Below are 72,089 nucleotides of genomic sequence, written 5' to 3' on the forward strand. Positions count from 1 at the left end.
GAAAGAGGAACCCTCCTACATTGTTGGTGGAAATGCAAACTGGTGCAGCCACTGTGGAAAACAGTATGGAGGCTCCTCAAAATTAAATATATAACTACCCTACGATCCAGCAATTGCAGTACTATTATCCAAAGAATACAAAAATACTAAATAAAAGGTTACGTGTATACTGATATTTATAGCAACGTTACCAACAGTAGCCAATTATGGAAAGAGCCCAAATGTCCACTGATTGATGAATGGATAAAGATGTGGTGTGTGTGTATGTGTGTATATATACATATATAGGTATATATATACATATATATATATATATATATATACATACATATATATATATATATATATATATTTTGTTGTTGTTGTTATTGAGGGTTTTTATCATGAATGGATATTGTATTTCATCAAATCCTTTTTCTGCAGCAATTGAAAGGATCATATTGTTCTTATACTTTCTTTTATTAATGATATATCCTACATATATCATATATATAATATATGTTATTATCATATATAATAGATATATCATATATATAGTTAATAGATTATTAGTCAGCCACAAAACAGAATGAAATTTTGCGTTTGCAATGATGTGGATGGAGCTAGAGTATTATGTGAAGTGAAATGAGTCAGTCAGAGAAAGACAAATACCATATGATCTCACCCATGTGGAATTTAAGAAACAAAACAAATGAGCAAAGGGGAAAAACAAGGGAGAGAGAAAAGGGGGGGGACTACAAAACAGACTCTTAACTACAGAGAACAAACTGATGGTTCCCAGAAGGGAGGTGGGTGGGGGGATGGGTTACACAGGCAATGGGGATTAAAGAGGGCACTTGTTGTGATGAGTATGGAACTGTTGAATCACTACATTGTACACCTGAAATTCATATTACACTGTATGTTAACTAACTGAAATTTAAATAAAAACTTAAAAAATACCAGGTGTTTTATTTTTGTAAACCAGGTAATCCTGTTTTAGTTCCTCATTCTTTGAACTCCACTTATTTACTAAAGTATTTTTATAATCTCTTGCAAAAGAAAAAGAAAAGAACAGAAGCAGAATTAGTTTGCATCATATTGATGTATTAATTTCACACTTGACATGTGACAGTTTATTTGGTTTACTAATGGATACAAACAATAACATCAAAATGCAGAGTATAAAAATTATTGGCAATATTGGCCATTATTTATACTGAAAAGACGTGTTGTTTAGAAGTTTGGGGAAAAAATCAATATCGTCCTTGGAATTGAGTGGAATACATTAAATCTCTTTTTGTTTATTTGGCAGTAAAAGTAAATTGCAGAATAAAGGAGAAAACCCTGCAGTCAAACACTAATCCACTTGCTATCTAAGCTTATACATATGCATATACACAAGCACACAAATCAGCCACACATGTAAGATATCTAATGATTTTCTGTTGCGTAAAGCCTATACTCTTATTTAACTCATAGAACATTAGTACTGGGCAAACTAAACATTACATCATTGAAGCCTGTCTTTTTATTGCCAAGGTCATAGAGTGAAAATGCTTAAAGTAAGAGTCAATTCGTCTTCCAAGTTTCCTTTTTGTTTCCTTTTTGTTATAACACTTTGTCCTATCTATCTAGAAACCCTAGAAAAAATATAGTAAAAGCACATTTCTAAAATCCCAATATCATTTTAAGGGATAATTCCTTCTTCTACCTTCATGTTCCGGAAGCTTGTTATTCAATTTTTGATCCCCAACATATTAGAGGCTTTGCTAACGCCTCTTTCCGGTACTGAATCATCCAACACAAAAAAGTTTCTGTGTGTAGTGTATGAAAAAGTTAGAATGAGTTTGGAAACTTAAATGCACTTGATGAGAGTGGTAGTAATTTAATATTTTTATTATAGACAAATATATCTAAAAGATTTTTATTTCTTATCTCTATTCCTAGACTAGAAACTACCAGTACAAATTGCTGAATCATATAGTATAGTATAGGAAAGCCAATGATAAACAAGCTCAGGCTCTATCCTAGAGTATTATACTTTAAAAAGTCTGATATAACTCCATAAGACTTTTACATTTTTCCATGATATATTTTGAAGTTAAGAAACTTAACTTTGTTATATGAGCTCCATTTTCTTTTCTTATTTTTAAAGGTTTTTTATTTATTTAAATAATCTCTACACCCCATGTGGGACTTGAATCCATGACCCCAAGATCAAGAGTCTCATGTTTCTCTGAATTAGACAGCCAGGCACCCAGATGAGTTCTATTTTCAATCATTTCGTGATCCATTATTCATTCACTCATTAGTCTATTCAACACATATTTTTGAGTACCTGCAGTGTACTTGAACTTTGATGGGTTATTTTATGTATTGGATAAAACAGCTGAACTCTTGCCAACTGAGGATTCTGTTTCTAAGTCTTAGAGACTCAAACCTGCAGTTTTCATAACTGAACAAGACCTAAGTAAATCTTCAAATAAAATATCATTTTGGCTAATTTATTTAATTTTTTTCCAAAGGAGCATTCCATCTTGTGTAGACAGGTAGTTAAGTTAGTCTGATTTTCAAGTTATTGTACTACTTGAGGGGACACAGAGTGGAGAAATTAGAAATGAAGGCTCTGGGTCCAAATCTGCCTGCCTTCAAATTCCAGGTCTGCCATGCACTAGTTGTGTGACCTTGACCAAGTTACCTACTTCTTCATTCTTAGTTGCTAATATGAGGATTAACATCATCATATTGAGTTAACTGATATAAAGACAGAGAAGAACTTGGCACATGTTACAGGCTATTGCTAGCATAAAAGTTTTCCTTAAATAGAATTGTAATTACAGTTACAATTTAGGCAGGGCAGGAGATAATGCTGGGCATTAAGGTAGAAGCCAGATGACTTAGAATATAAAAATAAAGTTATTTGACTATCGGACATATAAGGCACTTTAATTTGTAGTATTTCATAGAACGGTTTGATCTAGTAAACTTATAGCTGTATGGGAACTTTTTTAGAGGGAAGCACATTATAGACAGAGTAACTAGTCAAAAGACTTTACAAATATAATCAAAGATAAAATTCATGAGTTTGAATAAAAATAACAAAATTATAGGGGCGCCTGGGTGGCTCAGTCGGTTGGGCGGCCGACTTCGGCTCAGGTCATGATCTCGCGGTCCGTGGGTTCGAGCCCCGCGTCGGGCTCTGTGCTGACAGCTCGGAGCCTGGAGCCTGTTTCAAATTCTGTGTCTCCCTCTCTCTGACCCTCCCCCGTTCATGCTCTGTCTCTCCCTGTCTCAAAAATAAATAAAACGTTAAAAAAAATTAAAAAAAAAAAACAAAATTATAATTGAAATACAGTGACAATCTTTCAGCCAGGCAGTTTTACTGACAACTTTATAGAGCCACTGAATCTATCCTATGTGGTATGGATTATTGTTATTTCCCATTATAAAAGAAGGATTGTATTTGTTAGGGTCCATCAGATAAAAAGAACCAATGGGAGATATCTATGTATGTATGTATTTGTCTATCATCATCTTGCTATTCTTTATCTGTCTTTTTATCTATCTGTATAGCTATCTAGCCACCAAGAGATTGTAAGAAATTAGATTTACATGATTATGGAGGCTGAGAAGTTCAAGATCTTCAGTTAAGAGACTAGAGACCCAGGAGAGCAGATGATATAGTTCCATGTGAAAGCCAGTAGGTTTGGACTCAGAAAGAGGCAATTTCAGTTCTAGTCTAATGGCAGGAAAAAAAAAGTCTCAAACTGAGACAGAGAAACGAATGTGATTCCATAGTATATATATAAAATATAAATATAAATACAAATAAAATATATATTTATTTATTATTTATTTATTTATATTATTAATAATATTTTATTAATATTATTTTATTATATATTTTTATTTTTATATTCTATTTTATATTATCTATTAATATATTATTAATTTATATATATATATATATATATATATATATATATATATATTCTTTCTTTGTTTCTTTTCCAGTTTCTATTCTTGCTAGGACTTGAACTTCCACCTTCCACATGCCTTAATGTATGTCATCCTTGTAAAGGTCAAGGAGTTAATTTATTTGGAGTCTTCCAGCACAATAGATAACATCTAAGGAGTAACCAGCATGGTCATTATAAATGTTCTCCAAGACCACTTACTCCAAAAACTTTGAAGCCAAGACCCCTGGCTCCAGAGCATAAGTGATTTATAGAGGACATCTGAACATTTGTCCTTGTTTGACTAGTTCCTGAATTCCTGAGTGGACATATACACCAGACTACCATCCTCAGTAAAAACTCCAGACCCTCACGTATAGAAGAGACATGCTCTCTTCCTTTCCATGTCTCCTGGGCTCTCCACCCATATCTCTTATATATATATATATATAAACTCTGCTTTCACCTGCTGCTGGCTCATATTTGATTTCCATCTTGCCTGAAGCCAGGGACTCTCTGGGTTGGTCCTGCCGGAACACCCCCGCCATCAGACTGGCCTGCCTACATCAAAGTTAGAGCCAGTCATGCAGTCAAGAAGAATACATTCTCTGTCACTCACTGTATTTGTTCTGTTCAGCCCTTCAGCTCTTTAGATAAAGCCCACCCAATTTAGGAAGGGCAATGTGTTTTACCCAGTCTGCCAATTCACTTGTTGTTCCCATCCAGAAGCACCCTCACAGATACACAGAATAATGTTTGACTAAATATCTGGACACCCCATGGCCCAGTCAATTTGGCCCATAAAATTAACTATTACAGGGATGTTTAGGAGCTTGTGTAATATACTACAGTCTTTAAGTGGTAGAGCTCAATTTTATACTCAAGTCTTTTTAACTTGATAGCTAGCTTTCTCAGCCTTTATAATTATTAATTTATATAAAATAAGATAGTAAATATTTTTGGAGTGATTTATTTCATGTGCTAATAAAAATGAAGATATAGTCAAAGATGAATTATGGTTCCTCAGTCAATAATTGTAGGATTAGGTAGCAGAAACAGACTGAGTTAGCACAACACTGAAAGAGATGATTCATTCACCCTGGCATATAGTAATTCTTAGCTAACTGTTGTATGCCCAGAAAAGGATGTCAAGCATACAGTCAAATATTCATCTGTAAAGCAGTCAGAGCGGTGAGAGCAAAAAACCAGAGATTATAAATTTAAGATGCAAAAATAAAAATGAAACGAAATTGTCAAAGAAGCACCAGGATAATGAGAGCAAACAAGGAGGGTACAAGCAAGGGGCTGGAGTTCTGCCGCATTGATGAAACTGTAGAGTGATACAGTCATATAAGGATGGGAATGCTTTTCATTAAATTTAATACCTAGGAGGCTTTTAATTTCTTTACAGGGAATATTTTGAATTCAGGCTTGGAGAAAGAAATTAAATTGTTGGATTTTAAAATGCCAGTAGTGAATGAGACCCAAGAAACTGGACTCAAAATATAGAATACATGTTCTGTAATTTGAATAAATGAAGGGAAAATAAAGTCTGAGAGTCAGTAGCATAAATAGAGACATTTGTTTTATATTGTTGTCTTTGTTGTTATTGAGATTGATACATACACAACAAATTGATAGAAGATGAGTATCTAATGGAGATAGGAATCTTTTCCTGGAGCAGTGTCCATGAGGAGATGGGTAATAAAATTATGGAAAGCACATGCATCTGAAATAAGCTTGTAGACAAAGGGGATGACATCCCAAAGCAGGTAAATTTCCATCTCTGGGTTCTATTCTCTTTCATGCTTCACATAATTATTGCTTCATAGATAAAATTTAATTCCCAAGAGGCTGTAAATCCTTCAGCTTCTCATTCTTCTTCTTGCAGTGACATTGAATGTCTTGCCCAGAGCTTTGCTTGTGCTTTTGAGTTTCATTCAACTTTTGAGAAAATAGTGTCCCAACTTTCTAGGTAATTTTTTTGAAAATTGCATCTATACACCCATATGTTCCCCATCTTAATATCATGCATTATCTGATTTTTTCTTGCTTTGTCTCTCAATGACAAAGAAAAAAAATAATTGAATATTACTCAATGCTGTAAATAAAAATGTGACAGTGACCTTAGGCAGTCTAAAGATGATAAAGATAGACATTGAATGCATTCTCACTGAAAATATATTTTTAAATTTTTTTAACGTTTATTTATTATTGAGAGAGACACACAGAGCATGAGCAGAGTAGGGGTAGAGAGAGGAGGAGACATAGAATCTGAGGTAGGCTCCAGGCTCTGAGCTATCAGCCCAGAGCCCAAAGCGGGGCTAGAACTCACAAACTGTGAGATCATGACCTGAGCCGAAGTCGGTCGCTTAACCAACTGAGCCACCCAGGTGCCCCACTGGAAATATTTTTGAAATCGTTTCCAGTAAACAGAATGGCTAAGTATTCTTTCTCTTTTTCTTAACAAACAATTCCAGAAGACAAACCATATAACAAGCCTGGAATGTCTCACAGATCAGTCCTAGAACTTCTTGCTCTGTCAACATTCAATTTAGTTAAGGTACTGAAACTTGTCTTAACAGATAAATCTTGATTTCTCAGAGATTTCACAAAAGATATCTTTTTGGAGACTGGAAGGTAAAAAGCAAAGCAGAAACTGTTTTGTAGCCCACATATATGTTGCTCACCTTCTGGATTAATTCAATGACATGAGGTAGTCACAACACTGGAGTGCCTTCACTTTCCTATGGATTCTCTCTTTGCTTCTCACACTTCTGGGTCCAGTGAGTGTGTTTATCAGCATGACAAAGAACTCAATTTCTATAGATTCCTCCCCAACAAGATCAGAGGCAACAAGCACTAATACAGATTTCAGAGTCCATTTTCATGGGAGTCCAGCTCATGCTAATGGGCTCCAGCTTGATCTTGCATGATCTCCCCAGTTTTCTTTCTTGACTTGCCTGTCCTGTCTGTGTTTATTTCTAGCGTCAGATTTACTTAGAAAAGCTTTAGGGGCTAACTTAATTAGCACCCAAAATTGCTTAAAGTTCAAATTCCTATAACCAAAAATGAATGAATGAATGAATGAATGAATTAAGTATGTATGTGAATATATATATACAATAAAATATATATCATGCTAATAGCTTTGCTTCTTTAACAAAACCTTGATTTATATATCCAGTTTTTATCTCTAGCATAAATTCTCCACTGTAATCTACAGTGGTATGCAAACTGCCTGCTCCAATAAACACTTTAAATTTATCATACTTAAAATCTACCAAACTCAAAGCAAAACTTCTAAATTTCTCTCTAAAACTATTTCACATACATGCCCATGTCAATAAACAGATATTACAACCTCTTCAGTTGCTCAGGTTTGAGAACATCTTGGATATTGCTCTTTTTCTTACACTCATTCATGACCTCTCTAAGAAAATTTGAAGCTCATCCACTATTTATTTCACTTATATACTAAATAAACAACAGACTAATTAACATAATCTATGATTTTTGACTACAGAAGGATCTTGCAAGTTCACTGTTACATTTTTAAAACTATAAGACATAATTGTTCTCTTCAGCAGCTTAAAATCATATTGTGGAATAAAAGATCCAAATAACCACAGCAACAACTATAGATCTTTGGAAGGCTGATGATGAGCAAGTTTAATGAAAAATGAAGGAAAAGAGGAAAGAAGAGAAGGCAGAGGCAAAAGAAAAACAAAAAGGAGAAGAATCACATTTGGGCACATTGATATAGAGCTGAATGAAAATGGGCTAGAGGTTTAGAGGAGCATATTGTGGATTTTGAGCTAAATCTTGAAGAACAAATATAGCTTCGATAAAAAGAAAGACAGGGGAAAGGCATACCATTCTAAAGTGCTCAGAAAAAAAGTACAAGAATTGCAAGGACTGCCAAATGTTTTGGACAGTATGCAAGGTTAAATAATTAAGTTAACATAACTGTAAAATAAAGGTGCTAATAATAAACAGTTCAGGATGACCTCTACCTACCACCCCACTTATTATTAAATTGATATTATTTTTATTTTATTTATTTGTATGATTATTTTTCTTATCTTTTTTCTTTTTCTTTCTTTTGTTTCTGTTTCTGTTTTTGTTTTGAGAGAGGACACAAGTAGGGGAGAAGGGCAAAGGAGAAAGAGAGAATCTTAAGCAGGCTCAACACTCAGCATGGAGCCCAATGTGAAGCTCATTCCCATGACCCTGGGATCATGACCTGAGCCAAAATCAAAAGTCAGGCACTCAAATGACTGAGCCACCGAGGCCCCCCAAGTTGATGTTATTTTAGAAGCAATTATATATTAAAGGTCATTACATTCTTCATTTATCTTAAATGAACTTCTATTGATCAACGTATATATTTTTATTTTTAGTAGCACTGCTTTTCAGTATATAATGGGATATATTCATACTCTTAAGATAATGCTTACATTGGTCATTTCAGATAGAGTCAATGTGATTTTTTGGTTGCTTTGATATATTTTATATGTTGGGGAAATGAATATTTAAACAAAATAGGAAAGATTTTGAAGTTTACAAATGAATGTACTAGGCCTTTGTAATCATATAAAGGATCAGCTAAACTGATAAATTGGCTGATAAAAATGTATTTATATGTAAAGTTGCTGATTTTTCAGAATATTCACAGAATTATTTTTAAAAATCTTAATACAAATTCAGAAACGCATACCTCTATAGATTAGAAAGCTGAATACAAATAGCAAGGTATTCAAACAAACTTCTTTCACACATATAGTTTCACTAATGCAAAGTTCACCTCACGAGTTTATAAAAAGATGCCTCGAGATTTCCTAAATCTTCTTTTGAAAAAAAATGAAAGCAAAGATTTGGGATGGTTGCATTGGAGGAAAAGGATCTTAGGTAGAAGACTTCTGGGACATAACCTGTGTTTCCTATGGACAAATGAGGAATTTGTATTTTTATATTGACTTTATGATTCTAGATTTAATTAAATGCTTAGTTTTCAATACAGGGCCAGCAAGGATTTTGATTTCTGTGTAAGGTTTGGAATCTGGTTTAGTACACCTTCCACAAGTGCTGACTGAGTTGAGCTAGCAAAACTTTATATGTTATGACTGAATGGACAGAGCCTCCCTGGCCTTGAGAAAGCTGGGCTTTCATAAAATATATGTTGTTAAAAATCCCTCAGAAATTATCTATTTTTGTATATATTTGTGAGAAATAATTACCGATTCAAAATTTGATTTGTGAACTTCTGCTTGACTAAAGTGATCAGTAATTATTATTTTTTTACTTAAAAAAAAAGTTTGCTCTTTTCAGTAAATCTATCTTTATAACAGGGATGGGGATGAGACAAGAAAGATGTGCAATTTAACAATGATGTGTATTCAAATGAACTACAATTAATAAAAGAATTAGAAAAAGTTTTAATAATCCAAATAAAATGTCAGGCTATAGCTCTTCTTGTTAGTAATGGGGGATGGTGAGAAGTAAGAAAAAAACTGACTAGTGAAAAATAATGATAGAAGACCTATACTCTTGAGTTCTTATTATGTGCCAAACATTATGCATCATTTCTTATCATTTATTACATTCATCTTCAAATGCATATATAGATTGGGACATCTAAGTCACTATGACAAGAATCTAGGTAACAGTAGAGCTTAAATCTAAACCTCAATTTGTTTGGTGAAACCATAATATTCTGAAGGATACTCAATGAAGACATTAGAGGATGCTTAAGAGAAAATGGAAACAAAATATATTCTCAAAAAATTGGGCAATCAGAATCAAAACCATTAAAGAAAAACAAAAGAGCATCTCCCTTTATTCTGTCCCATGCAATATACTCACAACACGTGTACTGGACTAAAGACCATTAAAATACTAAATTTATATTTTTGTATACAAAAATATTACACATATATAAAATGTATGAATGTGTGTGTGTGTATGAGGGAGAGAATTATGCCGATGGTCGGTATTATCAGTGTTCCAACATTTTTTAATCATTTAGAGTGAATTTAATAATATGATATTTGCAAAGTATCAACTGAAATCTTTAGTTTGTTTAGCATGTTTTCTGTTTCACTAGGCGGCTTTCTCTAAATGAGCAATTAATATGCTGTTTGCATATAGCTAAATGCATTCTTGTAAATCATCTCAACTAGGTACTTCATGCACAATGATGAAGCTTATAAGTGCAACTCAGACACTTCAAACAAAATACTTTGTTCCTTCTTATATTTATCATGTACTATGGGTTTCTTTTTTTTCCCTGCTATATCCCCAGTGATTTGACTGACATTTCAGACTTGCACAATTTAAAATTGCACTTTGGCAACAATGTAAAATTTGGGGAAATTAGGAGTTGAGTAATAGTCAGTTGAAGTAGTATTTTCCCCAATAAAAAATACTTACGAAATTTTTACTAGTGTTACTTAAATTCCTTAAATATATGTTTCTGAATTTTTACACAACTTTTAAAAGGGGAAAACATAAAATTGAACCTTGATACCTTTAGCTACAGTCAGATTTGTGACATGATATCACTATAGAGTTACATTAAGAAATCTGACAAAATAAATGGGGCGCCTGAGTGGCTCAGTTGGTTAAGCGTCTGACTTCGGCTCAGGTCATGAACTTGTGGTTCATGGGTTCAAGCCCCACATCAGGTTCTGTGCTGACAGCTCAGAGCCTGGAGCCTGCTTTGGATTCTGTGTTTTCCTCTCTCTCTGCCCCTCCCCCATTCGTGCTCTCTCTCTCTCTCTCTCTCTCTCTCTCTCTCTCTCATAAATAAAGTAAACATTTAAAAAAATTAAAAAAAAAAAAAAGAGAAATCTGACCAAAAAAATTGGCTTACACCTGAAGGTATCTGTGAAGGTCAATGTATCTGAGAGAAGCTAGGCTGTGACAATATCAGCAAATTTATTGAATATTTACAATGTTCTAGCTAGCTACCCACACACACTCTACATATTTAACTCATTTTACCTTTATTTTGGAAATACAGAAATGTAAGCAAAGATGAGTTTATAAATTCTTCAAACCAGTCACAAATTTACTAATTGTTCAGGACTGGATTAACATCTGACCTCTAATGGATGTATATGTATGTATATATGCTGCAGTAGTTGTCTTTCAATGGGAATACGGTGACGTTTTAAAAACACTATTATCCAGGTAGAAGATGGTACTACTTTCCTATTTCTTCACACTCCCCTACCATCACTCTTCTCAGTCCCTTCTTTCCTGATTTTATTTTGTCTTTTCAGTTCATTCTAGGTAAAGTAGCAATTAAAAATGTAGCACAGGGATATAATCTTCCAATTTCTGTTTTTAGAGTAACTGAAACTGTGAAAGTTTTCACTTTAATGAATACTTTAGTGGAAGTCATAATGGAAAGAAATAAAAACAAAAGTTCTATAAAGACACTGATTTCTACCAATAAAGAAAAATGTGGCAGGAAATAACAGGACATTCCCATTCTCTATATTGTCGATATCTAAATAGGGAGCAGTGTTTAAGTAAAAACAAGGCCAGTCTTTGTCATGTGTTCAATATGTCAAACTGCCATTACCTTTAGGATTTTGAAGTTCAGACTGGTAACAACCTACTCTCTATTTAGGTAATTTAGTCCTTGTGAAAGGAAGATTGGCAGAAAGGGAAGAAAGTGAAGTGCTCTGTTTATCCAAAGAAAAATAGATCCTGGGCACTAAGTGCACAATCTTCTATCATGTCATCCTGACAAGACACTTTTCTTTATACATAGAAAGAATCATTACCAGGACAAAGGGTAATTGAGATATTGACCTTAACCACTCCTTGATCTTAGAAACCTGTCCATTTGGTATACAATGCCAGGGAAGCCTCTGCTACTTTACTGTCCTTAAAAACAAAACAAAAACAAAACAAAACAAAACAAAACAAAAAACAACTAAGTTCCCTCTAAATTGTCAAAGATTGAATGTCTACACAATATAAAATAGATACTTAAAATAAATTCTGAACTAGTGATGATTGGCTTTTAAAACATTTATCAGGTGTTAGGAATAAAGTAAAAGCAACACAGACTTGCTACTTGTGAAGAAATTGCTTAAATCGTTATCAAGTGATCCCTAACCAATTCTTTCACTCTTGTTTTTTGATAAAGTAACCAAGAAAGTACAATTCTAGTGTCATGTGGAAGCCCCCAAGCACAATTTAAAGATGGTAGGCTACTCTAATGCCATATACAATTTCATTTTCAACCCTGACTCGAAGGAACACCACTCTACAGTATTTGTTTATTTGTTTGTTTGTTTGTTTGTTTATTTATATTAGTCATAGAACCTTTATTTTAGAATGCCTACAGGACTGAGTTTCATAGCTATACGACTAATTTATAGCTCTAAATCACAATAACACTGAATCTAAAATACTTTATCCTGCACAAAAACGTGGCCTGAGAAATGTTCCTTTGAATTTAATTTACTTATGTTTCACTTTATGCAGCTGTACACATAAAAACATTAACACAATTGAGGGATACAATGGCTTTTAGATCAAAAGAATTTTTGTAATAACATCTCACCTTGAGGTGAAAGATTTGACAACTGTAGTTGAAAATCAGCAAGTTACAGGAAAATAACATCACCAAGTCAATACAGCAACATTCATCCATTTTACTGCTCTCAGAAAAGCCTATCAAAGCTTCATTGAAATCCTGTTTATTGTTACTGGACATACAGTATGCAATGACATGATTTCCCAACCCCATTAAGAATGAGAGGAAAGTTCCTAGAGGCAAGAGAGAGTAATGGCAGAGAGAAAGGACAACAGGTAACAGTGAGTGGAAAGAAAAACTACAAAAACCACTGTAGATCTCAAAGAGCAGAGCTATTCAGCGTAGGGGCTTTAACAAACCCAAATAGGGCCTGGAAGAGTGAAAAACATAAATGATGAACTTAACTTTTTTTCATTATTTTTAGTAAAGTGTTTGCAAAAGCAGGGACATACATACTTAATTAAGATTTAGAATGTAAATGGTTAAAATAAAGCAAAAAAAAAAAAAGGTGTTCAACTTAAAAGAACAACTTTGACTTGTCAACACCATGCACCCTATAATGTCTGACAAATGGAATATTACTACATATATACTGCTTATAAAATACACAAAGCAATTTATATAAAAACAATACAGCACCTTTTTAAACCACATATGATTGAAAGCATAAAAGCCCCTTCATGGTAAAAGCACCTTAATCACATAGGGATAGCTAAAGTCAGCTGATCTCTGCATAAGAACTTTATATTGTGTCTTGAGTGGTCAATTGTATTGATCAGTGGGCAGAACTGCCTGCAAAAGCTTTTTACGTGATAGGAGACACAGAGGGCAAAATGCTGCCCCCAAATCAGTGTTTCTCAAAATGTGGTCTGTGGAACAGAACAACTGAATCTCCTGGTGAAATTGCTTTAAAATGTAGATCCCCCAAGCCCCAATGAAGTTTCATGAATCAGAATCTAAGAGGGAGGGCCTGGGAACCTGCAGTTTAGCACACCTCCCACGAAGATTTCTGGTACTAGTAAAAGTCTGGGGATCACTGTACAAAATAATTGCTTCAAAGCATAGGCCCAGCCGCCCAGTCAAGAGGAGACTAGTCGCACCTGTGAATTAACCCCTTCCCACACTTGTTCCTAATATGCCCGGTAAGATGATACTCCTGATTTTGACATTTCTAAATGTTTTATCACAGAAAAAGGGTTATGACATACAATAAAAACAAACTCTAACAAGCTCTAATTCATTTTAAAAAGAGTATAAGGATTCTAAACCATATATATAACTCTTGAAGCAATGAATGCCTGCAGAGGGCTTAAAAAAATACAGAAGATAAGTGTCTAAAGCAAGTCCAGAGGATTTATTGGGCATGAGAGAAAGATACATCTCAAAGCAGTCTTGAAGAGGCAGAATGTAGCTTACATCCAGAATGGGGAAATGCAAATCTATTAAAAATTGACTGGGATGTTTAGGCTGACCTTAACACTCTTGAGGCAGAAGCTGAAAACTACCAGCAAACATGTTTTGTTTGGCCGGCACAATGTTTTAAACAACTCTGAATTATTGCCAACATGTAAAAATTGGGATAATTCTTTTCTTTAAAAAAATCTTTTCTTTCAAAACTGAAAACTGGAATAACTAGAAAAACCAGCCACATGGCAACAGTGGGAAGGATCCTGGCAGCAGCTGTCCACCTTTTTACACAGGTGTGCATTTCCAGGGCCTCCCCAGTGGCCACCAGCCTGCCTGACGCATCAGATCACCTGCCAGGTCCCCAAAGTCATTTGCATTGTCCACTCCAGCTTTAAGGAATTAAGGCAAAAAATCAGCCTCGTTGTGCTTCACTCTATTTCTAACAAAAATTCTTGTGACAAAGATCCTTTCCTACTTCAGACATGTTAAGAAAGAAATCAGATAATGTCTGCAAATCACCTAGAATTCACTCCAGTGTTCTCATTCCTAGCTACCCTCAGAACCACCTATGGAACTTTAAAAAATACGGATACCTGGGGGTGCCTAGGTGGTTCAGTCGGTTGGGTGTCCAACTTCTGCTAGGTCATGATCTCACAGTTCCTGGGTTTGAGCCCCACGTTGGACTTTGCACTGACAGCACAGAGCCTGCTTCGGATCCTCTGTCTTCCTCTCTCTTTGCCCCTCCCTTGCATATACTCACTCACTCTCTCTCTCAAAAATAAATGAACACTAGAAGAAGAAAAAGAAGGAGAAGGAGGAGATGGAGAAGAAGATGAAGAAAGAAGAAGAGGAAGAAGAAGAAGAAGAAGAAGAAGAAGAAGAAGAAGAAGAAGAAAAAGAAGAAAAAGAAGAAGAGGAGGAGGAAGAAGAAGAAAATACACATGTCTGGGGGCCACCCCCAGAGATTCTGATGTATGCTCTGGGATGTACCCTGGGCAGCAGCAGTGCATAAAGCTCCCTAAATGGTTCCAATGAACACCCAAGGCTGAGAACTCCTGGCTTCAGAGGATGCAGGTTGTTGAGTGGGAAACATTAAGTTTATTTCAATGTCAACCTCCAAATACGGATTTCTAATCTCTCACCTCTGTGATAATTTACATTGTCTCTTATTTTTTGAAATGGGCTATTACTCCAAAAGCCTACCAAATGCCATTTACAAACTGATAAAAGAAGTCAAAGTGTGTTTTGATTTCTACCATTCATTTCCCTCCAACACACCTGAGGAATGAAACACTAAGAAAATGAGAGGTTATCCTGAGACAAAACCCAAGCAGCACAAACAGCTCAAAAACAGTAAGAAGAGGTTCACAGTGGCAGGCTTGTATAGAAAAAAACAAAATTGATTTGAAATTTATCACTGCACGAAGTGGAAAATTTTTCAAATAAAAAAAAAGAACTATTTCTCCAAGACTTTCCAGTAATGTCCCAATTTTTATCTTAAGTATATGAATTCCAAATTATTGCCTCTCGTCAAGTTTTCTGTTAAGTAGTGTGCATTTGTATTTTGGCTTCCAAACATGCGAAGTGCAAACTACTGTCACCTAATTTGCAAACTATTACTACCTTACATTTGAAAAGCACATTTTCAAAATGGTTTTACATAATAATGGCTTCTATGTACTAGACTTCCATGCAACAAGGAAAGTAGTAGGTACTCTATATATACAATCTCAAATAAGTCTGACAACCCCACAAAGTTAATTTTGTAACCCCAAAAGGGTTTCTGTACAAAGGAGCTTCAGAAGGATTGAAAATTCCAGATTATGGATCACTGAGCTAGTGGGTGGCAACATTTGGTCTGTCAAACTCCCAAACCTATGCTTTTCACACTGAACTCCCTTTCCTTGTTTAATCATCATGACACAGAACACCTGTGCCCTGGAATCCCCATTTGCCAGTGAAACACAGAGAGGTTCATGGTGCGCTCCACATCACACAATGCCAAAGTCACACCCGCCTTCCCACACTCTATTCCATGTTAAGAAGATCAAATCATGTGGTTGACATGTCACATTATAAAAGCTATACTAGTGGCAGGTAAGTAGTACCTATGAGTAGACTTCTAATGCTCCCCATTTCTGAAACTCAAACATTACTCTAAATGTGACTTAGCTTCGGAGCGCCTGGGTGGCTTGGTCGGTTAAGCGTCGGACTTCGGCTCAGGTCATGATCTCACGGTCTGTATGTTTAAGCCCCGCATCGGGCTCTGTGCTGACAGCTCAGAGCCTGGAGCCTGTTTCAGATTCTGTGTCTCCCTCTCTCTCTGCCCCTCCCCTGTTCATGCTCTGTCTCTCTCTGTCTCAAAAATAAATAAACGTTAAAAAAATGTTACTTAGCTTCAACACAGGCCTGGTACATTCATTCTTTTCTGTTGTAGGTCACGTATGCATCAGGTATCCGGTTTAACTCCTTTATCCATCCTAGAATCTTCTCATGAATCCTATAAGCAATGATGCTGATGACATATGGGCACAAGCACCACTCGCCAGGCTTCCAGTCCTTGGCTTCCCTGACATCGTCACCAATCAATCAGCAGGACATCCTGAAGAAGGGCAGATGTCACCTTCTTCTTCCTTTTTTCCTTCATTTGTAATCATAAAAAGACTGTGCGATAAAAATCCAGTTAGAAGTCTCATGTCCATGAGTGCCCCTGTCTGCAGCATGCTCCCAGGGGAATATATCATTTGATGTCCATTTCATGTCCTCTTCTGTAAGCTGCTGGCACCATCCTTAAATTTGTATTTTGAAACCTGCATCAGTGATGGGTTGTGGCCAAGAAGTGATTCTGGAGCAAACGTAGCACAATATAGCTCCCTGATGATTGGTTCTTCAGGTAAGGGGGCACTACACTGTTCCTTTAGCAGCATCTCCATCATTCTAATTCCCTTCTGGGCTCCTTGTCTTAAGAATGAGCTGGCAAAAGTTTCCAAAATGCAGTAGAGAAAGCCAGCCCCTGTGATTGAAATCCTGCCTCTTTGAACTAACTCTGTTCAATCTGGATTTTCCATAATTTCCCAGAAAACAGTCTTCCTTCATAGATGCATATTGCGTCCACATAGGGCAGTGACTGCATGTAGCCATGCTTCTTTCCTGAGGATTGAGCTATGTTTCCTCTTGCAAATGGATACTAGGTACGTTTAAAATGCTCACTTTTCTTAAAATTTTTGGAACCACATTCTGACAGACTGCAATCTTCTTTCTATAGATGATTCCTTTTGACACATCTCTTTTTTCCTCCACAGTTATATGGAGTTAACTTTTTTCCCCATGGGGTTAGAATACTTTATTTATACTCTATCTTCTCTTTATTTTTTTAATTAAAAATTTTTAATGTTTATTGATTAGAGAGAAAGAGAGCAAGTACAGGAGGGGTAGAGAGAGACAAAGACACAGAATCCTAAGCAGGCTCCAGGCTCTGAACTGTCAGCACAGAGCCGGACGCAGGGCTGGAACCCATGAACCACGAGATCATGACCTGAGTAGAAGTGGGTCGCTTAACTTACTGAGCCACCCAGATGTCCCTCTTTCTTCTCTTTATTACTCCAAGGTGGTAAAGATTTCTGCAGACTACTTCTCTTGGACAACTAGAAGTTCTCTGTCCCCCTGTCTGATGTAAGAGCTCATGCTCTTCCCATTTGCACCATTCTGCTTCATGTTGTACCTAATCTTTTTTCAGAGGAAGGTGATGACCCCCACTCAAAATCTGGTGCATGCCCACCCTGACCCACATCCCCAGGTGCTGGACATCAGGCTCTGCCCCCCAGCCACAGAAGACCACACCCACCCTGCCAAAGGGGCCTGCCCCCCCCCCAACACTCTACAGTATTTAAATTAGATCTCTCTGGGCACCTGGTTGGCTCAGTCAGTTAAGAATCCAACTCTTGATTTCAGCTCAAGTCATGATCTCATGGTTGGTGGGGGTTGGGCCCTGGCTTAGGCTGTGTGTTGACACGTGGAGCCTGCTTGTTTTTTTGTCTCTCCCTCTCTCTCTGCCCCTCCTCCGCCTGCTCTCTTAGTCTCCCTCTCTCTCTCAAGTAAATAAACATTACAAAACTGGATTTCTCCATCATTAAATATCCATTATACTAGAAGGAATGAAAACATATGTATTTATTATTTAAATATTAGACACAATGTCCATTTCAAAAAGCATGGATTTAAGTTTGACTTAATAGCTTGAGAGCTTTCTTTAAAAAATCAGAAGAGAAAGCTATTTATAACAAAGATAGCATTCTGAGACCTTAATTATTTATGTAATATTTAAAAGAAGATCAAATAAACTGTGTGTGGGGGGGTGTAGGTGTGGGGAGGGCTGGGGAAAGTGATTAATATAAATGTAGTTGTGGCTAACATAAATAAAATGGCAATGGAAAACTAATGAGTGAACTTTTATACCATGTGCTAAGAACTTGAATGGAATTTTATATAGTTTTTCTTGTTTTTTTTTTTATTTTTATTTTAAATCTTCACAGAAGACCAATTGGAGACTGTGTATTATCTGACTTTTATTAATGAGAAAGCTGAGTCTGAAAGATTTATTTTCACACATTATAGATCACTGAAATTAAAAACAAGAGACTCTCACTTATAAGCCTGTATTCTTTCTATGGGTCATGTATTACTGTCTATTTCTTTCATACCACTACTTCAGTCATATCCCTACATCATTGTTTCATTGGTCCAAATCGTTGAAATAATATACTGTTAAGAAAATCCATGAAGTATTTCAATGTCACAATTTATCTCAATGTAAAATGGAAATAATTATCGAAAACCTGTCAATAGCATGTCTCTTCTACAATAACTGAGATAATAGCATGAGAAAGTGTAAGTATTTTACAAATTCTAAGATAGAAAGTGCACGATGTCACAGGTAAATTGTTTGTACTCATCTATTGTAATATTTGAAATTGTTTTTATTCTTTAACAGAATTATACAAATGAATGTTATCTGACTTATGTTCCTGATTCATATTCATTTAAATCTTCTTTGGATAAGACATTGCTCACAACATAATAATCATAAATATAAGGCATAAAAGAGAAAATGGTTATCTGGTATTATCAACACATACTAAACACTTTAAATCTATTGTTAGAATATATGTCTTTAACTTGCATGCCACCATGTCAAAATCAGAATAAAGGTGATGACTTTTTCTGCCTTTTCCCATTATAAAAATATGAATATTTTTAGGCATGATAATTCTCTTTATTGTTAGGCTTCTGTGCTATCGGATACCATGAAGAACATTTCTTTTTTCAATATATGAAATTTATTGTCAAATTGGTTTCCATACAACACCCAGTGCTCATCCCAAAAGGTGCCCTCCTCAATACCCATCATCCACCCTCCCTTCCTTCCCACCCCCCATCAACCCTTAGTTTGTTCTCAGTTTTTAAGAGTCTCTTATGCTTTGGCTCTCTCCCACTCTAACCTCTTTTTTTTTTCCTTCCCCTCCTCCATGGGTTTCTGTTAAGTTTCTCAGGATCCACATAAGAGTGAAACCATATGGTATCTGTCTTTCTCTGTATGGCTTATTTCACTTAGCATCACACTCTCCAGTTCCATCCACGTTGCTACAAAGGGCCATATTTCGTTCCATGAAGAACATTTTAAATCTTATTTTTGCAAAGCATAAAACTCAAACATGCTTTTGTTGATAATATTTCTTACTTTACAAGGAAAAGTAGCATATTTCAGGTAGAATTTTAATGTTTTTGGCTTCCCAGCTTCTCACACACACATTTTGACTTGTATTTCACTGGCCCAACAATTATTTTGAATATTTATGAATCCCATTTTCTTGCTTCCCAATTTTTGATTTACGTTCTGAATAGTTGTAGTAATCATATAATAATAATAAAGTATGGGGTTGTTTTGGGTTGCTTTATACCCATTATTTTTTGGGTGGGTAGAGGAGATGTGTGATATCAGACAATGAAGATTGTTTTATTATGACTGTATTCTTACATGCTTAAATTTAAAGTTTGTTCCTGTGTTTAGAGATATAAAACAAAAAACAAAACAAAACAAAACTTAATGGAAAGATGTTGATGAAAGCTGGTAACTTATGGAGCTAATATGGCAAGGGTATCTTGGTGTAAACTTTTATATGCAGGGCTACAATGATAACATTTTTCAGAGTATCAGAGATAAGGCCATTCTTCCTAACCTTCCATAGAAGTTATCAATGTTTTGATTCCAAGAATACATACAAATTTTTGTATCATCAGTAAAAGTAGACTGTACATGAATGCTATTATGTCAATAACAGTGGCACCATGAAGTCTTCCCAAATAAGTGACAGGGTTTGTTTTGTTTTTTGTTTTGTTTTGTTTTGTTTGTTTGTTTTTTGTTTTCTTTTGTGAGCATACATGAGACACTTCGTTGTGAACTCTCATAAGAATGGGAAGGACACATTAAGGAATGTCTAATTTCCAACAATAAATTTCCTGAGGCCACCATAATTTAGGCACAAAAAGGACAGGTAATATGGCTTTGCTTTGTGATCAAAAGCTTGGGGCATTCTAGTTAAAATGTTAATAGTAGTAATTACAACAATAATGAAAGAAATCATTGAGACAGTATTCTCAGGATTCAACATATAGTTTCTGTTTTCCAACTTGACATTAATCATATGATATATGTGATATGGCTATTACTATCACTGTTTTACAAATCAAGAATTTGAAATTCAAAGATGTTAAATAGCTTTTCCAAGGTCACATAACAACTAAATAGTAGTCAAGACTGAAATCAATTGCTCTTACTCTAACCGTGCTATCAATCAGCATTGCTGGGTTCATTTGGTGCATTTTAACACACGAGAAGTACTTGTTTTGTACATCAGTAAATACAGACTAAAACAACTGGCAAAACTGAAAAGATGGAGTCTGAAACTGGAATAAAGTAGAATATTACAAATAGAATACTTGTAAAGGTAAAAAATTAAGAAATTATTTTCACTTGAAGATCTAATCAGTTTATATCTTGTTATCCAGAACTCTATCATATGCCTACTTATATATGAAAAGAAGTTCAGAAATGCGCTTCATTCCATGTACCCAAACTGGCAGCTAGACTCTCCACTATGTATAGTACAACTGAAAAGTGGACAGGGGAGAGATAGATAGATAATAGATGATTGAGAGAGATACTGGTAAATTCAGGAGCTATTTAATATTAACACTCAATTAAAATATATATTTAAGATAAATCTCAAAGAAGTAAAGCAAAAAATTTCATATTATTTTTCTCATGTTAAATTGCACATTTTCTATTTTTGTTGTTGTTTGCTTCTTAAATTTCCACTTACTTGTTTAGATTATTCACAATTGGCTAAAGTTTAAGGACTAGTATTTCATAAATTGTTGGCAGAAGATGACCAGCTTTGTAAATAAGAGAATTTGACACTGTGTATCAAAAACATAAATTATTCTGCACAGAATACAACCTCCACAGGGACAGGAAACCTGGCAGTAAGTGCCAGTGTTCTGAGATGAATGCCAGGCCCCATACAGACATGCACCAAATATTGTTTGAATGAATGAGTTAAATACCTCTAATTCTAGTAATTCTGATACCAGAAAAGCATTTTAAGGAATAAAACAGCTTAGCATTAAACATATGTAAAAGAGTGCTAAATTTGACCTTCTTTCCAAAACTAAAAATGGAAACAATATACATATCCCAAAATATCAGACTGCTTGATTAAATTACATTGTGTTCATACCATAGTAGAGATTTATTTTAAAAAAGCAATAATTATGAATATAGTAAAACTTTGGTTGGGGAGAATAAATCGTTCTGGAAACGTGCTTGTAAGTCAAAGCACTTGTGTATCAAACTGAATTTCAAGAACCATTGGCTCAGTTGTGATCATGTGACATTTGGTGTCAGGTACTACTTATATTGCAAGACATCTCTCATTTATCGAGTTAAAATTTATTAGAAAGGTTTGCTGTTCTTGCGGAACACTTGCAGAACAAGTTACCCACAATTTTTACTGTACATGGAGAAATATTTACTGTATAGGGAGATGTTTATGCTAAATGAAACAGCAGTTGCTAAATATACATAATATGAGATAGAGTGGTAACAGCACACCATTTTACTGCTACTCTATAAAGCAAATGTATAATGGATGTTAAATAGTACTCTCAGGTTAATTTCATCTTTACAACAGATAAATTTAATCTTAGACATCTTCAGACTTATGAGGTCACTATTACTAATAAATTGTTAATTATTTTAAGTCTTACATCAGCCCTATGAGATCTGTACCATTTAATTCCCAAAGAAACTGAAACCCAGAAAGCTTATTGACCTTGTTCTAGAATACACATTAAAGACTAGCAAAGAGAGGGTTTGAAACCAGGGAATCAAGCTCCTGAGCTATTCATCTTAAACCTTCTATTCTATGCCTGAAGCCATATGCATTATAATTTATTTAGGTTTTACCTCGTGTGTTGGGTTATAGTAATATTTGTTTATTTTCTTATAGTGAATACACACTACTTTTATAACCAGAAAGCTTAAATAGGAAGTGAAAAAATTTTTAAAAAGGAATAAGGTAATATAAAGGCATTTGGAGTAGAAGACAAATAGTTTGCACAACAAATTACAAATGTCAAGGAATCAATACAGTTAGTAACATTATTAGAGTCTGAGGCTGACTGTGGTATAGTATTGGGGCATTATGTCAAAAAGCTGTGGAGAAACATGAGAGGGGACATTGCTACTTTTTTGAGCTCTAATTCTGTGGTTAATGTTTCAAGTTGTGATTTCCCTCTTATGTGTTTTCTCCTTTCCATGGTCTAATAAGTACCAACTGACAGGATCAGAACTTAATAGATTGTTTGATTTTAGTGTAATTTAAAAACTAAAATGCATTTTTTATTCATGGATAAAATATTAAAAATTCCCTGACTTTAAAAAAATAGAGAAAAAGTTGAGAAATATATTTATTATGTCCACTGAAATTTTATTTAAAAGCTATGTCACCAGAATGCAAAACCATTTGATTGAATGTCCCTAGCACTCTCTGAATTCAATAAAAAAAGTCATATCAAATTTTCTTTATATTTTATATTTCTCTGTTTGTCATTATATTATGCTGAATTTTATTTTATAAAGATGCTCCTTATATAAAAAATTAACAAATTTTCTATAAAAATATTGCATATCAAAGGTTAAAAATCTAAAGAACATTTATCAACGTTTCTGTTAAAAACAAATTCATTTTCAACAATAATATTTTTCTTTTTTTTTTTAATTTTTTTTCAACGTTTTTTATTTATTTTTGGGACAGAGAGAGACAGAGCACGAACGGGGGAGGGGCAGAGAGAGAGGGAGACACAGAATCGGAAACAGGCTCCAGGCTCTGAGCCATCAGCCCAGAGCCTGACGCGGGGCTCGAACTCACAGGCCGCGAGATCGTGACCTGGCTGAAGTCGGACGCTTAACCGACTGCGCCACCCAGGCGCCCCAACAACAATAATATTTTTCGATGAGTCATTCTGCAGCCCGACTCAGTGTCTTGTTAATATTACATTCTTATTTTGAAATCAAATCTGTATAAGACTATACTATATTTGGAATAAAATGCCTATGATTAAAAAAAGAATCAGTGGTTCTGAAATTAGAATACTATTTGTATTTTTTCAGTGGACACAGAATTACTTTATTTGAAGTTCTTTCTAAATGCAGTGTACAGAATTGTCTTTATATTTCAAAATAATTTAAATGACAGTAAAGCAAAATCCTTTTAATCTGTAACTTAAATAATGTCTAGAGTTCACAGTGGATATAACAGAAAGTCAAGATATGTTGACAATTGAAAAGGACATTTTCAGTTTTCAGTTAGTTATATACATGTCTATAACATATATATATATATATATGCATATGTTATAGACATATATATGTGTATATGTCATACACACATATACATATGTTTTCATATATTAATACACACATATATGAATGAAACCTGAAAATATACCTATATGTATTATATATATTTATCCAAAAGATCTTTAAAGTCCCTGTAAATGTTATAGTTATTGAAAAGTTGAAAAGTTATTGAAAAGTTGAAAAGAGCACCTTGTCCAAATCTCAGTGGGGGAGTGTGAAATTCTTTAATATCTAAAGTGTGCAATATCAGAGCAGCATCAGATCAGGACAAATCAGATCTTAGTAACTGAGAACATAGAAGGAGAGTGTCTTTACACTCTAAAATTTATCAACATGAACATCAGAAAGATTTAAAATTAAAGGAGGGATTCATATTCTGTTGTGGAGACAGAGAATAACCTAGAACCAACATAGTAGAGAGATAAATATGCCTTTCAAGAAAAAAAAAATCAGAGCTGTCCTATAGCTATGCAGGGCTAAAATTTCATATGAGCTCATGTTAGAGGATTTGCATTGTGATCACAGTTTATTAAATTTAAATTTTTCTGTAAATAGTCATATGATAAAATAAGTACCATAAATTAATACAACATAATTCTTTTGCCCATTTATTACTTAAAACGTATTTAATTGTTTATAATCTGTTACAATAGTAATTCCTTTTTTGAACATTCTTATATATTGATCTCTGTTAACAAGTTCAAGTACCAATCTTTTTGATCCTAGCCCATCTGTATAATTTTAAAAATGATTAAAAATCTCCTCAAATATTTTATATGGTCTATATTTGTCAATACTCTTAGAAATTAAAATTAAGATATTTCAAAATACTTGCTTATCAATTTACTTAATAATAATAACAATTATAATAAGATACTATTATATGTTAATGCATTTTATTGAAAATAATATTATCCTAAATAAGTAATTAGAAGAATACCATTGGTTTACACCTTAACAGAAAAGATCTGGACTATCATTTCTATTCTTGCATTCAATCTCTTGCAATAAGTTTTTCTGCTTGAAGAATATAAGGAAAAGTTGGCCTCACACAAAAATTATGTTGGAAAAAAATAGAAGTATTTTAGTAGTCTTTTTCAGATAATTGTAGCTATTTTTGATACTATATTCCATCTTGACCAGTGGTAGTTTCTTAAAAATTAATCATAATGTAGAATCTGAATCCATATCAATGAATCTTTTACACTTTTGTATTGTAATATTAGTTAGTTTACTTTTGAATGGGTATTTTACCCATATTTGATTTTGTATCATATTTGTTCAATGAATTCTACAGATCTTCCTAATATTGACACATTTTATTTTTCATATTAAAAAATTGGAATTAATAATATCTCCATCTTACTATCAGAGAAACTTGAAATGTTCGAAAGGTACTACAAGTTTCTGCAATTCTAATACTTGCTTGAAACTGACATTTTTTAAACTGTGTATAATGATGAAGAAAGATCACTATTGGTATAGTTTGGTGTGTATATCTTGATAAGAAACCAGAAGTGTTACTTACTATCTTTTCTGCATCAAAAGTGCAAACATCAATACAATTATTTCAAGATAAAAAAATGACCATTCAAAAGGGTTTTTCAACACTTTGCATATTTCAGTAATATTGGTATTTTTTTGCCAAGCATTTCCATAAATTATCTTTTATGATGGTTAGTTTGCACTTATTCTCAACTGATGTCGGCAAAAAGTTAAGTATAGTCACATCTGTATGTGCATTTGTAAGTCAAAAGTACAACCTGAAGACAAGATGCTAACTCAGTCTTCATGTTTTCAGCTAAAAACTTTGTTTCACTGAAGTTTTAAGATTTACTCTATCATTTAAAAGTATATTGGCAAGACTTTTTTTACTAGCTTTTCATCTGGCAGGCATTTACTAATGTCAACTACACAAGGCCTTTTCAATTTCCCAGCCATCATGTACCCTTATCCAACCAATGAAATACAAAGATTTACCCTGTGAGAGACTCCATGACTTTTTCAAATGACTTTCAGCTCTAGAAAAGATCATCATGTTTACCTTTAAAAGATTCAAGTATTTTTTTCCTTTAAACTCAGAGTGATTGGTTTCAAAATGATGCCATATTTTAAATGGCACATAATACTATTTAAAATGTCTGTGGTATAAGAAACAATGAGTCAAATGATTAACATAAAGCTGAGAGATAGATGGTCTTTGTCATATTTTCCTTTCTTAGTTACAGCTGACCCAGTTTATTTGGACTAGCTTCCTTGTTCATGAGTCAGAATACTCACTGAAATGTCAAACTCATCTTTTTCAGCAGCTATAATCATAGATGGTAAAGCTGTGGGTTGAGAAAACATGTTGACTGTCCCTTTTTAGGCCAACATTCCAGCATTAACCAAAGAAAAATATATTGTAAATACATTTCATTTTATTTTAAAGACAAAATATTTTTATTCTAAAATATCTGTTTCAAATGAAATTTAAGCATTTGGAAAGTTTTTTTAAATTTTTTTAACATTTATTTATTTTTGAGAGACAGAGATAGAGTGCAAGAGGGGGGGGGCAGAGAGAGAGGGAGACACAGAATCTGAAGAAAGCTCCAGGCTCTGAGCTGTCAGCACAGAACCCACGTGGGGCTCAAACCCACAAATAGTGAGATCATGACCTGAGCCAAAGTCAGACACTCAACTGACTGAGCCACCCAGGCACCCCTGGAAAGGTTTTTAAGCAACGTTTAAAACAAAAAGATAAGTAAACAACAAGAATCTGAAGTGTATTTAGCTGTGTTTCCACATATTTACATTTACAATGATTATTCTAATATCTGGAGCAGTATCTAGCATTTGCTATCTGCATTCTTTGTTTTGCCCTTTTTCTGATTTACAGTTTACTCTTTCTATATTGTCTTCTTTTTGAATTATTGAGATCTTCTGTTGTTACTTTGTCTTCCCTCTGATTCATTGGTTATTTGCTCTTATATGCTGCAAAGATTTCCTTAGATATTTGAAAAGATTCCCTGGACTTTCTAGCATATACTCACAAAAAGCTTTTATTTAAAAGCAAAGTGGCGGTTTTACAAGAGGAATAGAGTGCTGGTAAGCACTGAGGACTAAGACCAAGAATTGTAGAAGCTCTCAGGAAACTACAGTCCCTTGGTTACTTGATACAGCTAAGTTCATCAAAGCAGTTAGGCCTGCAGCAAACCATTAGTAATGAAACATATCACCAGGAGATATTTGAACCTTGAACACCAAAACAAAGATCCTGAGGCCCGTATCTTAGCAAATAGTTAAAAACTGGACCCCCAGACATCCTCAGGGATGAAGACAAAACTTTAGCAGTCCATTCTGTAAATCAACTCTATATTTGCATATGCCTTGTTCTAATTCTTTAATAGTTAATCTACTTTATCCTTCCTATCTAATTTAATAGCATGTAAACTTAATATTATTATTCTCCCCTTGAAAAAACATTTTCCTTTTTTATTATAGCCTTTTCCCCCATGGATTTGACACAATCATTGTTCTTTTATTTGGTCATAGTAATTACAATTTCATTTTAAGTCATATTAAGTCAAATATTTCTACAGTATATTTTCCACAGTACGTTATAGTTAGCAATTTTCAAAAAAATCATTCCTGTTGACTTTAATTATTCCTTTTTTAATAAATTTTTTTTCAGAAAATGCTGAAAATAAAACCTAAGTAAGATGAGTCCACACTACCAGTTTCACTCATTACTTTTGTTACAATAAAAATTTTAAAGTATTTCTAAAGATATATGGCTGGATAAGACCTCTTCTACTTTATTATAGGATATATTATATTTATTATCTTATTAAAGTGTGGATATAAAAAGCCATAGTGCCCTCTGATATTTCTTCTATAAGTGTGTGTTGTTAGGTTATGATTTGTAAAGAAAAACATTCATTTTATGCTTAATGTCAAGTATATTAAACTGGCATTCAAAGACTCAAATATTTCTATTTTCCTACTTGTGAGTTTACTTAGATATCTACATTCAGGCTTGAAGTTTTTGATATTCCAGTTAGTTACTATTCCCACCTTATTAACTTTCATTATGTTATTCCAGGTTAATGTATAGCAGTTTGATACAAAATACTTTGTTTCATTGGTTATCTGCAAATGGCATCAAAGTTGATTATATTTATTTACCTTAGTCAATTAGCTACTACTTATGTCTTCCTACTGGTCATTTATTTGTCAGTTATTTTATAACTAAAATCACTCAGAAATCCACATGTGAAATCTTCTTTATCATATAGATGGTAAATAATTCAAAATATCATGATTTTCCAAGACTTGCATTAGATTTAGCAAAACATCAAGTGGCCAAAACGTGTGTTATTTAAGAGGTGTCAAAGCATTATATTCATCTTATTTTTCTCTGCAGTATAGGTATATATCAATAAACTCTGAAGCATATTACCTGAAAATATTTCAGTTGATAGTTTTGACATGAGCAGTAGATACTTTGATGTGAAAACACTCTCCTGTTTCTTTCTCAGGAAATTTTTAAGAAATAAATTGTGAAACTATCAGGACATATTTTGGATGATTTGAATAGGCTGAACATGAGATACTTTGCTAAAATTTTGGTAAGTTAAATGTCAATCACTAATTTGAATAGAAAATTTAAATTTTAAAATCTATTTATGACTAAGATCATACAATGAGCAGAGGAACAAAGACACAAGTAAATTAGCTAAAAGGCTTAAGTGACTACAATTTGGAAACTGGAGAAGATCTCTTTTGAAATGTATGGATGATGGTAGGGTAATTTTTTCCCCTCAGTAAATTCAGCCTTAGTTCCTTTTAATTTTTTTTTTAATGTTTTATTTATTTTTGAGACAGAGAGAGACAGAGCATGAACGGGGGAGGGTCAGAGAGAGAGGGAGACACAGAATCCGAAGTAGGCTCCAGGCTCTGAGCTGTCAGCACAGAGCCCGACGCGGGGCTCGAACCCACGGACCGTGAGATCATGACCTGAGCCGAAGTCGGACGCTTAACCGACTGAGCCACCCAGGCGCACCCAGCCTTAGTTCCTTTTAAAAATAATTGGACTCTATAGGACCTTTGAGCTTCTCTGGCTATAGGAGTCCACTAAGTACAAGATATTAAACAAATAATCATTATTTAATGAGGAGCCAGATAAAATTTCATAATTAAAAATGAAGTGTGTAAAGTTACAATTTTTTTTTCTAGAAAACAAACAAAATATTATATCATGCCTTAATCTTCTGGTCCCAGTAGCATAACTTAATCATTTGAGATAATGTTAATGAAGTGAATAATTTTTCAATAATTTGAAACAATTTTTCAAAATTCAATAATTTTTCAGTTTTTCAATTTTCAATTGAATAATTTTTCAAAAATTTTTCAATTTTTCAATTAACCTAATAAATACAGGGCTCTGTCTTCTACATATTATTTCTCCTATGACTTCTAAAGTCCAGTTGACATAGTGCCTTATGTAGCATCCAGATTTTGGTGTGGAATAGGTAGTAGGAGCTAATTTGGTCTATTCATCTGCAAGCATTTTCAGAAACACACTTTATCTCATCTTGTTATTCATCATAAGCTTCTTTCTTTGTTCCATCTGATAAGAGTTTAGACCCATGAACATCCTAGCCACCTAGGAAATTTAGATTTTTTTCAAGTGCCAAGTGTTTTTCAGGTCTGCTTGCTCTTTGTCATATATAGTACTTTACAAATATTCAGATAAAAGTAAGAAATGATGCAAACTGAAATTCTTTCCAAAACTCTTTCTTGGGTTGGTCCCAAGATACTTAGTGGGAGAGGGTTTCTCAAGTCTTACACTTAAGCCTTATGCTGAGGTGCTTATTCTTACTACCATTTCTCCATTAAAGCTAGTTTACCGTTCTTATATAGTGGATTTCTTTATGGATTTGATTGAGCATATCCCCCATTAGAAAGGTACACATATGGGTAATCTTTAACAAGACTGTGGGAGAAAGGAAATGCAGTCCTTCTCTGTTCTCTGTTCTCTGTTCCTGTTTCTTTTAATGACAAACATATTAAGCTTGGTGTCCTTCAAAACTTTGTCTTTCGTTCTTTAAAATAGCAGAGTTTTGAAGATGAAGTCTTTCATTTTGAAGTTATTGTCCATGCCTTAAGTGTAAAAATCGAATTTGAAACACAAAGCTAATTATTCTGTTGTTCTAAATTCATTTTGATCCTCCCTTTACTGCATGTTTTTGAACTCAATGTTCTTGAACTAATTGCAGGAAGATAGAGGGGGAAATAGATGTTGGTTTATAGGTCCAAATTTCTTTTATTTATTTATTTATTTATTTATTTATTTATTTATTTAATACTTGAGGTATTTTAACTTTATGTACAATGATTTAGCATTAAGGTAGGTATCTTGGAATTCTACATTTGAAATAAGTATCTTGGATGACCCATTCAAGGAAGTTTTCCTAATTCAATTTAATGAAGTCTACATCCTTTGTGTACTGACAGAAGAACTGATGGCACATACTGTGGCACTTTTTTTCTGGATCAGACCATGCCGGTTTGAGCAGACAGTACAACCATGAGAACCCTGGCCAAATTTCCTTGGATGGCACCAGTAGAAGTCCTGGTGACCTATGTTTCATTCTCAGATGCAAAGAAGCTAAAGGTGGCCCAAATTGTATTATAGCATATTTCTATTTGCACAAATTTTCTTATTTTTTTCAACTTAGCAAAACATGTATGCAGAGAGGTTTGTATATTTAATTTTTTTTTAAATGTTTACTTATTTTTGACAGACAGAGAGAGAGACAGAGTATGAGCAGGGGAGGGGCAGAGAGAGAGAGAGAGTCACAGAATCCGAAGCAGGCTCCAGGCTCCGAGCTATCAGCACAGAGCCCAATGCAGAGCTCGAACTCACAGACCGCGAGATCATGACCTGAGCCGAAGTCGGATGTCCAACTCACTGAGCCACCCAGGAGCCCCGAGATTTGTATATTTTAAATAATCCAAGTGAGTAAGCGAACATAACCAGTATGTCAAAAGCTGCCTTCATACCCAAAGTTAAGCACTATTATTTCTAACAAATCAATCCAGAGTGGTTTTGCTTATGTGTTAAATTTATATAAGTTAATTGTATTATATGTAGTCTTTCAGGTTTTGCTTCTTTTGCTCAGCATTACTTTTATGAGATTTCTGAATGCCATTGACTGTAGCTTTAGCTATGCCATTTTAATTTCTGTGTGTTATTCATTTGGGTAAATATATCCCAATTAATTGCAACTTATGGTTTGATATTTCAATTTTCCAGCTTGGAACTTTCACAAATAATATTGCTACTGATATTGTTGTAGGTATCTTTTGGTACATAGGTGAATACAATTTGGTTTAGAAATTGTTTTCAGCATCACTAGATGCTTCCAAAAAAACTTTCCAAAGGGGGTATGCACATTGAAATGTGACCAGTACATCCTTGCCAATATTTGGTATTGTCAGATGTTTGGTTTGGTTTTATTTTGTTTTAAATCCATTCTTAGAAGGAAACTTCTTCAAACTATTAAAAGGCAGCTAACATTATATTTAATGGTAAAAGACTGGCACTTTTCCACCTAAAATCAAGGAATAGGCAAGGGTGTCCATCTACTATTTCTCTTCAGCATTTTATTGGAAGATTTAACCAGCACAGTAAGACAAAGCAATGAAAGAAAGAAATTAAAACAAAGAAATAAAGCTGCCATAACTAATAAGTGTGGCTAGGAAGTTTGTAGGACACAAGGGGAATCTTCAAAAATGCCTAGGTATCCACCTTCATTCTTGAAGAGGATTTTTATGGAGCTTATAATTCTAAACCAATACATTTTTTTGCAGTATTCTGAAACAGTAGGGAGGATCCAAATAACCAACCAAGGTAGGAAGGTATGCTTTATCATTGATGCTATTTAGAAATGCCAGCGCATAATACAAAGCAGGCTCATTTCTACTCAGTTTTATTATTTATTTAAATTAATTACAGGGGCGCCTAGATGGCTTAGTTGGTTAAGTGGCCAACTTTGGCTCAGGTCACGATCTCACGGTTCTTGAGTTCGAGCCCTGCCTCGGGCTCTGTGCTGACAGTTCAGAGACTGGAGCCTGCTTCGGAATCTGTCTCCCTCTTCTCTCTGCCCTTCCCTTACTCACAGTCTCTCTCTCTCTCTCTCTCTCACACACACAAAAATAAACATTACAAAAAAATTAAATTGATTATAGTGGACCCTCTTACTGCTTGTACTTGGGACAAAATACCTTCTTCATTTGCACTTGGTTTTCTATTATTTTTTAATTTTTTTTAATGTTTATTCATTTTTGAGAGACAGAGAGTGAGTGGGGGAGGGGCAGAGAGAGAAGGAGACACGATATCTGAAGCAAGCTCCAGGTTCTGAGCTGTCAGCACAAAGCCCGTCGTGGGTCTCTAACCCAGGAACCATGAGATCATGACCTGAGCCGAAGTCAGGCACTTAACTGACTGAGCCACCCAGGCCCCCTTTTGGTTTTCTATTATTAATGAATACTTACAGCTTTCAAATTTTTTGCTTAAAAGTCAACTGTTACTCTTAATTACAACGTGTGATTATTGCTTCTCTGTGTATAAGTGTGATTGTTCTTCTTTGAAGATAAGATAAAATAGATCCATTCCCCATCTTACTGGCTGCTTTATAGATCTCCCTTCATTTTCCCAGGGTTTGTGAGGGTTTGAAAATGTATGATTGATGTATTTTATGACTTTTTTTTAGGTGTTCTCGTATCTTTTTCCTTTCTTCTGATCTGTCTTCAATTCACCAATTTTCTTCAGTTTAAATCTGGTATCTAGTCTACTCATTGAGTTTTTAATTTTGATAAGCATATTTTTCAATTTGTATTTTATTCAGATCTGCCATATAATATTTATTATTTCCTGTCCCAACTTGAAATAATCAATCTAGCTGTTTCCCTCCTCTACTATATTAATCTTAGTTATTTAAAAATATAAATCTGGAAATTTCTACATATAGCCCTTTTGTGTTTATTGTCTGTATATCTTCTTGTTCACATGAACATATAGATGTAAGCATTCATGCATACACAATCACACATAGACAAAACCAAAAATAATTATATGAAAAACCTTTCTTTGAATATTTTGAGAGCATATCTATGGAGAAGCAAAATAAGTATAGTTAATTTTAGCTAGAGGAAACATAGAATGCTGTTGTCAGGGATTCAGAATTTAATATGTAACTTTTCAACAACTCTTATAAATTTTTCAGTGTTTACTTTTAACAAACAAAATATTAGGCAAAGTCTACGGTAGATGAAACAGAAAAAGATTACCTGTTTCATGGAGAACTTGGAAAAGGACTTGCAATTAAAGAATCATAGTTTGTTGATGGATCCTGTTTTTTCTTAAACTTTCCCTTATAATATATTTCTGTCTCTTACCAGGGCACTGAAGTGAAAATACTTTTTCTGTGACATAAACATGAAGACAGCAAGCCTGAAAGTAAAACTACTCTGCTTTATGCCAGCTGTTAAGCTGCCAGGTGTCAAGGTGGCCAACTGGGGCAGTGAGCCAAACTAAAAGTAATAATCAAGCTATTATACAAATACAGGTTTTCCTTGACTTACGATGAGGTTATGCTTTACCCATCATAATGTGAAAATATCGTTAAGTCAAAAATGCATTTAATACACCTAACCTACCAAATATCACAACTTAGCCCAGACTACCTTAAATGTGCTCAGAACAGTTACACTGACCTGCAGTTGTGCAAATTCCTGTAACATAAAGCATATTTTATTTTATTTATTTTATTTTTTTTTTAATTTTTTTTTACATTTATTTATTTGAGAGGCAGAGAGAGACAGAGCACAAGTGGGGGAGGGGCAGAGAGAGAAGGAGACACAGAATCTGAAGCAGGCTCCAGGCTCTGAGCTGACAGCACAGAGCCAGATGCGGGGCTTGAACTCACGAACTGTGAGATCATGACCTGAGCTGAAGTCGGAAGCTTCACCGACTGAGCTACCCAGGCACCCCCATAAAGCATATTTTATAATAAGCTATTGAATATCTCATTTAATATATTGGATAGTGTACTGAAAGAGAAAAACAGAATGGTTGTAAGTATATCATGTATTTAGCCTTGTGATCATGTGGCTGACTGGGAGCTGCTGCCCAGCATCACAAGAGAGGATCATACCACATATCACCAGTCCAGGAAAAGAGCAAAATTCAGATTTCCAATTATGATGTCTACAGAATGTGTATCACTTTTGCACCAGTATAAAGTTGAAAAATTGTATGTCGAACCCTTGTTAAGTCGGGGACCATCTGTATTGCAATAGTGCAGGTAAGAAGAAAAGACCAAGAAACTTGGTAGCTCTCTAATTTCCATGTTTTCCCCACAGAATGACACTGGGCCAGGGTCAGTGAGATGACATGCAGTTCAGGTGGAGAAAATTGAGGAGAACTACAAAAGTCTCCTGTCCAGGATTATTTTCAAACCTTGATAACTTATTGAATTTGCCCTGCTTGTTTTTGGACTTGCCTGGGACTTGAGACCTCTTTTTCTTCTACTTCTATATTTTTGGAATGGAAATGTCAATCCTATGACCATCCCAACAATGTAGTCTATTCTATAAGTGTATAACTTGTTTTCTAATTTCACAAGTCCATAGATTACAATGAATTTTCTCTCTGTATGAACCATACCTGGATTCTCACTCATAACTAAATTAGATTAGTTGAGTTGATTATTTAGCTGAGACTTGGGACTTTGAGTTGACAATGGAATGCATTAATCCTTTTGAGGGTGTCAGGATGAGATGAACTTATTTTGTACCTAGGAAAGATATTAATTTAAGGAAGGACAGAGGGTGTACTTTTATGAGTTGAATTGTTCTCCCACAAAGATATATTGAAGTCCTCACATTAAAATATACTTATGTATAAGCAGAAAGGCTTGCATAATAACTCTACAAAATGTTTTTTTCCTAGACTCAATATACTTGACTATCAAATACAACTAATGACAATCAGTTTGGTTTTTAATATAAATTAAATTGCTATAAATGCCTGTTCATGTCTATTTTGTTTATTATATAGTCTCACTTACATAATAACTATTGATTACAATAATTTGTTAAGATAGTTAGATAACATAATTTATTAACATAGTTATTCAGTTTGAACACAAAAGCAAAGATAAATTGGCTGATACCTTAAAATCACTACAACTAGGATCATTTCACTCAAAACTGCTTAGGATGTTTCTGGCACATGTCCCATATTCCAAATTTGTAATCCAGGCAAACCTGCAAAATGTAGGCATGAACAAGGGCAAAAGTTTCAATATCTACTTGATATTTACAAATTAATAGCTTCTTTCAAGTAGATATGGATATATGTTTACTATCGTCCATATATTTTCAGATGGCCATAAGGTTTTCTCTGCCAAATGGCAAATGCATTAATAACTAGAAAATAAACAAGATGAAACAAAACAAAGAACAACAATCAGCCTTCTAGACTTTGTATATTCAACTTGGTATATTACTAAGCTTTTTATCTAGAGCTATTTTACAATAACTGTAATCAAAGAGCTATACATGGTACTGCTCATCATGCAGAAACTCCATCATCTTTATCATCCTGCATCAGTAGTGAAAAATAAAAGAACAAATAAAGCTTGGACAATTATTTGAAGGATGAGCTGCCATGACCTAAGGTATTCTTAACTTCCTTGGCCATTAAAAATTCACTGACCAGAAATCATAGGTTATCATTCTCTCAACTCTCACCTTGCGAGGCTGGCAATTACATGTCCAATAATGGACTGCCATCTTGTAAAGGTTTATTGCAATATACAAAAGTTTATAACTAACAGGTCTAGGCAGATTTACTGAAGGAAAACCTCAAAAACAACATAAGGAGGTCTTGTACTTCATTGGAAAAAGACCATATCAGAGCCTACTAACCCAGTAGTTATCTTTGAAAGCACATATTGTTGGATTTACATTTCCAAACTCACAATATATCAACTTCCATGACCTGGATGTCCTCAATGCTTGCAAATATAAAGCTGAGAGCCTTTGGGATTATCTAGAAACAGATAGCATCGTAAATAATTCAACTTTTCCAAAAGTTTTGGATCATATAGCCAATTTTTCTACTTCTGACTAAGATTTCCAGACACAGATCTGAATGCAAAAAACCACTAATTGTTTTCTCTCTCTTCTCTCTCTCTTTTTATATAACTACCTTTAAGCCATTTTTTGTAGTTTAAAATTATAAATTTTTAATTAACAGGGATGAATTTTTTTAAAATTTTCCCTTTATTTCTATTACATTTTTAAATAGCTAATCCTTGGTACTTGACAACATTTAACTGAGAGGATAAAAAAACTAAACAGAGAGAGATGAAAACTTGGAAACATGGCCACTATGCCACTTTCCAAGTTGGGAAATTCAGATGTAGGATTTTTTTTTTCTGACTAGGATTGTGAAGAGTCAATGTTGCTAAAAGAAGCACTTTGAGTGTATTAATGATTATTGTGCTCCTTGACTTCACAATTCTGTATTATATCTTGTCCAGAGCCATAGGTGCTTTTATATAGCCACTACCTGATGAATGACTTTATAACAAAGAACAGTCACATGAAACTAGTGATCTACTTGAAACTCAAACGTATCCTTTGAGTGATCTCAAACTATTCCTCCCCACTAAAAGTTTCCTAAACTCAAGTGGATCACCCAATAGCTGATAAACTGCAACTACCATTTTGTTGCTCTAGGATCCTGTCCTGTAACTAATGTCACATAAGTTTCTCTAATACTGAGAATTTCTGTAATGTGTGCCCTTGCAAAACAAAACAAAACAAAACCTAAATTCTGACTGATCTTCCTTCTGTCATATCATATATTTAAGCATCTTGTTTCATTCTCTAAAATTCATTTCATAGTTGGTCTCACTTAGCAACACTGTAATATAAGCTTGAGCTAATGACTTGGTTTGTTTTTTTCTCTTTCCATAATATGAAATGAGTATTTAGGTCAGCCATCAAAAAAATAAAAAATAAAAACAAAAACAGAAAAATGAACAAAAAACAAGAATGTGATTTACACAGCAAGGCAAATGTTCCATTAACAATTTTCCAAAGTAGAAGGCTTAAAGTGAAGCAAATCCAAAAAATGCACTCTGTTTTTTTCAATTTTAGCAACAGAAACAAACATAAATCTAGAGTGCATTGTGTGATTTGGGATTTATCATAGCTAACAGGCCCAAGGATTGGGTTTGCTTCGTGTAGGGTGACAAAGACATATATTAATTATTTACAGATCAAAACAAGGAAATAATGTATTGGCGAGTGAAATTCTTATTGTAGATATGTTTAGGGCTAAAACATAGACAAAATAGAGTGATGTTAAGTATTACGGATTTTTTCTTAGAAGCAATTGAAAACGCTAAGTAAGCTTTTTAAAGAGATAAAATTTAATTAGCTACAGAGACAATTTGGGGGGGAAGTGAATGATAGATAGGAAATATTTTAGAAGAGGGATAGTTTAATGGAAGATGATGTACACATGCTCAGGATTGTGTTTCAATGAACTGTCAGTTTCCTATACTCTAAATTTGAGAGCTAGCAAAGATCACAAAAAAGTATCCCAGAATCACAGCCGAGAATGTTTCTTGCCCTTTGCAAAGGGGCTTACCCCTGTTGTTAAGGCACAATGATGACATCAAAGCAAGCTAGTTCTCAAATTTCAGACAAATATTTGTTAGGGTAAATCCAGCCCTCATCCTCACACCATACTGAGTTATAGAGGAACTCCTCTATAACCTGTTCAGAACAGGTCAAAGAATCAAGCGTCATTTTGTGTGTGTGTGAAATTCTTCACCATACGTTCAACTGTAAAGTTGGGAAATCTATTCCCATTCCTATCATTTCTTTTGCCATTTCTTCCCCTGAGAAATTCACCCTATTTAGTTGGCTTATTTAAATTATCAGGACCTTTCACTCTTTGCTTCATTTATTCAGATTTAATAGCCTCAGTAAATGCTTATTTAGTCAATATCTGTTGCTTAGAGCTGTTCCATCTCCTCATTCCTCCCTTTAAAAAGACCCTACTTGCTAAATTATTTTCTATATGGTTTAAGGCAGTACATAGTATATTTGGAACAATAATCTGGTTTATTTATTTGTTTATTTTTAGGAAATATTTGGGCCTTAAATTAAAGCAATTCCTCTTAGTCATGTATAAATTACACAACAATCAGCCTTAAATTTTATTTTAAGATTGTACTTACTAGCTTTGGTATCACAATCAGTGATTGGATAATTTAATTCATTTCATCATTTATAAAGTGGGAATAACTTGATACGTACATTTGTCATATATATGTATATATAGTTTGGAAAAACGTTGTGGTAATGGATACTAAAGTAATGTTTAAATAGTTTACTATGTCCTTTTGTCATTTTTTTTTTTTTTTTGCATATACGGTTGGCCTTTGAACAATGTGAGGATTAGGGGCACTGACCCCTGCATAGTCAAAAGTTCATATATAACTTTTGACTCCCCCCAAATATATCTACTAATAACCTGCTGTTGACCAGAAGCTTTAACAATAACATAAACAGTCAATTAATACATATTGTGTATATTATATGTTATATATCATATTCTTAAAATTAAGTTAGAGAAAAGTATAATTAAGAAAATCAGGAGAAGATATATTTATAGTACTGTACTGTATTTTTTGAAAAAAATATAAGTGGACCCATACAGTTCAAAACCAATTTTGAAGGGTCAACTGTACCTATTATTCTCATTGTAATAAGCTTTTGCAACAATACAGAAAAATGCTGTGTTCTCTAAACAGAAAAATCCATGTGTTCAGCTTTAAGTGTGTTCCATTATATCCAATATCTTGAATTATACTTGAATTTAAATATCTTGAAATATTTTTATTTCCTTAAATAAAAATCTAAGTTTTCATTTGGGTTTGAAGGGATTTGTTTTAATTATGATATGGTTTGTATTTATATACACAATTTGTAATAGTATCACTTTTACACATATGTATTCACCATCTGTATTTTTCTCAGTTCCTAAAATATTCCTGACATATGTTTCAAAGTCACTATCTTCATGACTACTTGGGGATTTAGGTCATGCCGCTTCTTTCTGTCTTTGGGTGTCCTTTTACACACAAAACTCCCACTGAAAATTGTAGGTCTCAGTGCTCTGTAAAAGTAAATTTAATGCTGTGGTATTCTTTTTAAGTTATAGCAAAAACACATGATAAAGGCACTGCAAGTAATGAGATACTTATTTGTACAATAAGTATCAGTACTTAAAAAGAATAGTAAGGATAATAAAAATAAAATATTAACCAAGATCACATTTTAGTAATGATTCCTACAGATAACAAAAGAACAAAATATATTATTTAATGAATAATCATATTGTGAGTGTCTGTATAAACACCACTATAGTCAAGAAATAATAAAATATCACCAGCAACTCATAGTCCTCTCCCCTCATTTCATGATTTTTTTCAATCACAAACAGCTATTTCCCAGAATTCACCTCTGTATTGACTTCTGTGATATTCATTATTTCATTTGTCTCTATTGTGTCCCTAAAGATGTACACATCTTTAAAACAGTATAGTTTTATATTATGTTATTGAACATTTTATGTATAGAGTTCATACTGTAGGCAGACTTTTTTCTTTGTTCTTTCATCTAACAAGATGTTTTTTGACCTCTTCCAGTTATTTTATATAACTGTAGGTTCATTTTTATTAAAATATAGTCTTGCATTCTTGCTTTTAATGATTTTGACATTTAGAATCAATCACAATTTATTTATTCATTGTATTGACCATTTTTCCCTCTGCTATTGAGAATCCTGCTGTAATCATTCCTACGCATGCATTATGCCACCCTAGATTCTAACTTTATTCTGAGGGATGAAATAGTTTTTGGTCTTAGGGAATATATATTTTCACCTTTCCTAAATAAAGCCAAACTACTCTCCAGTATACATTTCCATGAATAGTGCAAATGTTTTAAAACATTTCCATTTCCTACTACTCTTGGACTTGTCAGTCTTTTAAAATTGTTACCACAAAAATGAGTATGAAAAGGAATTTTATGGGTTTTGCTTATTTTCTCTGATTACTAATGTGGTTTAAATACCTTTTTTTGATATATTGGCAATTTTTTTTCAGAAATCCCTATTTAGTCTTCTTGCCCATTTTCCTATTGCATTGACAGTATTGTTCTTAAAGATTTAGAGCAGTACTTTTTTTTTTATGGCAAATTGTACGTACCATAAAATTTACCACCTTAACCACCTTTAAGTGTACAGGTTAGTGGTAGTAAGTACATTCATGTTTTTGTGTAACTATCACCACCCATTAAACAGTAAGTCCATTTTCCCCTCCCCTCTAGGCATTGGCAAACAACATTTCACTTTCTTTCTCTGTGCTTTTGACTACTCTAAATACTTCATGTAATTGGTATGTTTCTAAGAATTTGTTTACTCCATCTAAGTTATACATTGATTGACATACAATTGTTCATAGTACTCTCCTTTTTATCTCCATAGAATTGATATTAATTACATTTATTTTCTGATTTTAGGAATTTGAGTTTTCTTTTTTTCTTAATCCATCAAGCTAAAGGTTTGTCCATTTTTTTTATCTTTTCAAAGAATCTTTTGATTATCTTTTCATTGATTACTGTTTTTTACTTTCTAGTCTTTATTATACTTATTTCTGCTCTAATCCTTACCACTTCCTTTCTTCTGCTAGCTTTAGGTTTACTTTTTTTCCTTCTTTTCCCACTTCTTTAAATTGTCAATGTACGTTGCTGGTTTGTGGTTATTTTTTTTATTTGTTTTGTTTTCTTTTGTTTTTCTTTCAATGCAAGTGTTTATAGCTTACATCTTCCCATTAGTGCTGCCTTCTCTGGATCCCATGTTTTGGTATGTTGTATTTTAATTTTCATTCATTTTTAACTTCTTTGTAATTTCTCTTGAGATTTTTAATTTGATCCATTGTTTCTTTTTTTTAAATTTTTTAATGTTTATTTATATTTGAGAGAGAGACAGTCAAGCACAAACGGGCAAGGGGCAGAGAGAGAGAGGGAGACACAGAATCCGAAGCAGGTTCCAGGATTCAAGCTGTCAGCACAGAGGCCGATGTGGGGCTTGAACCCACGAACCATGATGAGATCATGACCTGAGCCAAAGTCAGATGCTTAACCAACTGAGTCACACAGGCGTCCCTGATCCATTATTTCTTTAAGATGTGTTGTTTAATTTCTACATATTTGTGGCTCTTCCAACTGTCTATTATTTTATTCCCTCCTGCTATTTTACTTTCCTTCTGAAATTTATGATTTCATCCCACTGTGCTTGGAGAATAAACTTTATATGATATCCAACTTTTTAAATCGATTGAGCTCTAATTTGTGGTCCACAGATGATCTCTCCAGGAAAATGTTCCTTGTGCACTTGAGAAGAATGTGCATTCTGTTGATGTTGGGTATAGCGTCCTGTATATATCCTTTAGATGTAGTTGTTCATTGTATTATTCAAATACTCTATTTTTTAAATTTTCTTCTGTCTGGTTGTTCTTTCCATTATAGAAGATGCAGTAGTGAAATCTTCAACTATTTTTGTAGAACTATGTTCCCTCTGATTCTGTCAATTTTTGCTTTCATATATTTTAATGTATGTAAATATTTATAATTATAATATCTTCCTACTGTTGAACTTTTATTAATATACACTGTCCTTCTTTGTCTCTTGTAACTTTTTTTTTAAAATCTAAGTCTATTATGCCTGATATTAGTATAGATACCCTTAGTCTCTTCTGATTATTATTTGCCTAGAATATATTTTTCCATCCTTTCACTTTCAACCTATTTGTATCTTTGGATCTAAAGTAAGTCTCTTGTAAATGGCATTTAGTTGGATTTTTGCTTTTGTTTCATTCTGCCAGCTCTGTCTTTTCACTGGAGAGTTAACGCATTTACGTTTAAGTAATTACGGATAAGGAGGAACTTAATTCTCCTATTTTGTTATTTCTTTTCTCTGTACTTTATACGTGTATATGTACATATGTATATGTATATACATGTATATGTATATGTATATGTATATGTATATGTATATTCTTCATGTATATGTTCTATAGGTATGTAATTTGAGGTTATCACAGGAATTGCATTTAACATCCTAAAGCTATAATATTCTAATATGAATTTATAACAGCTTAAAATTTCAATTACAATTACTTATATTATGTTATATTTCAATTTTAATTACTCCTGCTCCTTTATGTCTCCTCGCCCTCCTCATTCACATACCTATATCATATCATAGATTACTTTCCTTCTTCCTTTGGTATTAACCAGCCACTGACAAATGTCTCCCTTCTCAGATAATTGTATATAGTATAGAAATATGATTGAGCCAGTACACATAAATATATTATTCTATTCTATTTTCTCTTTTGATATAGAGAAGTCAATGTGGAATGTAGCTAATATTCCTAAAATATTTTTTTAATTCTTTAGTTTTAAGATATCTTTTTCTTTCTTTCTTTCTTTCTTTCTTTCTTTCTTTCTTTTTTTTTTTTTGGATTTTGAGACCATTTGCACTCTGAAAATGACATTCATTTTATTAGAAAAGTCACTCAACAATAAGCCGATAGGCTATTTATGGAAATTCCATCATCATCTGAGGGCAATTGGTAACGTTAAGTGTTGTAACAGCTTCTTTATGAGTTAAAGAGATTTCTCCTTTACCTCTTCCTGTTTCTCAAAAAGCAGTTTGATCAGTGAATCTAGCTCTTTTGGAAAGAGATCATCCTCTCTCAGCTAGAGATAAATGAATGGATTCTACCCATTTCAATTTCCATTCAATTACCTTACCCATTTCAATCCTGGCGATGATGCATATTTCTTTCACCACCAGTAACCTTAGGCCAGCCTGGTTGATACATCCTTTAGTGATAGGGTGGTCAAAGTGGGGGGGAAATGTGGTTCAAAGTTACTTCCAATTTAGTTTTATGAAAATGCATTGTCCAACTTGCACCTGATATTTTTGTGTGAAGGTCTAGTTGCAAACAGTTTATTGGAGGGAAAAATATGTCATAGCTAATGGAATGTGGCACACAGATTTTCAGATAAAAAGGGAGAACAGTCTGGCACTTGGGGAAAGAACACAATCAACCTGTTTGGTAGGGGAAAGGAGAGAAATATTAATGAACTTTGATTTCACAACCAACTTTGAATGTTTCTTCCAGTATGAAAATGTCCTAGTGTGGCATTCCCAAACTGTTTAAAGTACCTTGAATTTAACTAACTGCTAGATTTGCTATCCTTTGCCAGAAGCTGTGACCACAATTTGATCACTTTTACCCTAAATATTACTTGTCTATTGAAGACAGCAAAAGATGGTCCATGCTCCTGTACCTCCCATAAAAATTACTTTGGAACATTGTCCAAACCCCATTCTCAGTCATTGTATGGCAAAGACAGATTCTACTGATCAGGTGTCTTAGATAAATATGGCAGATTGGACTCAATGCCCTAGGCAATCCCTCCAAAAACAGAAACTAATTATTAAAGTTGAACAATTGGGTATCATAACGTTAACCAATTGGCTGGGAGGCTATGTTGGATGAACTGTCAACCTGTGCAGCTGATTAAATTCCAACTTTCTAGGGTATCATTTGCACACTTGGAATCATGCTTCTTTTGTAGAAATCAACCATTAACTTGCCTCCATTCCCAAAACACAAAAATTTCCACCTTAGAGATGTTCCTAAGAGATCTGCAATATTTACAGAAATCTCCCTAGTATATCACAGAGCCCTCAACTTGCTCAGGCAATCTGTCAAGAATACAACTTCCCTTGGTTATTTGGGGAAGCTTTGTAGAAGAAAAAATTATTCAAAATATATGTGCATCATGTGGGCAGTTATCCCCTTTAAAAAAGACATACAATGAGAAGAGATGGTATAAAAATCCATCCCTTACTATAGCTGAAGTGACCAGTTAAAAGAGTTGGGTTGCTGAAGACATCCATGACAGCTCAGAATCTGGAGCCTGCTTTGGATTCTGTGTCTCCCATCTCTCTCTGCCCTTTCCCTGCTCACACTCTGTCTCTCAAAAATGAATAAACGTTAAAAGAATTTTTAAATAATTTACATGAACTGAAGGTGAGGAACCTATGTGAATAAGCGTAACAGTGGCTCCTGTTGAAATGGAACTAATGGAAAAACTTCCTAAAAATATAACTATCAAAGGAATACAATTCAAACACAGAACTACTTTGTAGAACCAAAAAAACCATGATTTCGTTTTTAAAAAAGTAGGCAATTAAAAAGAGAATGGTCACTTCTATGAAATGAATTAATGTCCAGAAAACAATAGGAGGAAATGGTTGTTAAAAGAATTAAACAAATGAACAACAATAAAAACCATACAACCCTGAAGCATGAGACCAAAGAAATGGAAACCATGAGAAAAACAAAAATCTGTTGAAGGGTAGATCCAAGAGATGTATCTTGTGAATAAAAAGAATTTTACAAGACATGTAGTAGTGTAATTAGAGTAATACTCTACAGAAAAACTTAAATCTGGTAACTGAATGGATTAGCCAAGTCCCAAGTAGAGACACATGCATGTGTCCTTTGAAATTCCTAAATACACAGGGTAAAGTGGAAAAGAAAAAAATATTTCCCACGTTTTGTAAACCTTGGAAGAAAAGAGAATCAGCCTTTTTTACTCAGAATTCACATTGGTAACCATGGAAAAGCGAAATCAGTAGAATGATGTTTAAAGATAAAAGTAAATGATTTTCAATTTACTGTTCATGTTAAATGATCAAATAAGATCTTTACAGTAATGGAAGAATTCATAGCAAGATTTAACACTCATGTGCCTGAGCTGAGGACAGTACTTGGCATGTTATATTGAACAAAAGTCTATTGAAGGAGTGTAAACATTTTAAAAGAGAGAAGAAAAAACTTCTTAGCTCAGGAAACAAGAGTGAGTACTACTGACTGTAAATGATTTTTTATATATAAATTAGAACACACACACACACACACACACACACACACACACACAGCTTTCTCAACACAAAGAAACATAAGAGAACCTTTTTTTTTTTATTAATGTAAAATGAAAGCTTAAAAGCCACGACAGCCTAAGTCAGGGTTTGAATAGGGTTTAGAGTAGGAAAGTAAAAGCATTCTAGACTCCTTACCCAGAGACTGCCTCATAGAAAAATGCCAAATAAATTATAGCTATAAAAAAAGCAATCACACAGAAACTTTCTATGTGGCAATAAGAGATACTATTTCATGGGTGAAGTAGGTGACTGGAATATATTGAAGGTAGAGAGAGCTCTTTACTTTTGTTTTTTGTTTGTTTTGTTTTTACTGTATAAGCAATGGTCTCTACTGCTACATATTTTGATGTCTAGCATTGAGAATGTCTGACCTTTCAGCTAATTTTCATAGGGATTCTAATTTAATGTCAGTATTGAATTTGATGACATAAAGTGCTAGCATCCATCAAGAGCAACTAGAGATGTATCAGTAGACCATAGAGAATCTGAATCCCAAAATTTCAGTTTCAGGTTGTTTTTCTGTGGATTCACAAGTATATCTTTGTAAGTCACAGTCAGCTAAATATTGAACTGAACAAACTCACATTGTATATTAATTGTAACTATATTTTATGTATGTACACATACATATATACACATATATAATATGTTTTACATGTAATGTATATATGACATGATATGTATAACATATTGACTTTAAATATATATTTAATTATTGCAACTTTAATTGCACAGTAAGTCATTGTTATTAATTCATTTTTTTGAGCTTGGAGGTTGGAACAATCCTGTTAGATATATATATATATATATATATATTTATATATATATATATATTTATATATGTTTATTGTATGGATCCATGTCAAAATTATAGAATTAAGTTTCTGGTGCCCAGTAAGGATCGATTAGGTAAATAAAAATCATGAATAATGTTCTATTCCTATTGGTTGTGTCACTTTTCAGAAAGCAGTGTGAGCAAACAAACATTATAGGGTAGGTATTTGGAGAGGAAAAAAGGTAGAAAACAAAACTGACTTCTGTATGATTCAGATATAGAGATTCAATAATAAATAATCAAACCAACATTTCTGAATAACTTAGACACATTGCCGCTAAAAATATCACAACCTCATCTTTATATTCTCATACTCAGCTAAAGTCTCTTTTCCCTTGTGGCCACTTTAGAGAAGGGCAGAGGAATCTAGTGACATACTAAGTGTCTCTTGAAAAGTCAGGTTGTTTAATTAATTGATTTAATTTATTCTGTGATTCCTTTGAGTCAATTTTGATTAGGGATGAATGCAAATAAATTATAGTGAAAAGAGGATTCAGCTTGTTAACTCTAAATATATACTGGGGGAAAGGTTGGAGCCATAAATTAAAGGTACTATTGAAAAATGTGTGTCACATGACCTTGGAAGGCAACACTAATCAATCATTGTGTTTGTTTCCATTGAACATAAAAGACCCCGAATGATACTGAGGATAGTGCTTTTGGAGACCTCTATCAATTAACACAAGATGACCATTAGAATAAACCTATTTACCATCCTGATTAAAGGTAATGGCTCCTTGATTGGGGACCATTTTTAAAATCAATACCACTCATTTTTATTTTTTATTTTTTGCTTTTATATTTCAGAAGCGGTGAGAATTTGAAAGCAATGCAAATAGTTGTTTCATATAAAGCAAGTCTCAGTGCTTGTAAGTTTCATGGTTCCTTACCACAGGTATGCTATTTCCTATTTCAACATGTCAAGTTCCAAACACTCACTCAAACTCATTTTTAGATTGGGCTTCCTTAAGAAAAATCTTTAGATGCCTACTCTGTTCTGTTGCAGTAGTACTTCCCAGCCATTGGCCAAAAAAATAATTTATTTCTTTGTGTTCCTATAATGTACCTATATTGTCTTTGTGGGATATTATTTGTATGCTAGTATATATGTACATATGTTCATTTATGCATTTGCCTCTACTGATATATATCCAATCTTAGAGGTGACACATTTGGGAAAAATTATATAAATACTTTTTTATATATATCAAGTGACATTATAAATACACATCATTCCTATATCAAGTAAGTGACCACATCAAGTGCCTTTTTCATAGAAAAGATGTTTACTTATATTGAGATTATGGTATAGGAACTCTTAAAACGAGTTTATCCAGTTGAACTATGATGTATGCATCCTCTTTATGAAAATGTCATCAACATTTCATACCTAATGAACCAAGACAATGAAGAATATTTCAAATAAAAGAGAGTCATATTTATTTAATCAGACATTTTCTGGCAAATGGTCTTGGAATTATGAATGAAAAGTTTACATTATATTAAAATTAATCCCAAAACATTACTTAACAAAAAGTTACTTAGAGTTATTTAGAAGAACATCTGAGCTGTTTGGAATGAACTATCATTGAAAAATACCTTTGTATCAGAGTTAAGTATTAGAGAGATTACAAGTATATATATGCCTTAATTGTTATATAAGGATATTATCTCATTTTATTTCTCTCTTTCTTTCTGTGGTTGTATATCTATGGTTTGGTTTCTGACAAATATTTACATTTTTAATAAGAAAGATGACTAGGTCCATGGAAATCCAGCATCATATTTTCATTCTTTCATTCTGTGTATAAGACATGCAACATTAAAAGCAAAAAATTTTTTAAAAGAATAAAGCCCTTGTAATTGTTAACACTACTTATAAAACCTGTATGGCACCATTAAAATTGTATTACAAATATTATTATAGACATCACTTACTTTTTTTTTAGCAAAAGGTTATATAGTTCTCCAGTTTCCAAATCAGTCTCATCCCACCTGACCCTATTACAAACTCAGTGCAACAGATCTAAGCATAAAGAGCTGAAACATTTGCATTGCTTTGGAAAGAATATATACCCACATGGGGACAGAATAAGTGAGGTTTTTATAGCTCCAAATATGTTTTCTTATTGAATTTGCACCTGCTTAAAGCTCAGCCAAATTATGGTACATAGGCCAGTTCTATTTTCCATTTTCTTTGTGAATTAGAAGTAAAATAAATGTGCAATTGAGCTTAGACAGCAGATGGTCTGCAATAGGTATAAACATATTGTACCATATGTTTGAATGGCATTTTCAGAAAGTACTTGGCACTGCTAAAATATTTCATTTTCAATAGACATATGAATATACATGCACTACTACAATTAAAGATAAAGTGACTGATTCACTCCTTACCATTTGTGAGAAGTATGGCTTGGGAATAGATTGGGTACTCCATCTGGAAAACAGCAGTTTCCTTTGTTGACTCCTGATGAGATAGAGAAAAGTAAAGGCAACATAGAGTGATAAGTATGTGGAGACTTTTTTGTATCTTTTATAGTTCACAAACAAGTATATACAAGTGAGATATCCTCTGGTTTTGGAATTGTCTCTGGAGAGGCTGCATATCCTGGAAGAAAGGTGAATGTATCTGAAGCTCTTCTTTTTCTCTCTTCTGATTATCATTCTCTCTATCCACTCACAGATACTTTAGTATCTTCATTGCAAAATGGAAAAATAAGGAAATTTTAAAGTGACAAATTTAGTTAAGCACTTTAACAGAGGGGAAAAACTAAAGTTTAGGAATATTACCTGCCTTGACTTAAAGTTCATTTTATTGCAGCCAAGCTGATTCAGGTTTTAAATTCCATATTCAGAATGACACATATGTTGTGCATGCATTTTTTAAAGATACATAAAATATATTAAGAAGCTCTATATTAAGAAGCATGTTATTTTTTTTTCTTTTTAGATGATAAATAAATGCATAGGTATTGATTTATTAGCTTTTTTTGTAATTTTCTGCTTGGTTATTTTAACCAAGAAGAAGGCCTCAGATGTCACCTCTATGCAATCATCACTCATCTATGAGACAGAACTACATCTCCAAATTACATACATTTACATAGGACTGTTCCATCAACACATCTCACTAAGCAAACATGAAAACAACCAGGGTGCATTTAACTATCAGGTTGTCCTGGTGAGCCTAATTTCAATTTAGACTTCCCCGGTATAGATTTTGGTTCTAATAAATAAGTGCAGGAGTCATGAGTAAAACTTCAGCCATTTTTGTCACATCTTTTCCAACTGCCATTCAATTTCTAGATAGTTCCTTCTGTTATCAGTGTAATGGCTTTCTAATGTTCATATTCTTGGCATTCCTTTAAACTTTCCATGTTATAATATGGGAATAAATTACAGATTTAAATTTTGTCTCTGAATTCCATAAATAAAAAAAGTCAATAAATGTGATTTAAAAATATTTAAAAAATAAAAGAGAATGTAAGTAAATACTTACTGTATATTTCTTCAAGCATTTTAAACCTATTTTTGAGGGAGATTCTGGTTAAAAATGGCACCTGAGTGGCTCAGTCGGTGGGGTAACCAACTCTTGATGTCAGCACAGGTCATGATCTCACATTTCATGGGATAGGGCCCCACATCAGGGTTTCTGCTCAGTGTGGAGTTTGCTTGGGATTCTTCTCTCTCCCTCCCTCTCTCTCTGCCCCTCCCATACTCATGCTCTCTCTTTCTCTCTCAAAATAAATATATAAAAACATTTAAAAAAATATATGGGGGATTCTAGGCTCACCTCCTCCCACTGACACAATGAATCTGCTGCTAAATATGGAACAACTTCCTCTGGGTGGGGGAGGGGTGGAACTAAACTAAAAGCAGTCTGAGTAACTCTTAGGCTATAAGTCAATGGGAAAAGACCCACCTCTGAGTCAGCGGAAGCTGGAACACAGTCTTGACATAAACTCCATCCCCAATACAGCAACCCACAATCAGGAGGGAACTCCAAACCTGAAGTTTCTCTCTGATGAGCAAAAGGTTTGAACCCAACATCAGGCACACTAATTTTGAAGACCTACACTTGACAGATGACCTCCCCAAACATCTAGCTTTGAAAACCAATGGGGTTGGAGTCCACAAGACCATAAGTCTATAACAATTTTAGAAACAGCTCTTAAAGGTCTGCATGCTCAGACTCTCCTGCTCTAGGGCTCAGTACAGAGACAGAAGATGGAAACACTCACAAACTTAATGTGAATGAGATTTATTTGCTATTCTTAAAGCATTGGCCTGAGGGCCAGGCATCTAATTTAACACACATCCAGAGGCAGGTGGGCCCCATCCTCATGTTCTCCCTTTGCTTGGTACCTCCCAGAAAGCAGTTTATACAGCTATCAGGAGCACCACTCTTAGCAATTGCCACCAGGGGTGACCTCCAGATCTCCTGTCTCTTGTAACTAGAGAGGTTCTTAGTTGTGATCCCAGAGGATTGCATAAATTTGTGCACTTTAAAGGCTGTTTCCTGAAGGTCTGGCTTCCAATTGGTCTGAATCTGGTGCTGAGACCCTCCCTTTGGGGATACTGACAGATCTTGCCACACACTCAACTCCTGGGAACTATTAAAAATAAAATAGGCTGCTTGGACAGGTTTGAGAGTCAACCAAAAGCTAGAGCAGAAAGTTTACCTCCTATACAAGGCCACTCCTTTAAGTCCAGGAGAGATGACTGTTTTATATAATCTTTAAAAACACAAAGAGTCAAGCAAAATGAAGAAACAGAGGGATATGTTCCAAGCAAAATAACATGATTAAGCTTTAAACTATTTTTTGGTATACCTAAATAGAATCAGGCAGTAAATATGTATTCTGTGATTACTTCAATTCAATTAAGATATTTACATTATATAATATGTTTGAGGTATTGGCAACACACTATTCATTACAAGAATATTTGAGAGATATTAATACTGTGCTATTTTTCTTTTCTGTTATATAAAAATACTTCATCAGTAGTGCTTCTGGTTATGGTTAGGCAGGTCCTGTCAGACTACCCTTCCCGTTGAAAAAAACTATTAATTTTGTTAACAAAAATGTACTTGAAGGCACTAAGCATAACCAAAATCACTTAGATATGGTGAATGAAAATCAAACTTGGAAGAAAAAAATAGCACTAGAGTTACCTCTTTTTTTTTAATGTTTACTTATTTGAGAGAGAGAAGGGGGAGGGGCAGAGAGAAAGGGAAAGAGAGAATCCCAAGCAGGCTCAGTGCTTTCAGCACAGAGCCTGATGTGGAGTTCAATCGTAGGAACCGTAAGCTCATGATGTGAGCCAAAATCAAGAATTGGACACTTAACCTTAACCGACTGAGCCACCCAAGTGACCCAGAGTTCCCTTTTTTATAGATATTTCTTGAGGCTCAATCTCAGTCTTCTCCAGCAAAGATAGTTCAAACTCTATTAGACAAATCAAGCTAAAAGACTTGAAGAAACAGAAGAGGGAGTTTGTACTAACAGACTGAATGAAATTGAGAGGGAAAATTATGGAAATGACCAGACAAGGAGAGACACAAATTTTGTTATAAAAATTTCCAGAGTTTCTGTTTGACCCCTGCATTGTGAATTACTGGAGAACACTCCAAGCACCACAGATAAGGCTAAAGAATTAAACTGAGACTGGAGCTTCTGTCCCCATAGGAGAGGCAAACTATAGTTCAGGAAAGTTGAATACTTGCTTTAAAAAAATCAATAATCATAGGAGGAACGTACAGAACTTACACTAGAAGCTCTAGAAATACTAAAATAAAATATTCATCATTCATCATGGTCAGGATAGAAATAAAAACTACTCAACAAATTAAGGCAAAGGAAAATATGACATTGTCTAGAAAATAAGGCAACCAATAAAGACAAATATGAAATGACCTTGTTGGGAATTACAGCAAACAAATAAAAATTATAAGAAAATTATCAAATTAGGGGAGGAGCCAACATGGCAGAACAGCATGGAAGTTTTTTGTGTGTCTCACGTCCCTGAAATACAGCCAGACCAACACTAAACCATCCTGCACACCCAGAAAACTGATTGGAGGATTAACACAACAATCTGCACAACCTGAACCACAGAATTAAGCAGGTACTTGGCACAGAGATGTGAACTTGGGGAGCGAGAAGCCGAGGCAGGCAGGGAGGTGCTTTTGTGGGCAGAGAGAGGATGGAGATGGGGGGGAGAATATGGGAAAAGCTCCCCTCCCCAAAAACAGCCGGAGAGAAAGTAGAAAATTGGAAACAGCTGCAGGGACTAAACTAAAAAGGGAGAAAGGAGAAAGGAGAGGGTTTAATTTCCATTAAGACTGTAAACAAGGGGAGCACAGAGTCTGCAACTCTGCAGCTCGATACCTGGCAGTACTCTGGTGGGAAGGGCGAATCCCCAGGAGCAGAGTGGGGTCCGGGAGGTTCTTAGGCCACACAGAGAAAAGCGGTTCCACTGCTGGAAGGACTTTTGGTAGAGACTGTTGAAGCCACCTGGTCCCAGCAGACCCCACCCAGAGAACGGCTGTTGGTGCTGGAACAAGGTCGTTAAGGGTGAAGCCTGGTGCCAAATGTGTGTTGTGATTTTCCATAATCCCTGAAAAGCTGCTGCTACACTATCTTGCAAACTTTTTCTGGGGCGTGCTGGCACCTGGCCGCAGTCTCGGAGCATGGGCAGCAGCAGGGTCCAGCAAGCATTCCTGGGTGCAGCTAACATTTGGCCATTGCTCAGTGAGACCCTCCCGCAGAGGGGTGGAACGAGTCAGAGCCACAGTCCTTCAGAAGTAAGGGGCTTGGGAAAACAGCTGCATCTGAGACAAAACTCAGGAGAGAGTTACTGCCTGGGGCTTGGTCAGGGACAGTGAAATAGCAAGGAGTGGATGAAAGCTGAAGACAGAAGACGGTTGCTGGATTGTGGATCCATCATGACAAAATGAAGGAATTCGCCCCAAAAGAAAGAGCAGGAAGAAACAACAGCCAGGGATTTAACCAACACAGATACAAGCAAGATGTCTGAACCAGAATTTAGAATCACAATAATAAGAATACGAGCTTGAGTTAAAAATAGATTAGAATCCCTTTCTGCGGAGATAAAAGAAGTAAAAACTAGTCAGAATGAAATAAAAAAAATGCTATAACTGAGCTGCAATCACCGATGGATACCGTGGTGACAAGGATAGATGAGGCAGAACAGAGAATCAGTGATATAGAGGACAAACCTATGGAGAATAACGAAGCAGAAAAAAAAAGGAAGAGATTAAGCCAAAAGAGCACGATTTAAGAATTAGAGAAATCAGTGACTCATTAAAAAGGAAGAACATCAGAATCATAGGGGTTCCAGAAGAGGAAGAGAGAGGAATGGGGGTAGAAGGGTTATGTGAGCAAATCATAGCAGAAAATTTTCCTAACCTGGGGAAAGACACAGACATCAAAATCCAGGAAGCACAGAGGATCCCCATTGGATTCAACAAAAACTGACCATCGATAAGTCATATCATAGTCAAATTCACAAAATACTCAGGCAAGGAGAGAATCATGAAAGCAGCAAGGGGAAAAAAGCCTAATCTACAAGGGAAGACATATCAGGTTTGCAGCAGACCTATCCACAGAAACTTGGCAGGCCACAAAGGAGTGGCAGGATATATTCAAGGTGCTGAATAAGAAAAATACTCAGCCAAGAATTCTTTATCCAGCAAGGCTGTCATTCAAAATAGAAGGAGAGATAAAAGTTTCCCAGACAAAAATTAAAAGAGTTTGTTACCACTAAACCAGCCCTTGAAAAATTTTAAGGGGGACTCTCTGAGGGGAGAAAAGATGAAAATATAAATACATACATACATACATACATGCATACATACATACAGACATACCAAAAGCAACAACGACTAGAAAGGACCAGAGACACCATCAGAAACTCCAACTGTACAAGCATCATAATGGCAATAAATTCATATCTTTCAGTACTCACTCTAAACGTCAATGGATTCAATGCTCCAATCAAAAGACATAGGGTAACAGAATGGATAAGAAAACAAGATCCATATATATGCTATTTAGAAGAGACCCACTTTAGACTGAAAGACACCTTCAGGTTGAAAATAAGGGGATGGAGAACCATCTATCATGCTAATGGTCAACAAAAGAAAGCCGGAGTAGCCATACTTATATCAGACAATCTAGACTTTAAAATAAAGACTGTATCAAGAGATGCAGAAGGGCATTATATCATAATCAAAGGGTCTATCCACCAAGAAGACCTAAAAATTGTAAATATTTATGCACCAAATGTGTAAACATTTATGCACCAAATATATGAATCAATTATCACAAACATAAAGAAACCATAATAGTAGGAGACTTCAACACCCCACTCACAGCAATGGACAGATCATCTAATCAAAAAATCAACAAGGACAATGGCTTTGAATGACGCACTGGACCAGATGGACTTCACAGATATATTCAGAACATTTCATCCTAAAGCAGCAGAATATACATTCTTCTCCAGTGTACATGGAACGTTCTCCAGAATAGACCATATACTGGGACACAAATCAGCCCTCAGTAAGTACAAAAAGATCGATATCATACCGCACATATTTTCAGACCACAATGCTATGAAACTTGAACTCAACCACAAGAAAAAATTTGGAAAGGTAACAAACACTTGGAGACTGAAGAACATCCTACTAAAGAATGAATGCGCTAACCAAGAAGTTAAAGAGGAAATTAAAAAGGATATGGAAGTCAATGAAAATGATAACACCACAACCCAAAACCTCTGGGACGCAGCAAAGGCGGTCATAAGAGGAAAGTATATAGCAATCCAGGCCTTCCTAAAAAAGGAAGAAAGATCTCAGATACACAACCTAACCTTAAGCCTTAAGGAGCTAGAAAAAGAATAGCAATTAAAACCCAAAACCACCAGAAGACAGGAAATTATTAATAAACATTAGAGCAGAAATCAATGCTATCGAAACCAAAAAAAAAAAAAAAAAGAAAGAAAGAAAGAAAGAAACAAAGAAAAAAAAGCCCAGTAGAACTGATCAATGAAACCAGAAGCTGGTTCTTTGAAAGAATTAACAAAATTGATGAACCACTAGCCAGTTTGGTCAAAAATAAAAAGGAAAGGACCCAAATAAATAAAATCAAGTATGAAAGAGGAGAGATCACAACCAACACAGCAGAAATAAAAACAATAATAAGAGAATATTATGAGCAATTATATGCCAATAAAATGGGCAATATGGAAGAAATGGACAAATTCCTAGAAACATATACACTACCATAACTGAAACAGGAAGAAATAGAAATTTTGAACAGACCCATAACCACTAAGGAAATCAAATTAGTAATAAAAAATCTTCCAAAAAACAGAGTCCAGGGCCCGATGGCTTTCCAGGGGAATTCTACCAAACATTTAAGGAAGAGTTAACACCTATTCTTTTGAAGCTGTTCCAAAAAATAGAAATGGAAGGAAAACTTCCAAACTGTTTCTATGAATCCAGCATTACCTTGATTCCAAAACAAGACAGAGACCCCACTAAAAAGGAGAACTATAGACCAATTTCCCTGATGAACATGGAAGCAAAAATCCTCAACAAGATAGTAGCCAACCAGATCCAAAAATACATCAAAAAAATTATTCCTCACGACCAAGTGGGATTATACCTGGGATGCAGGGCTGGTTCAATATCTACAAAACAATTAACATGATTCATCACATCAATAAAAGAAAGGACAAGAACCAAATGATTCTCTTATATGCAGATGCAGAGAAATCATTAGACAAAATACAGGATCCTTTTTTGATAAAAATCCTCAAGAATGTAGGGATAGAAGGAGGATACCTCAAGATCATAAAAGCCATATATGAACCACCCAATGCTAATAACATCCTCAATGGGGAAAAACAGAGCTTTCCCCCTAAGGACAGGAACAAGACAGGGATGTCCACTTTTGCCACTGTTATTCAACATAGTATTGGAAGTCTTAGCCTCTGCAATCAGACAACACAAACATATAAAAGGCATCTGAATCGGCCAGGAAGAGGTCAAACTTTCACTCTTCGCAGATGACATGATACTCTCTCTATATGGAAAACCCAAAAGATTCCACCAAAAAAACTGCTAGAACTGATTCATGAATTCAGCAAAGTTGCAGGATATAAAATCAATGCACAGGAATAGGTTGCTTTCCTATACACCAACAATGAAATGACAGAAATAGAAATCAAGGAATCAATCCCATTTACAGTTGCACAAAAAAAAAGCCATAAAATACCTAGGAAGAAATATAACCAAAGAGATGAAAAATCTATATCCTGAAAACTACAGAAAGTTTAACAAAGAAGTTGAAGAAGAACACACAAAAGTTAAAAAATAGAAAAAGATTCCATGCTCCTGGATAGGAAGAACAAATATTGTTAAAATATCGATACTACCCAAAGCAATCTACATATTCAATGCAATCCCTATCAAAATAACACTAGCATTCTTCACAGAGCTAGAACAAATAATCCTAAAATTTGCATGGAACCAGAAAAGACCCCGAATAGCCAAAGCAATCTTGAAAAAGAAAACCAAAGTAAGAAGCATCACAATCCCAGACTTCAAGCTATACTACAAAGCTGTAATCATCAAGAAGGTATGGTACTGGCACAAGAACAGATGCTCAGATCAATGGAACAGAGTAGAGAACCCAGAAATGGACCCACACACGTATGATCAACTAATCTTTGACAAAGCAGGAAAGAATATCCAACGGAATAAAGACAGTCTCTTCAGTAAGTGGTGCTGGGAAAACTGGACAGTGACATGCAGAAGAATGAACCTGGACCACTTTCTTACACCATATAGAAAAATAAACTCAAAATGAAAGACCTAGATGTAAGGCAGGAAGCCATCAAAATCCTCCAGGGGAAAGCAGGCAAAAACCTCTTTGATCTTGGCTGCGGCAACTTCTTACTCAACACATCTCTGGAGGCAAGGGAAACAAAAGCAAAAATGAACTACTGGGACCTCATCAAAATAAAAAGCTTCCGCACAGCGAAGGAAACAATTAGCAAAACTAAAAGGGAACCTACAGAATGGGAGAATATATTTCCAAACCATAAAGGGTTTGTATCCAAATTCTACAAAGAACTTATCAAACTCAACACCCACAAAACAAATAATCCAGTGAAGAAATGGGCAAAAGACATGAATAAACACTTCTCCAAAGAAGACATCCAGATGGTCAACCAACACATGAAAAAATGCCCAACTTCACTCATCATCAGGGACATACAAATCAAAACCACAATGAGATACCACCTCACACCTGTCAGAATTAACAACTCAGGCAACAACAGATGTTGGCAAGGATGCAGAGAAAGAGGATCTCTTTTGCATTGTTGGTGGGAATGCAAGCTGGTGCAGCCACTCGGGAAAACAGTATGGAGGTTCCTCAAAAAACTAAAAATAGAACTACCTTATGACCCAGCAATTGCACTACTAGGCATTTATCCACGGATACAGGTGTGCTGTTTTGAAGGGACACATGCACCCCCATGTTTATAGCAGCACTGTCAACAATAGTCAAAGTATGCAAAAAGAGCCCAAATGTCCACTGATGGATGAATGGATAAAGAAGATGTGATATATATATATATACACATACATATATATATGTATGTGTATATATATATATACACATACACACACACACACACACACACACACACACACACAATGGAGTATTACTTGGCAATCAAAAAGAATGAAATCTTGCCATTTGCAACTACATGGATGGAACTGGAGGACATTTTGCTAAGTAAAATTAGTAAGTCAGAGAAAGGCAAAAATCGTATGACTTCACTTATATGAGGATTTTAAGAGAAAAAAGATCAACATAAGGGAAGGGAAACAAAAGTAATATAAAAACAGGGAGGGGACAAAGCATAAGAGACTCATAAATATAGAGAACAAACAGAGGGTTACTGGAGGGGGTATGTATGGGAGGGGGGAAATGACTAAATGGGTAAGGGGCACTAAGGAATATGCTCCTGAAATCATTGTTACACTATAGGCTAACTAATTTGGATGTAAATTTAAAAAAATAAAAAATAAAATTAAAAAATAAAAAATGTTCTAAGAAAAGAAAATTATCAAATTACAATTCTAGAATTAAAAAAATACAATATCTAAAAGAAAATAATAATCTTAACTGAATGGACTTAGCAGGTGAGTGGAAATAATACAATAAAATTCATTGAATGAAACATAGGCCAGTGGAAATAATTCTTTCTGAAAAACAGAGGAAAAAAAAGTTTTTAGTTTGAATAACTAAAAACTAAATATAGTCTTTAAAAAAATGAGTCAATATATTATGGACTGAATTATGCCCCCCCTAATTCATACATTGAGGCCCCAACAACTACATCAGTGACAAGAACTTAGAAATGAATCCATTTTTGTATAATGATAATTTGATTTTCAAAAGATTAAAGTGTCATCACTTGGGAAAAGAAAACCTTTAAATCATTGGAGCTGGAATAACTGGATATTCATAAAGAAAAATATGGACTGAGATCATTAATTCACTTATTACCTAAAAATAAATTTGAGATAATCATATCCATTAATAAAAATTTAAAAACTGTAACTTTCTAGAAGGAAACACAGTTTTGGAGAAGTAAAAGTTTCCTTGATAGATCCAGACCTTAAAAAATATATTGCAAATAATAAAAAAATTGTTTATCCAAGACAAAATTAAGGAAATAAATAAAAAGCCTTAGTCCTAGAGTGAATTTTTGCAGTACATAAATCTGAAAGAAGACTAGGATACAGGATATACAACAAACTTCTACACCTCAACAATAAAATTACATATGATCCAATAAAAATGAACATTAGTTAGAACAGATACTTCAAAAGAAAGACCAACATATGGCAAAATATATGGGGTGGGGCAGAAAAACTATTTTTTTAGGAAGTGCTCAAGACATTATTCCTCAAGGAAATGCAAACTAAAAATAATGAGATGTCACATGTCCCTCCCTAGACTGCTCAAATTAAAGATACTGGTGAAACCAAAAGTTGTGAATGTAGTGCAACTGCAATGCTGATATATTTTTGTACAGAGTACCTTTGTTTATATATTGTTGTACATGAAACCTTCATATACGCATATAAAATGGTATGCTTACTTCAAAAACTCTCAAAATTTCTTATAAAACTAAGTATACATCCACCCTATGACCCATAAATTATACTTGTTGATATCGACAAATGTGAAATAAAAATGCATGTCCATAAACAGATTTCTACTAGAATTCCATAGTCACTTTATAATAATTCAATACTGGAGATTATCATGATGAGCACTTATCATGATGAGCACTGAGTGATGTATACATATGTCAAATCACCATATTGTACACCTGAAACTAATTTAATGCTATATGGTAACTATACTGGAATTAAAATAAAAACTTAAAAACTAATAATATTAATAATAGTTCAATAGTGGAAATAGCCCACATATTCATCAGTAAGAAAATGGATAAACAAACTGTGGTATATGTATACAGTGGAATAATATAAGCCATAAATATAAACTCCTGAAAACATTTGACAACATGGAAAAATCTCAAAATTTTATTTTACTGAATGCATGTGTACTTACAAAAAACTGTATGGTTCTATTCATGAAGTGTTTGTCTTCGAGGGCATGGGGAAATGGATTGACTGGGAATGAGCATGAAATAACCTTCAGAGGTGATGATGATATCTTATATCTTGACAAGAATTTGGGTTTACACAAGTGTATTCATTAGTTAAAACTCACAGATTATTACTCTTAAGATTCTTTCCTTTCATAGTTGGTAATTTGACTTCAAAAGGAAAAGACAGTACTGAAAGTACCATAATAAATATTCAACTCTAGTTGAAGATAGCCATGCTGAGATGTTTAGAAGGTGAAGCTAATGCAACTAAATTTGAGAAGCACTTCAAGATAAAAACATGGGTCAATGAATAGATGGAGAGATAAAAAATGGATCACATGTGGTAAAGAAAATAATTTTTAAAGTACAAAGTGTAAAAGAAAACCTCAATAAAATCCTAATAAAAGATGTTCTATAAAACCTGAATAAACGCCATTTTCATAGATAGTATGATCTTATATAAATCAGCCTAAGATGGAACCTGTACATTGCCCCCTTAGGTTGTTTATTTCTTCATAATAAGCTCAACAGTCTACCAATGCCCATTTCAGATTTTTATATATCTGTTTTTATTTTTAAAACAGTCCAAATGAGCATACTTTTAGCCTTCTAGGGACTGTGTTCTTTGCATACTCTATGGTAACACACTCAATACCTATTGGCCATTGAGAAGCCACCACTGGCCTTTGGAACTCTCTGACCTAGAGACTCTCTACTCTGCTGCTGAGTGACTTCACCTAGACACCTAAGTCCTTTCTCTTCCTCCCCTACTAAATGGTGATCCCCTGGCCTAATACTCTGGACAGCCTCATGCTATCTGCAATACCCTCTCTCATACCACTCTAAGTGCTACATGATGAAGCTTTTTGTGTGTTGCTGCCTCTGGATTTCATATATATTTTTCTCAATCAGCCTCCAAATCCTGTGAATCCTCTACCCATTATTAATATTACAAAACAAAATGTCTTTTTACCCTAATAAATCCAAAAGTTAGAGTAATTAAGATTGAATTTTGAACAGGAGTATTATGCATCAAGACAAGATAATTCTTAATTCTGTATAGGAAAAATATATAAATGAAGTTAGGGAAACTTAGAAAATATTTAACAATAGTGACCTCTGCCAAGTGATACCAATAATTATGAGTTTGATATTAATGCAGGAATAAAGAAACGTAGGTAATTATAATAAAACAAAGAAATGGGAGACACATAAAAGTAAAAGCAATTAGGTTTTGTTTAGAGACAGATAAAGTTAAGGGGGACAAATGGACAATTTAAATAAATATTGTTAGGATAATTAGATATATTTTGCGGAGGAAAATAAAGTTCATTTCCTACAAGTAACTTCACTTGATATCTTACTGTTTTCAGGTGCTATAACACCTGAATGAATAAACCTGGATGGTTTATAAACAACAGAACTTTATTTCTCACAGTTATGGTGGCTAGCTGCAAGATCAAGGGACTAGGCATACTCAGTCATGAGGTCTCCATCCTACTGATACAATCACATCTCAAAGGCCCTGCCCTACCTTTTATATAATTACCTTGAGGGTTAGGATTTTATCATATAAATTTGGGGGTCAAGGGCACAAACATTGAGACCATAACACTCTACTAAACATAGAATGTGTTTTAAGAATATTGAATTGGGAAAGTAATTATGAATACATTTTGCCCACATTTTATTATATTTATATCTATCTATCCATCTGGTTTGGTGTATGTTTTCTTCTTTTCTCATACTTCTCATGTTCCTTTTTAAATTTAGAATCGTATATATATGTATGTATAATTAACTGGGAAGTTTGCCATCTTTTTTAAAAAAGTGTATGCCAATTGAAATCATCTGGGAAATTATTTGTAGCAAATAACAAATAAAATCATATTCATTGATATAATTTGTATACATATGTGTATGTAGTATGTGTTTTCTCATGTTACTTCATTCATGTCCTTGTTATTTGTAACCTTGTCTTGATATTATTTTTCCTTTTTTATTAGCTATTATTTTATTTAAAAAAAATGGCAGTTACCACACTGCACTGATTATCTTTAATTAAATAGAGTTCCAAAATCCTTTTTCTCTACAAGGTGACACTTTCACTGAGGGATTATGTTTTAAAACATGAAAAATCAAAATAAAAAAAAACTTTAGGATTAATTTTTCTAACAGGAAAGGGCAAATGTCAGTAAAAGAAAAAAAATTGCTTCCATCAATGTCATAATATTAAATTATTACACTGCAATGGGTATAGTTATATCAGTAATAATCATGAATTTTGAAGATCAAACTAATATCAATCTTTATTATCTATACTAGTGTTTTTTAAAAATTTGAATCAAAATTTTTAAATTTTGAATTTGAATTCAAAATTTGAATTTTGCTTTTGTTTCGTGGAGTGAATTTTATGTCACTATACAAAGTAATATAAATTTTGCTTATCAGGTACTCAAAAGGTAGAAGGTCCAATTCATTAAACATCTTGTTATTTGCCATATAAACCTATTCCATAAGCAGATTTTGTGTTTTTTAAGTTCATTTACAAATCTTTATTTTATACATGTGAAGAATAATTTCACAACCATCAATAAATGTATCATCTAGATCCATTTGGAAAATGGAAAGTCAGTTAGAAAATCTTTAAGTTCTTTTCCAAATTGGGGTAATCTACTTCTTTCTAAGTCTGAATTTTGGTTGTTCTGCTCTGTGGGATAGATTGTGGTATTTCTGGAACTGCCATGGGCATACATGAGTGGTTCTGAGTTGCAACTTTTACAAATAGGAGGGAACAAAATGAGTCATTATTCCCTTTTTGTAGTCAACATATGACCTGAAACATTTCTGGTTTCTAACATTTTTGACAAAGTCCCTGGGGTTCTATAACTTCCAAACATATTCTAAATAATCAATAATTAATAATAGCAACAACAACAACAACTTGTGTCTTTTGTATAGCTTCCTTTGTGTCAAGTATAAGCTATTCACTCTCTTAGGCTTTCATTCAGATTTTGTTCATTTCTTCAAAAATTTTTTATTATATTTGAAATTATCCTGGAATTTCTGAGTAGTGAACCTGAAAAACAGAATAGCGTTTACAAGGCTATAGATATATATTCAATTTTACTTGATTACCTTTTAGGTGGTACTTTAAAAAATCCATATTTCTGTCTACATATTACTAGAACATATTTTCCCAAGGGTTTTTCTAGTCCATACTACCTTTTATAGGTACTATCATATGATAGAAGTGGCAATATATTTTAGTGTATTAAACTAAACTGACCAGAAGATCTAACACTAATCCTCAAATATCTCCTTGCACTCATATTTTAAGCCTAATGTTTTAGTCTTAATTTCCTTCATATATACATATACATTTCTAAAGTATTTTCCAATTCTAACTAAAACTACTAGTAAATCTGTCCCTGTTACTGACAAAGAATATCCACTCTTTTTATATACGGACTGCAGGAATATTTTTTCCCTAGAACAATAGACTATTTCAGCTTTTATTCAAAGGAAGATTTTAGCATTCCTGGATCAATCACTAAAAAGGAGGGGGATAAATAATTATATCATTACTGTATTAATTACTATAAGGGAGTGTATACTTATTACAAGTTGTAGATCCTTGTAAGGACATACGTGTTTTGATCTAACAAATTTGTAGTAAAAAGTATCCAGTGACCTTTTCTATCCCTATAATTACTTTTGTCTTGTAAGTAAATCTATATTCTAGGTTTTTGTAAACAAAAACCATTTATTTTCATTATTTATAAGTCTGCACATGAAATATGTGAGTAAAAACTTCAGGGTAGGTAATTCAATAACTCAACAATCTCAGCAAATGTCATAGAAGATCCAGCTTCTTTCAGACTCTGCTTAGCCAACCACAGTGTGGGCTGACCACATCTTCAGTTTGGCTTCTTATTCACATACAAGATGGCTGTGATTTGCACCTGAGGTAATGTGATAATTGATTCTTATTCAGCAAAACTGAGAGACTGAGTTTTTATGGATTTCCTTTAAAAACTAAAAACACTCTATTTGCAGAAGTCCTCATCAGACTTTTCCTTGACTCACTAGTTGACATTTCATTAAATAATTATAATAGTTTTAGACCAATCACGTGGTGTGTATTAAATGTCAGGAGTCAATAATAAATGTTTTTAAATAAATCTCATTAAAAATATTTACAGCAACGATATTGGTTTCTCTTTCTAGCAAAGCAGATATAGAACCATCCACTGTCTTGATTTCTTTAAACTCTAGAGCTTTAGCCATTGCATATAAACAATATCCCTTAATTTACTTTCAAAAATAATTCTGACACATTGACAGTGAAGAATCTTCATTTTTTTCTAAAATATCTTGTTATAATATTATTCAGAAAGAGTCTAGAAGCAAGTGTTTACTTAGTTGTGCAAACTTCAAATGAAATAGGAATGGGTTTTGATCAAATCCTATTTGAAATTGTGAGGAACTTGTACAGTTGAATGAAATATAAAGATAAAATAATACGGGATTTAGTCACAAATCTGAGATCAGTTAGCATCATGACCTTAAATTTTACTTGTTATTTAACCTTTGCAGATCTATTTATTTTTCTGATATATTTGGGGTTTCACTATAAATTTAGTTCCAGCTCTAAAGTTCTATGATTTTCTAAGCATATTTTGGCAATATTCCTGGCTTTGTATGGATACAGAAAATCACATTCCTTTCAGACATATAAGACCACAATTATTTGGAGTACAGAGGTGTTTTTCACCCAGGCTATATTTTAGAAATAACTTTAAAATTTTATTTGTTATCTACTACATCAGAGCCTAAGAGAGCCATACAAGAAAAAACTCCCAACTGCAGAAAGACATGGATGATTTTTTCAAACAGGAGTTAATCCACGTCCAAACATAAACATAGCAAAAATTAAAACAAAAAAAACTAAAACGTAAGTACGATAGAAACACATAGACTATGAGTTTAAATTATTGAGAAATCATTTCAGATATTCCCATCATATAGAATACTCTGCCCTTCATAAAGAACTTACACATTCATTATTTCACTTTGCCCCTCTTAAATTGGTGATTTATGTAAGATAAGTGCTGTTATTTTAAAAATTTGTCTATGTAAGAGATGATCTTCAGATTGATGAGGTGAATAAATAAATATCCTACTCTCAATGACTGATAGAGGTAAGATATTAACTGTTTTGCTCTGATTTATAATCTCATGATTTGTTTGCTGAATGTGACTGGGTTTATTTACTGACTTATTTTTCTAATCATGTTGATGGAATCTGCAGTGTTCTTAATTCAGTGATAGAGAATATGCAGATCTATCTGATCTGTTGTAAATAAAACAATCCAGCTAACCCCTAAAGTAATTTTGAGGCATTCGCACACAAAATATTCTGTATGTGACTGAAAAAGCATGGAGTTTATAAAAAATATTCTGCAGAACTGAAAATGAGTGAAGAAAGCCAGATTTAATAATACTTTGATAAAATATTCCCTGTTATTACTATTTTGAACAGCTTTCAAATGGGATTTGTGGTGGTTGAGAAGATTCTTTATCACCAAGTATATACTGAAAAGAGATGAAAATGCACAGTCTCCATTTTATAGAATTGGCCACCAAAGCATGTGTCCACAAATGTCTGGACAAAATATTAGTCAAGATTTAGAGTGGGGAAGCAAAGGTAGAAATGATAATTTGTGGCTGAGAATTAAAAAGCAAAATAAGCTGCATCGTAATGTGTCCTGAATAAAAGATCAACATATTTGTGGGTGTGCAAAAGTAGTAAATAATTACATTATATACCCAATCCAGATCCCCCAACTGTTAATATATCATTTGCTTTGTCAGCATCTATATATCTCTATCTCTGTTACTCCATAATCTATCTATATTTTTTGTTTTTTTCTTTTTTCTTGTTGAAAGTAGTTTGCAGACATGATGATCTATTAGCCTTATTAAATTAGTGTCTATTATCTATAAACAAGGACCCCCTCTCTCTTTTTTAAGTTTATTTATTTTGAAAGAGAAAAAGCATGAGTTGGGGAGGCACAGAGAGAGAGGAGAGAGAGAAAATCCCAAGCAGGCTCCATGCTGTCATGCTGTCAGTGCAGAGTCAGGCTTAGGGCTCCATCCCACAAAATGGGAGATCATGACCTGAATGAAAATCAAGAGCCAGACACTTAAATGACTGAGCCACCCAGGTACTGCAACAAGGACATCTCTTACAGAACAAGTGTACAAACATTAAAATTAAAAAATTAACATCAGTATACTACTTTCAAGTTTTCCCAGTTGTTCTGATTATGTCCTCCATAGTAGAGGATTCAACCTTACACTGCACATTGCGGACTCTCTTTAGTCACATTCAATTTGGAACAGTTTTGTAGTCTTTTCATCATTTCACAATCTTGATTTTATTTTTTAGTAAGTACTACAAGAAGTTATTTTATAGGATACTGCTTCAATCTGAGTCTGACTGATTACAGTCTGTATAGAGCTCTTTCAACAGAGATATCAGAGATTTGAGGTGGATCCTTCTCATTATGTCAGTTGGTGCATGATAAAACTTTGCCCTATCGTAGGTCTTGTTAATTTTGATCAATAAATTACAATGGCATCTGGCAATTTCTTCACTCCTTTTTTGTTTTTACACTATGAGTATCTTAGGAAGAGATGATTTGTGACCCTATAAATTTTATCTTTTTCACATTTTCACCCATTATTTTGCATCCATTGATATTTGTCTATATCTGTTCTCACCACAAGAGTTACCAAATGGTGATTTTCTAATTCTATGAATTATTCTGCATTTATTAATTGGAATTTAACTGTAAAGAAATGTTCTCTCATATTTATTTATTTATATTGGTATGAATTTATGAATTCTCATGTAAACCATAGGTAATAATCTGTTACTATATTTTTGAATGTGTGTGTTTGCTTTTTGTTACTACAGATTTGTCCAGTGGAGCCTCTTAAAATTAGATCACCTGCCCTTTTGGCTTGTTGCTCTTAGCCTTTGAGCATTTGCTTATTTTCTGATCACAGCAAAATATTCCAAGCTCATTTTATTCTTTGTTTTTCCCGGGTTTCCTCTATGTAATTTAAGATCTAAGCAATGGGTTTGTTCATTATTTGTAGAGTGTTGCCGTTTCTAGGCTTTCTCAGTGGATAGACCAAAGAAATACACGAATGGATATATGTGCACAAACACACACACATATACACCCATGTTTCTTTCTATATCTACCTTTATGTACACAAAAAACTCTCATTTTATCTCAACACCATACAGTTCATTTTGCCTTTGACTTTTTCCCTGCTTAAAATTTCCTTCTCTGACAGTGGGAAGCCTCACTTCATTTTAGTTCAAAGTCTTTAATTTTTGCTTAGTCCCAATTTCCCACTGTTGCCAGGACTGGTTCTTCACTCAGCCATAACAATCAGGCTACCATTTACTTGATTGCCTATAACAATACTTGGCCCAAAACATTGTTTGGGCACGGCCTCACAGCTCTGAACAGGAAGGCCACCTCTAAAACATATTATGGAATAGGAGGGACTGTAATGGCTTTCCTTGCTTCACTGTATTTTACTTTTTGTAGCTATTAATTTTGATGTCATTTTCCTTAATGTTTGCTTCATTTTATTGTGATGTGGTGCTTTTATAGATGAGAATCAGAAAATTTGCTAGCAAAGAAAGAAAGTGCAATCACTGACAAGACATAACATATTCTACAGGAAGTTGGGATATGTTAATTTATTTATTGAAATAATATATGTTTATATATTAGAGATGTATTTTATGAATGAAATGTATATAGTTATATAAGTATACATATGTCTGAAAGTATATATTTATGTATATATTTTGTATACATATATGTATGCATATATTTTATGTAGGAACATACAATGCAGTACATAGCGAGAGAGAGAAAGAGACATATAGACCATCTTCTAATTGCCAATATCTGTGCTAACACTTATAAAAAGATACATATCATGCCAAATAATCAAATGGCTACTTAGATTTCAATATAGGTGTCATATTCTTTTATCTATTTATTTATTTTAGTGTTTATTTTGAGAGAGACAGAGACAGAGCACGAGCAGGGGAGGGGCAGAGAGAAGGAGACATATTATCTGAAGTAGGATTCAGGCTCTGAGCTGTCAGCACAGAGCCTGACATAGGGCTTGAACCCACGAACTGAGAGATCATGACCTGAGCTGAAGTTGGAAGTTTAATCGACTGAGCCACCCAGGCGCCCCTAGGTGTCATATTCTTAAATAGTGTCCAATAATGTTTGAAGTTTGTGTATTTATAAATGATATTTTATATTTACTTTTATAATATTATCTATTATATTTATATTATAGCCTAGATTATGATATTTATATTTTAATGTGCTTAAATTGGTTCCTGGGATTGCTTTAAAACTGCATGTAAAATTACTTCACTATTCAAAACATATTCGATATTTTATGTGTTTGGTAAAAAAGAGACAAAATAACAGAATTACTGTCTACTATTGAGAAAAAGTAAAGAAAAATAATGATTACAATAACGATGATAATAATGATCATTATAAAAACTGTAACCAAACAGTCTCTCTACGTAGTTGTTAATTGAATTGACCATGCTTATCTTGAGAAGAAATCTACTTAGAATCTTTATGTAGGAACACATAAGAATAGCTTATTGCCTTCCTGATTGTTCATTTCCTCTTTGAATAGGCAGAGAATTGTTACCAATATAGAACACTGTCTTTGGAGATCATTTTAATCACCAATCACACATGTAGTTTGTAAATTACCCTGAAGTACAGTTCCACACTACATAAGAATAGGACTCACTAAGCAGGTCCTTCGTGTCAGCTAAAATATAATACTTTCAGATGAAATTACTTTTTAAGTCATAGTTGAGGAAAGGCTAAACAATTTTCTACAAACAATTATTATTGACTACTTTGATGGTAGGTAGCATAATGTTAAAAAGAAATTTATTACTCTATTTTAGGTTTCTGAATTTTTAGTTTATAGTCTAACACCATGGCTATATCTGATTTCTATTAAGCTAGGAGATGAAGGGAATTGCGTGTTTTCAGAGACCATTAAATAGGACTTTAGATTTTGTTGTTAATTCAGGCTTGACATATTGTGATATATATACTATGAAAAAATTTATTCAGAATGTTTATTGAATTTTTCTATATCTTGCTTTTAATTTGGAGGAATTATGTTTTCTTTACTAATAATTTGATGTAATTATGTAGTTTCTCATGTTAATGAAATGATTAATGTAATGCCATAAAAGAACCAGATAGTATGGTCTATTGTACTCAAATATTTTTGAAATTTGCTGTTTGAAGAATAAACAGTGACCTGAAAATTTGTAACAGTTCATATAAGTTACACTTTATAAAATATAAATATATAAATATATAGTTACTGCAAGGTATGTAATAAAATAGAGTAATACCCAGCAAAAAAATCTAATAAATAAGTACATGAGTACCAACTGTCGTTTAATAATGTGCCAGGCTCTCTTCTAGCCCATTTTATAAGTATTTTGCTTGCTTTGCAGAAAAAGAATCTCAAGCACACAGTTGGCAAATAACTTGTCTAAGGTGATATTACTAGATTTAGTGGGGCTGCGATTCAAAAACAATATGTTAATGAAATTAAACAGTATTCAATATATTTTTTTAATGCTGAGTAAATAAAGGTGTGTTTTTTAAATTTTTAAAAATTATTTATTTATTTCTATTTTTTAATGTTTATTTATTTTGAGAGAGATACGCACAGAGTGCCAGCTGGAGTGGAACAGAGAGAGAGGGAGATATGAATCTGAAGCAGCCTCCTTGCTTGGAGCTGTCAGCACAGAGCCCAATGCGGGGCTCGAACTCACAAACTGTGAGATCATGACCTGAGCTTAGGTCGGATACTCAACCAACTGAAATTTTTTAAATGTTTATTTAGTTTTGAGAGAGAGACAGAGTGCGAGTGGGGGAGGGGCAGAGAGAGAGGGAGACACAGAATCAGAAGCAGGCTCCAGGCTCTGAGCTGTCAGTACAGAACCCTACGTGGGGTTCAACCCATGAATGGTGAGATCATAACCTGAGATGAAGTCAGATGCTTAATCGACTGAGCCACCCAGGCACTCCAATAAAGGTGTATTTTTATATAATATATTTATTTCTTAGGATAATGTTTATGTTTTTGTTCTAGATGGAAATTAAATTTCTAAGTTTCTTTGTTTTATTTACAATGACTTATTCTGGTTAAGTATATGTATTAGTTACCAATTGCTGTTGTGAAATATTACCACAAGCTTAGTGGTTTAATAATGCACATTTATTTTTATTTTCTCTGAAATTTACCATACAGTTCTGGGGACAAAAATCTTAAATGGTTTTCAATGCATTAAACTCTAGGGCTATGTTCTTTTGATTTTTCCAACTTCTTGAGGTTGACTGCCTCCCTTGGCTCATGGCCCTTTCCTCCATTTTCAAGATAGCAATTACATCGTTTAGACCTCCGCTTCCATTGCTCCATTCGCTTCTCGGACTCTGACCCTCCTGCTTCCACCCCATTAGGACCCTGTGATTACATTGAGCTTATCTGTTTATCCAGGATAATCTCCCCATTTCAAGATTCATAATGTTTTTTAACTAAAATTTTTTTAAAATGTTTATTTTATTTTTCATAGAGAGAGACAGAGGACAAGTGGGGGAGGTGCAGAGAGAGAGGGAGACACAGAATCTGGAGCAGGCTCCAAGCTCTGAGCTATCAGCACAGAGCCCTATGCAGGGCTCGAACTCCCAAACTGCAAGATCATGACCTGAGCTGAAGTTGGACCTTAACTAACTGACTGAGCCACCCAGGTGTCCCTCAAGATTCATAATTTATGTGCAAAGCCCCTTACTTACAACAGTGGGAGGGCAACAAGTGATATCACTGCAATGTACTCACTCAAGTTGAAAAATACAAATGTCTACGTTGGAATTGGTATAATTTTCAAAGATTATAAATTCATTTTTGGAAAACATAACTCATACAAATTATAAAAATGTATTCTTTTCTGGGTCATCTGGGTATCTCAGTTGGTTAAACACCTGACTTGGCACAGTGAATGATATAATGGTTCGTGGATTCAATCCCCACCTTGGGTTCTGTGCTGCACTAACAGTGCAGAGCCTGCTTCCAATTCTCCCCCTCTCTCTCTGCCCCTACCCTGCTCACACTGTCTCTATACAAAATAAATAAACAAACATTTTTTTAAAAATGTATTGTTTTCTAAAGCAACCACAGACAAGTAACTTTGTTCTCTTAGAAATTGTGTTTGTTTTTATAGAAGTTAGAAATAAGTTTTTCCTCTAAGAGAAATCAGAGGTTTTAAGAATCATCACAACATATGCCAAACTTCCCAAAGAACACAGAATAGCTCCCTGACCAATGATTCAAGGAAGAATGGGAGGAGGGGTAGTTGTTGAAGGATTATTTAGTGTGCAAAACTTTAAAGAAGCCCTGCATCTTATGTTATGTGTCCATCCCCATTCAGGGAGGTAAAATGGCTGAAGATTACTTCTGGTAGTAAGCGTTTACCTACTGAGGATATGGGTGCATATAGCTAATCCACATGCATGAAGCTTTATAGTGTAACTGATTTCAGAGAAGAATCACTTAAATAAGGTTATCCCATATCTCATTATAAACAAGCAAAACTCAATTCTGGTTTATAGATAAATTATTTTTGAGGTTGTTGGTGTGAGGTCATGCATAGGTGATATAAACATTCTCAATGTATTTTGAAATTCAAGTCTTTAAGTCTACAACCCTTAAAGTCAGACTACAAATTTGTGAATTCATGATGGTAACACTTTCAATATTAGCTAGGAGTTGATTTCTCCTGACCTCACTTTTGTTTTACAAGATACCTTTTATCAAAAGCATAATACCTTTACTTTAAATATCATAACAAGTGGCAAAATACTGTTTATATTAATTCTAGGTGATCTCTCTGATAACACCTTGTTGTTGTCATTGTTCAAAATTCACACGGGTAGGAGATGATACTCAAAGAGGTCAGGAAGAAGGATGAAGGAGATAGATCGTCTCAATTTTATATTTTGTTTTGATTATTTGAGTGTTTTATACTTAGTTCTTTTTATTAATAGTAAAACCTTCTATAATCTCTTAACATTTCAAGTAGCTTTATAATTAGTTTCATGGTGGACTATAAATTCCATGGCAGAGGCATTATATCTGACTTTTACTTACCACTGTTTATCTACATTGTTCTAGTTGGATAGTAGCTGCTCAATTAGTACATGCTGAATAAAAATATATATTTAATGTTTACTTATTTTTGAGAGACAGAGAGAGAAACAGAGCATGAGTGAGGGAGGGGCAGAGACAGAGAGGGAGACAAAGACTCTGAAGCA

At 34.0% G+C, this 72,089-nt stretch overlaps 2 pseudogenes; both read right to left on the reverse strand.

Annotated features, from left to right (window-relative positions):
- Positions 1-16,658: 16,658 nt before the first annotated feature.
- LOC102963181 lies at positions 16,659-17,220 on the reverse strand (annotated as a pseudogene).
- A 13,116-nt stretch (positions 17,221-30,336) lies between these two features.
- LOC122241966 lies at positions 30,337-34,611 on the reverse strand (annotated as a pseudogene).
- Between the last annotated feature and the right edge of the window lie 37,478 nt (positions 34,612-72,089).

Source organism: Panthera tigris, chromosome A1, assembly GCF_018350195.1.
Source record: "Panthera tigris isolate Pti1 chromosome A1, P.tigris_Pti1_mat1.1, whole genome shotgun sequence".
Lineage (NCBI taxonomy): Eukaryota > Metazoa > Chordata > Mammalia > Carnivora > Felidae > Panthera > Panthera tigris.